Source organism: Halichoerus grypus, chromosome 4, assembly GCF_964656455.1.
Source record: "Halichoerus grypus chromosome 4, mHalGry1.hap1.1, whole genome shotgun sequence".
In the NCBI taxonomy this organism is placed as follows: Eukaryota; Metazoa; Chordata; class Mammalia; order Carnivora; family Phocidae; genus Halichoerus; species Halichoerus grypus.
The window spans coordinates 86,997,915-87,069,569 of NC_135715.1; the positions used below are offsets into that span (position 1 = coordinate 86,997,915).

The window sequence follows — 71,655 nt, forward strand, 5'->3', positions numbered from 1 at the left end:
GAACTTTGCCTGACCAATTTCTCTTTTCTCATATACCCTTTCCTTTGCCTTCCCCTTGCTTTTCTCCCCCATCCTACTCTCCTGGGTCACATATGGAAACATCCTGTGGTTAAGCTGTGTTGACATTTTTGAGTTCCCTTCTATCACTATCTGCCTTTGTGACCTCCCTATTCATCCCTGTAGACCAAGTGTACACATAGGAATGGGCACATAGAAGGTTCTCTGTATATGCTCTGTGACTCAGAATGAAGGCACGTTCTCCTACCATGGTATACAAGTGGTGCTCTGCCCTCTTAGGTCTCCAGGGTTTTGTTTTGTCATGACCAATGAACAAAATTCCTTGACTTGGCTCCTGGGAAACATCATCTTCAGGGTTTTCCATTATTCTGAAAATTGAGTGTTGCATCCAGGTGGAATGTTTCTGGAAGGCATTACCTTTCCTTCCTCCCATGCCCCTCCCATGCGGTCATGCCTGGGGAAGCAGGGATATCCTGAAGGAACAGATACCTTGTGGGATATTTCTGAGAATCTATTTGCCTGGCCTCTAGGAGTTTGTTTGGGAAAACACTTACGTCAGTTGAAATAATTGCTAGTTCAGTGGATAGAGATGCTGGCTTGGCTGGGTCAGGGTTGTAGATGAGCCCACTCACCTCATGCCAGACAGAGAGGGTATCTAGACTAGAGCAATTCTCCTGCAGGCTCACAAGCCCCACATTCCCAGAAACTCAGTGCAGCTCTTTCATTTCAGAATCAGCACTTTCTGAAAAACTGTGGTTTTTAAGTGTGGTGATTTAGTGCATGGGCTGAAGCCTGGGTTCAAATCCTGGCTCTCTGTCATGTCATGCTATGCAATCTGGATGACCTTCCTAATGTCACTGTATCTTAGTTTTCTCACCTATAAAATGGAGTCTTACCTCAAAAGACTATTGTGAAGATTAAATGAGTTAATGGATCATACCTAGTACACACTCAATGGTTAGGAAACTTAGAAAGGTTAGTCATAGCTCAGTTCCAATGCATTGTGTTGTATCCAACAAACCCTTATCCCATCTCTCCTTGGTGTCCCCATTTGTTGAGTGAGAGAGTTGGGCTGTATATCCTCATCTGTACCTTCTAGCAGTAGGAGCCTCCATTGTCTTCCGTTTGCTAGCTTTGTGCCCAGTGCTTCCAAACATGGATGGTATGTTCATGGAATTGTGTGGCTGGGCATTGGTCTAAATCACTTTTCACATGGCCTTGTTTGTGGTTTGGACAATACTCTTGCACTGTTTTTCTGTTTGGCTCTAAAGACTACCCCTTCTGGGGAGATAACCCTCACTAGGGGAATTCATGCAGAAATTGGTGGCCTTGGGGCTCAGGGAGGAGGGTGGGCTGTAGAATACTCTGAATTTTACAGCAAAGCCAATTCTTGGGTAAGGTTCATTTAATTTATACTGCTTTTTTTCTGATTATATATTTTTTGTAGAAGACTTGGAAAAGTACCTGATAGGATGGAAATAGCAGAAAATGATGACTCATACCTATTACTGTTTGCTGCAGAACCTCTGCTTCTCTAGAGGAGCTGAGCTCTTCTGCAATTGCTGGGACTGAGAGGGAAACATCTGGTTTGCAGTCTCTCAGTGTGGACTCATAATGCCACAATGTGGAGCCCTTGACAGGAGATACACAGCAGGACAAGGGAGCCAATGAAGGTGTTATACCCTGAAGGTGAAGAGGGAACAGGCCACAGTGAAGCTCTGGTCTCAGCTTCCCAAGGGTGAGGAGTCTCAGAAAAGCTTCCTTGATTCCTGTGGAAACTTCTCTCAATGGTCTTAGCACCCTGAGTGGTTACTGTTAACATGCAAGTGGGCTTTCCAATCTTTTTTGTGCCTTTTTAGCCTGCCTGAGTTTGCACTTGGTATATCGTGTATTTTAATGTTTTTCACTTAACATTATATCACAAGCATTTCCTGAACTTATTAACAATTCTCTGTAACATCATTTTATTGCTTCAGAATATCTAATTGCAAGTCCACATCATAATTTTCTTAACATTCCCCTAATGATAAACACTTCAGCAGTTTTATATTTTCCTTACTGTGAATAGAGCTATTATAGGCACTTTTTAACTGAAATCCTGGTCTGCATTTCAGGGTATTTTCTCAGGATAGACTTCTAGAGATAGAATTTCAGGGTCAAAGAATGTGAACATTTATGACATTCTTGGCACACTGCCAAAGGGACTGCTAAGTCTGCCCCCGCCAGCATGTGCCCATTGTACCCTTAGTGGCTTTGGGTAAGCTTCTTTTAGATAAGCTCTGCCTTAATTAATAAAATAAAATGCATATACATATTTCTTTGATTAGTAATTCAGCAGCACATTTTTCCCTCTTAGAATCATTTTCCAATGGCAGGTGATTAATAATAAGTGGGATAAACAAGTTAGAGAACTTCCTTCTACCTCCCTGGGGGGAAGCTGCTGTTAGCTGCCAAGAATTCCAATTCAGCCTGCTGTTGAAACTCTAGCTTTTTTATTTTGAAAATCGAACATGTCTTTGTGTGTGGGAGAACCCTCCATATAAGCAACCCAAAACATTTGGCATGGTACCTTTCAACAGGGTATTGAAAACCACAGAGAGACTTGTGGAGGCTTTCCAACCATCACACATTAGCACCTCTGTCTCAGCACCAGCTAATTCTGACAAGTCCATGAAGAAGGGAAGCTAGGACTTTTCTCCCCTTTTTACTAATGAGGAAATGAAGGCTCAAAGAGGTGAGCCTCCTGACTCTGTTCCATGTCAATTCCCAGGAACAAACTAGTCTTCTTCAGCTAGTGAAAAGCAACTGCAAGATGCCAACAATTCACTTCAATTGTCAGACCACATCTGGGTCTGGCTCAAGCTGCCGGAGTGAGGTGTGGGGGCGATGGTAAAGCCCAGGCTGGCTCCAGTGGGAGAGAAATGTAATCAATTAACAATACCTGCCAGGGACATAGGGAGTGGGAGGAATTCACAAGTGCCCACTACTGCCCAGGTGCCTAGAATTGCCCAGGTATCAGTATTGTCAGGTGCCTAGTATTGCCCAGGTATCAGTATTACCCAGATGCTGGGATTGCATATTTGCTAGTATGGCATGGGCACTGGTATTTATAAAATATGTGGAGCCCACCCCCTTTGGAGTCTCCAAGATCCCATTTTTCCTCTCTCAGGGAAATTAGAAGGTTTAACATAAGTACACAGATTGGTTTCTGTGACCTTGTCTGGCACATGTCTACTTATTCTGCCTCTTTTCTGTATCATAGTCCTATGTGGGCCAGAATGGGGTTCTGACCTGAGACAGTTTTCAGAGCTCAGCTTTTGTAAAGTAATGAAGTCAGGAATGTCTTCCTTCTTTGCCCTCCTGTCTCTGTCCCATCCTGCACCACACAAACATGCCTCAACACTCCATTCTGCTCTCCCACCTCCAGGCTCTCATGCCCTGCATCTCTGGTCAGAGATGGGATGCACAGAGGTTTATGATTCCCTCTGTTTTCCCCATGCCTAGAAGGATGTGTGTGGCAGAGGGCTTTGCAATGCTTCATCCTAAAGAATAAAATTTGAATGGTGAAATTTCTGACTTACTTGGGGTTAAAAGTTTGGGTAGAATGCTTTCCCAGGGGCATCTCAAATGCCATATGGGCAGGATTTAAGAGGTAACCCTTCTGAATCCTTTGTTTTCCCCTCTGAGGTTGTAGTCAGGTATTTTTTGTCCCAGAGGAGCTGCAGATGTGACTATAGGATGCTGAAGGCTTTGGTTCATTCTGTGCAGATTTTAGTGACAAAGGCTGATGAACAGTCTACATCCACAAACCCAACAAATCTAGTATGAACTTCCCCTCCAGGGGCTGTAATGTTCTATATGCATGGCATCCCATAACCAGTGCAGAGTCAGGTGAATTCACAATTGTGTCAAAAGAGGATTTTGCTTCCATCCCAAGGGATCTGTTACAAGGTGCTTTCCCCTATTCAGGCCTCAACGATTTCTAGGCCATCTTTCTCCCCAGAGTACACCTCTAATTCATCTTCAACACTGGATACCAATGTGATTTGCAAAATGGACATCTGTGCCCCATTCCCTCCTGTAAGTCCCTCCAAGGGCTCTCCACCACCTACAAGGCAACATCCAGGCTCCACAGCATGACAACCCGGCCACTCATTACTTGGTTCTTTGCAGTCTGTGGGTCTAGCCTCATCCTTCATAACTTCTGCAAAGACTACATGTCCCAGGAATCATTTAGAAACACTGGGTTTCTGGACTTACCTTTATTTCTCTGCATTTCTCACCCCTGCACCTGGCTGACTCTTTCAGAACCAGGCTCAGAGTTCCTTCTCCAAGAATGCTTCCCTGGCCTCCCTTAGGCTCTTCAGTATTCTTCTACTGTGGACCCTGTGCAACTTGAGCTGTTTTAATACATTTCCTATTGTGATGAGTGTCCTCCAGAGCAGTGGCAGGACCTTGCTCACTCTGTCTCTGGCATTGTGCCTACCACTTGGGATAAACTCAGAGAATATTTGTGGATTGAAAGAAGGTCTGTCACTGCCTAGATGCTGAGGTCTAGATGCTCACCATCACTTTGTCCTAATGTCTCTACTTGTCACCCTTAGAAGACAATGTCTGATGAACAACAGCTATGAACTAAATGGTCTTCCCCTGGAGGAAAGGGTGGTCTGCCCCTGGGGCATCTAAGGGGGCCCACAGTGTGCTTTATCTTCAGAGAGCTGAATGTGGAACTCTTTCTTATTTTTTGACTTGGAGAGAAAAAGAAGAAGAATTTCAGCTATTTGAAAAATAAAAGGTGGCCAAAGTGTTTGGTTTAAAGTTAAAGCCTGGATGGGGGGTCTGCCTATCTTAAGCATCCTTGGAGATCTATAATGTTGGCAAGAGAGACCTCTTGATCACTGGATGACCTTAGAAATAGAAGCTGGAGAATTTCATCTAGCCTCATTGTCAGGGCTCTAGATTTATGAGTTCACCCATGAACTGAGACATTCCCATAGTGTATACCTCTATTTGTTCCTGTGACAGTAAACCAATAAAACCCAGAAAACCTGTAGCCATATCTCTCAGGGATTAGCAAAAGGATGGAGAAAAGTTTTCTCCTTTAAATCCTTCATGTGCCCTAGGAAGCAGAATATGCTTTTTACTTGGCTGGTGACAAGGTAAAGATACTTTAATGAGCTCCGAGCCCAGCTACTTAGCACATTGCTAAGGTTTAATGTATGTACACACTTATCAACAAGTGTTGAGCACTCACAGGCACCAGGCACTGTTAGGCAGTGCCTACCTTGTTGGGGGACAATGCTCCATGGGTGTCTCAAATTTCTCACATTTTGTGAGGAGTGAACTGGTTGTTCTGGGCTATCTTTGCAAGGATGTTTGTATAGCAAGCAGCTTTGGACGGCGGAGATCATGCCTTTCTCCAGAGCAGAGGGGCAAGCATGTTTACCACCCATCAAAAAGGACTCTGGTTCTCTTAGCTCAGGGCTCTTTTTCTGGAACTCAATGTACCTTGTGGGCAAGCGTCCATCGGGGACCATCCACATTGCCTATGTGGGGCTAGGGGACAAAAAGTGCTGACATAAGTAGCATGCCCTAAGTGTGAGCAATAAAGCCCTCTGTCCTGTGTCTTCTGTCAGCATCCATGGAACTGTTACAGGCATGGCTTTCACAAGCAGGTAAAATCTTAGCACCCTCATAGTTCTGGACCAACTTATATCCTCATTGAATTTCATATTCAAAATACCCTAAAATTAAAATATTTCTATCTTCGTTTTGTGGATTAGAACTGAAGCAGAGAAGTTAGCTCTTCCTAGGTCACAGAGCTAGCGAGTGCTAGAGGGGAGATTTCTGTTCAACTCTGTCCAGTTCTAGAACCACATCTTTCCATAACATGTTGGCTTGACTGCAGATATGAAAGTGCCTGTAGTTCTATGTGTGGCCAACCCTTTGGCCCCTAAATCACCTCTGCTGCTATAATGATAAAAAAGCTCAAGCAAGGAGTGGAAAACAATTGAGCAGCATCTCCTCCAAAGGAACATAAACAAGATATCATCAGGAGTGGCTTCCACTGAAGAAGTTCTTCTCTGATATTTACATAACAGTTGTCTCTAAGCTTGACCTCCTACCCTTTCTTCTGGTGAGCAGATGAGATCCATTTCCCCACAGGCAGGATGGGCTGAGTCATGTGAATTTCAGACAAATCAATGTGTAGCTGGAGTAATGGGCATGCTCCAGGATGACAGATGTCTCCAGCCCCTTGGCAGGGTCCAAAACTTGATAAGCCTCTAGAAGCCCTCTTGTATATTCCACAGTGCATTTTCATCTGTGCCCTGTTTAATCTGATCATTGCCTTATTCTTATGATAGTGACCTGTTTCTCCAGTGGCTCCATATGGTCTGTGGCACAAAGCCCCATTTCTTAGCCTGGGACCCAAGATCCTCTACGGTCCAGCCCTAATCTACAGTGTGGCCAAACCAAGCTTCCCTTCCCGTCTGAAGCCATCCTAATCCATCCCTTAGCTTAGGTGGAACTGGCCTCTCCTTCCATGGTGTCCACAGTTATCAGTATTCCTTCCCTCACAGCATCTGTAACACTTTAGGGCTATATACATTGACATGTTCATCTCCACCAAGCCATGAGCCCTCGAGGCCAGACCTGCTATATCTAGCTACGCCACCCATGTTTGTGGATTGTACCTATGCATACACACACACACACTCTCTCTCTCTCAGTTTGAAATTTCATCATTAAACACTCTTATTTGGGGGTTAAACACTTTTTAAAAGCACACATCATCCCAGGAGTAGTACAGATGTTTTACAGATGTTTTGACAAGATGTAACCTACCTGATCATTTTCCTCTTTGATAAGAATGACCTGGGTGGCAAGATTCGTGGGTGCTAGCACATGAATGAGGTGTGCTCAACCTGAAAGCGCTTGCTATCTTTATCTTGCTAATCATCCTGCAGAGGGCCAACAGTTCAGGATTCCACTTGGTCACTGACTCCCACCACTGAAAGCTGCCTCTGTCCCAGGCCAGCCCTCGCCAGGGATGGGGCTGTTGGTGTAAGAGCCCAGGTCATTGCTGGCAGAGGCCTGGCCTGGGTGCTCTGACCCCGGCACTGGGTCATTTCAGGGTCCCTGAGTCCTGGTGCCACCTGTTCCCATGAAGAGCTCTTGCTGATTCACCTCAGCCTGCAGAAGGAAGGAGCTTCCTCTCTCCAGCCTGCTGGTCAGACCGGCCTGGGTTCAAATGCTCCCGTGGCCATTAGAAGCTGTGTGACCTCCAGCCATCACTCCAAGCTTTCTGAGCCTCAGTTGCTACAGGGCTGATGGGTGGATGAGGCCACTGGCCTGCAGACTGTGGTGAGGATAAGAGGAGCACATGCAAAGCAGCTGGCATTGCACACAGTGTGCTAGCTCCCCTTCCCTCTTCTTCCAGCCCCCCTCTCCACCGCCTGCCTTTCCTCTCCACCTCCCTCCTTCCTCCTTAACAGCTTTTGGAGATGTGGTGCGTGCATATTTGTGCACATTTGCCCCCATCCACATTTGTGGCAGACATGCTACGTGGTGACTTTATGCATCGTTCGTTGGGGGAGGGATCAAATATAAAGAAAGTGTGCTCCCTTACCAGATGGAGCACCATTTATTTGCATACCAGTGTGTACTAGATGCCTGTGGGAATGTGTGCATGCGTGTGCTCACTGACGTGGTGCTCCTGCCTCTGCAGTTAGCCTGTGACAGCTCCCTCCTTCTGGGGGCATCTGGATAGTCCACCTTGAATGAGCCAGCCTGGCAGCATCCATGTCACCCCTGTGTCTCATTCCGGCTGGGCCTGAGGGCTGGGAGTAGGCCGTGCTTCAGTACAGTTTTCCAGGACATTGGGTGGGGGGCACGGAGGGCAAGGACCAGGGGAAGGAGGGGCCAGTTCTCAGAGAACAGCCAGTACAGGTGGCTCTGGGGCTTCTGCGGAGGGAGTGGGGAGGAGCCACCAGAATCTTTTTCCAGTACAGACACCTGTGGCGGCATCAGGGGGCCAAGGTACCCTGGGTTCATCCTTCCCTCAAGACTTTTTTTTTTAATTTATTTTTTATTTTTTTAAAGATTTTATTTATTTATTTCACAGAGAGAGACACAGTGAGAGAGGGAACACAAGCAGGGGGAGTGGGAGAGGAAGAAGCAGGTTTCCCGCGGAGCAGGGAGCCCGATGCGGGGCTCGATCCCAGGACCCCGGGATCACGACCTGAGCCGAAGGCAGACGCTTAATGACTGAGCCACCCAGGCGCCCCTGAAGACTTTTTAAAGTAAGACATGCCTGTGTGTGGGTTCTGGGTGCCTCCTCTATGCCCACTGGGCAGTGATCTGTGCTCACAATCCTTGAAGATGAGGCCACATGCCCACATTTTCTCAAAACCCCGAAGTGATGTCACAACAGGAAGGGATGTTGGTAGTTGTTTAGTTCAGTGTTTCCCAAATGTATTCCGGGGACTCTTGGCCTACAAGTTTGTAAAAGGTGTTCTGGGAAGAAATGGGGTCTCTGGAAAAATACATTTGAGGAATGCTGCATTCATCCTCCTACCCCCAATACTCCAAAAGTCACTGCACACATTGGAACACTAAGGATGGCTGGAAGCCTCGCACAGCTTTAACTTTGCTTAACACGTCATTTACACATTTATTTGCACAAGGAACACCCTTTTTGTTTGGGCTGTTTATCACCATTTTGCCGGGCTGGTATTTTATAGATCACATTTTGGGACATACGGATGTAACTAAACCCTTGATTTTATAGATGAAAAGTGGTGGGCCAGCAAACTCGGATTACTCAGGGGAAGGTCTCACCTTTTGATTATCATCAGCTTCTTTTCTTCTATTTCTTCCCCCACACCCATGACAACCCTATAACTTCCAGCTATTTTGCTTGGTGGCCATTCCTGGCAGAACTTGGCTCCTGCTATTCCCCTAGGGAGAATGATGGGGAACCTTTTTGCTGACTCCCAGGTGTAGATGGTGCAGCCTCAAGAAACCCGAGTCACAAGGAGTTCCTTGCAGCCTGGGCTGCAGTCTTAAACCTGGAAATGCTGGTCTCTGAGTGACTGTGGAGCTGATGGGAGTCTTACAAAGACCCTTACAAAAGAGGATGGTTACTAAGTTTATCTTCTCTCCCTGTTATTAATTTTAAATGACAGTTATTTCTCTTCAGGAAATCTTAAGAAGTGGTGCAATGAGGAACTTTCATTAACCAAGACATATGTATTGCATATCTAGCACCAATTATTGACACTGGAACACTGCACTGAGCACCTGACACATTTGTTCCCGCCATCAACCCTAAGACTTGGTACCGTATGGGTTCAGAATGAGTCCCTCAGGATAGGCCACTTTGGCATGCAGATTATTTTGAGCTGGAAACAATCAAGGCCCAAAAGGCTCAGGAAGAAACTCTGACCTTCCCCTTAACCGCCAGGAGAATTGAGACAGAAGACCTACTCTAGGAAGGGAACTATCACCATAGGTAACTACATTATAATATAACCAGAGGAGGTGGACAGGGAGGAGGTTAGCAAAGTCGGTGTTACAATTTCTCTCTGTGTCCCATTGTTCCTGAGGGGCCCAGCAAACATTTGTTTACCAAGCATTTACTCTTTTTCACATTCCTGTGAATGGACCTCCCTTCCCTTCAAAGTCCCAGACCTCTATCCTCTTCTCCTTAGTCAGGATGACCTATATACCTCACTTTGCCTGACTGTTTTTGGAATCCCGTGTTTATGTGGATTCCCAGGACTTATGAAATTAAGTTTGATTTTTCCAATCTGTTTCATGTGAACTTGATTCTTAGACCAGCTGGAAGGATCTTGAAGAGTAGAATAAAATGTTTCCTCCTCAACACTACCATGGAATCATGTCTACTTGAGGGATGAGAACACTGAAGCCAGAAAGGTCAAGCAAGTTGCCCAAGGTCCCAGGACCAGGAAAGGGGGACCTGGGGCCCAAATCCAGAGGGATGGCACTCTGCAGTCTGTGCTCTAGCCACTGTTATTATGGGAAGGATCAGCTCACTCATAGCTATTTAACAGGTATAATTTTTCTAATGTCGTGCATTAAAAAAAAATCAATGCTTCAGCCAGTGCCTAGGCAGCTGGGACAGCCTATTATTTCTAGAGGAACATTCCACTCTTACATTTGTTTCATGAAGCTGGTGCCTGCACAGGGAAAAAAAGAAATCTGGTCACTGGTCCCTCCTTCCCTCAGGGGCCGAGGAGTCTGCACTGTCTATGCTGAGGACAGGCCAATGGGGTTGGAAGTGGATGGTCCCAGCCCCACGCATGTAGACTGTAGTGGAGAATACAAAGTCGTACCAGTGAAACGCAAGGCCTGGGTGGTGGTTATCTTTCCCCAGACAATTAGAGTAATGCTGTTTGACTCTGAATGCTTGGTTACATTTCAAATTTATTTCCAATCATTTAGAGCTGGATCAATGGGAGACAAAAGTGCCTTTTAGCTCTGGCACCTGCTGTTCCCCCCAAATGTCAAGGACTGACATTTGATGCCATTATCCCCAGTCAGCTTACAGATGACTCACTTCCTTGCTTCCCCAGCCCTCAGGCCCACCCACCCAGCAAGGACTTTCACACCATGCTGATGACAAACTGCACTGTCCAGGAGAACCCAGACTTTCTTCCTCTGGCAGAGCAAAGGCAGGCCTCCTGGGTGGCCACTGCATCCCCTGGTGCCTGGAACAGGCCTCTCATGGCTCAGTTCCTCCTTCTTCCCTCTCTCTCCCCAGGCTGGCACCTAGTGTTCCCAGGCCAGGTGCGTATCTTGGGATGAGGTGGGTGCTCTCATGGTCTGCCTGGTGGTGCAGATAGCAGGTTGGGGTTGTGGGATATATCTTCTCTTATGGAGTTGAAGGAGGCATTGGGGGAGGTGAGGCCTGGTGCCCCTCAGATAAAGTACTCCTTTCTGCTGTTGTCACCTGTGTCCTGGAGGGAGGGGTCATCCTGCAGGGCTGCGTCTGCGCTTTCAGCAAACTCTGTACCCTTGGCCTCATTGGTGTGGTATGTGCCCTTGTGCCGGTACATGTAGCGTAGCATGACGATGAGGAGGCAGATCAGGACGATGGCTATAGCGGCGATCACGCCTGCAGGAGGAAAGCAATGCATGGCTCAGTCTGGCGCAGGCATCTGAGCCTGAGGGAGGGTGTCAGGACGCACAGGGCTTGTGTCAGGACAGACACTCTGCTATAACAAACACCAACCCCAGACAGGCTGGCTCATTCCTGCTTAGTGCGTGCTCACCCTTATCTGTACCCCTCTGAGTTACCTCTCTCTCCCCTCCTGTTCCCTATCCCTCCACTCAGAGTGGTGCAGACTGAGGCTGGAATAGGATCCCAGAACTGACCCTCACTCAGGGGTGCTCAATCTACTGAGGAAGACAGACCTCTGTGCATGACTTGCAGAATGAACTACATGGGTTTACCTAAAACTGAGGGGTTCATGGGCCTCAGGACTTTCAGTTTTAAAACCAGAACAATCCCAACTGAGAAGTTTCCTGGAGCACAAGACTTGGTGGTAAAACCAGGAAAGTGCCCAGAAGGCTGGGCCCTGGTGGCTGCCCCCTGTGTACTACTGGGGGAACAAGACAGGGCCATGGGAAGCCCTTGAGACAGGTTGGGTGGAGTGTGGTTCACTGCTCATCACCCGACCTTAGCTCCAGCATGCTCTCCAGAGGTGAGGGCTGCATGAGTCTGGCAGGGGAGCAGGGATCAGCCAAGCAAATGACTGAAGAGGAAGAGGATTCTGGAGGATGCCATGCAAAGGCATGGGGTGTGGTCAGAAGTCAGTCCTTCATTTCTGTCTGGACTCATGAGTAGTTGGGAGAAGAGGCTTGAAGTCTGGGCAATAGAACCCAGGTCTCTCAGACCCTGGGAGTGATGGCAGGTTCTCTCTCCCCTGGGCATTTCCTCTGACCCTCCTGGCTTGGAGGCCCAGGACAGCTCACCTGCAATGATGGCGATGTTCGCCCCCAACGAGGGGAAAAATGGGCCAGGGTCCAGTTCTGTGAACAGAAAAGAAGAGCCTTAGTGGGGAGAGAAAGTCTTCCCATACTTAGCAGCACCCTGGCCGTGCCTGTACCCCCAGCTCACAGGTGCACAGCTCTTGAATGGGCCGAGTGGACAGGAGGCAGGGTGTGCCTGGACAGGCATCTGGCTCTGCCTGGGCACTGGCAGGTCTGCGGAGAACGTGTGAACCAGAGTTGAGGCAGCCCCAGTTCTGACATCTCTGCAACCATGTGAGTGGGATGAGGGATGGGCTCCTGCACTGGGCAGACACTGGGTAGACAGGCTCGGTGGTGGCCATGAAAGTGGGCAGTGATATGCCTGGTGCCAGCACCACTTGCCTTTGGACCTCAGCTTTTCTCACCATAATGGTAAAAACAGACCATCTGTGAAGTGTCCCCACATGTGGAGGGTCTGTACATGCCAGGTGTTGGTTTAGTTGCCTTTGACCCATCACATCATGTGGTCTTTGATACCCCGTTCCATGAGGTGTGTGGTATCACTAGCTCATTTCACAGGTGCGACACTGAGTGTCAGAGAGTGACATGCCCAGGGTCACACAGCTCGCTCAATGGTGGGCCCGGACTTAGCTCAGACTCTCACCTCTGGGGTGCACTTTCTCTTTTCTCTCTTGAAGATGCCCCTCCCAGAGGGCTCCTGTCTGGAGGCTCCTCCCCGAGTCCTTTTGGGGTCTCTGATCGGCTCTTCTGTGGAAGGGCCGCCCTCGGGCGCTACGGATTTACTGAGTGCATTTCTCCGAAGTGCTATGGTCTGGCCACAGGGCTAGCATCGCAAGGACAGCAGGAACCTGCACATCACCTCCAGCGGCTGCACAGAGTGCCTCCTCTCTCCTCTGGGAGACGAGTGAGAGGAAGGATTTATTAGACCACAGAAATATCAGTGTTAACATGGAAATCCCATGTTCCCATTACAACAGCTATGCACATTAAAACAGAGAAGGCTACTTCATTATAGGCCTTTCTGCTCAGATAATCACTTTAATTATGGTGAGATGAGGTCATTCTCCCCAGCGACAGCTTCCAGATGCCTTTTTCTGATAAGAAACCAGTGGTGGTGCCAGGAAGGACAGTGTGGGGAGCCTAGCAAAGGCTCCAGGCTGGAGGCAGAGGAGGAGAAGAACCAGCCTGGAGCCTGGAGGTGGGGAAGAGGTTAAAAGAAGTCCTCAGGCCTGCAAAGAGACTGAGCGGGCACACAGCAGGAGTCAGGGCGGGGGCGGGACGGAAGGCAGTAGGAGCAGTGGGGTCAGCTTCTAAGTGCTTCACTGCAGTGAGGACGGAGGCTGGCGGGGCAGGAAGTTCAAGTGGCATTGGACTCCAGGGTGGACAAGAGCTACCTAGAATTTAGCACCTGCTCCACAGTAGGTACTCGATAAACATTTACTGAACAATACTGCATAAATAAATGCATGTATGTGTGTATACACACCTACATGAGTGGATTCAGACACTGGCATTGTAGACCTTCCTCAATCACGAAGCACCGAATGCTTCAGTAAGAATGAAGAGTGGCCCCTTCCTTAAGTCCATGTGGATGGTCACAGAAGTTCAAATATCCCGGATTGCCACTTGGAATATTCCAGGTGAAGACCAGCATTTCTTATGCCAGTTAGTCCAACCCAGTCAGGGTTAGAAGGGACTGCTGTTACCTTTTCTTTTAAAAACGATTCACAATTGTGTACCATGTGCCTGGTACTGTCCTCAGCATTTACCAGTTTTTAACTCATGTAGCCCCCAGGGCGGTCCCATTCGGAAGCAGTGATTATTATTCCCATCGTACAGATTTGGAAGCTGAGTCCCAGAAAAGTGTTACTGTTTTCCCTGGATCATATAGCTAAAAGAGAGTCAGGAGTCCACCAGCTCAGGCCGAGGCCACCCAGAGTCAGTGTGCTTAACTCTTCGGTCACCGCCCAGTGGGGAGTCCGTGTTGGCTGCTTAAGAACTAGATGAGGTATTTGGCTTGAACCCCTTGGGGTGAATTTCTTAGCTTGTGTTTGGGACCCTGTACCCAAACCTATATACTGGAACACTGGAAGCCCTCCTGGCAGGCCAGCGGACTACAGAGCAGGAGGGACCTCTGGCCTCTGAGGGGTCACCAGTTGAGCCCCTAGCAACGCTCCCTCTGAACTCACGCACACTCAGGAGAATGGTGGGCAGGGATGCTTGATCTCCATGCCCCACCCCTCCTGGTGTGTCGAGCTGAATTGGCACACTGTGAGTGCCCCCAGGGTGGTGACACTTCAGCATGATGGGAACGGCCACAGAGGTCAGAATTGGCACAGAGGAGGAAGCTCAGGCCTGTCTGGGAAGATGGGGATGGCATAAGAAGTGGTTCTCAAAGTATGGTCCTGGGACCAGCAGCCTTTCCTAGGAGTCTGCTAGAAAGGCAAATTCCTGGGCCCCATCTCAGACCTGCTGAATCAGAAACATGGGCTGGGGGCCCGCAATCTGTGGTAACAGGCCTCTAGGTGGTTCTGATGATTGTTCTGTGTTGAGAACTGCTGGTGTATGAGAAAGTTCCCAGAGGGAAGTCATTAGGATTGGCCCTTGAAGGATGAATGAGAGTTTGCTGCACAGACAGGAGCGTAAGCATTCCAAGCAGAGAGCTCAGCACCCACAACAATGCTCACCTCTCCCTAGCTCTTACTTTTCTCGCTGAATATCTGCTCACCATTCATGGCACTGAGGCTCCTGAAGCCTGTGTTTTGACCTCTCACCTCTGGAGATGGTGGGGTGAGGACCTCATCGGTTATACTCCCTTGTCCTGCTTCCCTTTAGCCAGCAGCAATGATAGGGGATATTTGGAAAGGCTAGCTGGAGTGAGCTCCATCCCTCCCAGGAAGTTGACGGGTTAGTGTGCAAGCAGATTGGGACCCTGGAATGAAAAACCACCCCTACCTAGCTGGGGTTGAAGAGTGAGTATGATTGGAGTTAGCATCATTCTGAGCTCAAGAACTGGGGTAGAGGGATTGATGGGCAGCCTTAGGGGGTGCATTTATGGCAGAGCAAGGTATTATTTATGGCTAGGTGTGGGTCTGAGATTAGAAATAAGCCACTGTGTAGCCCTCAGGTTGGACAGGCATGGGAGGCCTCAACCCTTTTGTAGAGATCCAAGGTACCCTGTGATTTTCCTTCTTGGCTCTCCTCAAGATTGCAACACCCCCACCACAGAGAAAGCTCTACAAGCTCCAGAACCATGTTAGCCCTGGTCACAGCTCTATGCCCAACATTCGACTATGCGCCTGGCACCCAAGGACCGTTGTTGAATGGTATTTGAAAGCCTGGTCCCTTTGGGGAAACTGAGAATCAAACTGTACTTTGCACTGTCCACCTCGTGAAGACAGCTTTTGGTTCAAGTCTTGGCATGAAATTGCATAGCAGTTATTCAGCAAAATATTTAATATTGACTGGCTTTACTTTCTTTGTATGTAAAACAAGTTTAACAGTATCCTCCCTGTGGTAGGGATTAGAAATGACATACCCACACATGATAAATATTTTATATACGTTATGTAGACAGTACCTACATGGCACATAGCTCAGAATAGGTGTTTACTGAGTTGTCACCACCATTTTTTTTTTTTTTTAAGAAAGGCAGACTGCCACATATGGCACCTCATTTGGATGTAGCTGGAGTCTTGGAAGCTTGACCACCCCACGTTCTCCTAAAAATGGTCCTAAGTACTAGCAGGGGAATGCAGCTACTTGTATACCCTTGACCAAAGAATGGTCCTCCTCTATCAGGGAAGGCCGTTCTCTTCTACCGAGGGTGCGGCTTTGGGAGGGACGCACATGGAGCCATGAGGGAAGAAGGGACACCCGCCTCGATAGCCAGATCTGCCGAATCAACCCTGGCGATCAGTGGGGTGACAGATGTCACAGCCAGATCGCCCTCACATCCTGTTACCACTAGTTTGATCTCATTCTTTTTTTTTTTTTTTAAAGATTTTATTTATTTATTTGACAGAGAGAGAGAAAGCAAGAGAGGGAACACAGCAGGGGGAGTGGGAAAGGGAGAAGCAGGCTTCCCGCCGAGCAGGGAGCCCAATGTGGGGCTCGATCCCAGGACCCCGAGATCATGACCTGAGCCGAAGGCAGTCGCTTAACCAACTGAGCCACCCAGGAGCCCCGATCTCATTCTTATTATTACTCTGGTTTGCACATAATTCAGTGCCAGCCACCTAAACGACCTGCTAACAGATGTTGTGAGTCCAGGCAGAGGATGGATGCTGGTCATGGATTCCCAGCACAGTCTTGGCTGACAGTAAATCAACATCTGGGTGCTGAGTGTCTCTGAGTTCCCAGCATTACCGTAGGGAAAGAGGAAGTTCCAGGAAACAGAGAATGAGTCTCTAACCTCAGGGGGCTTATGGTTTCCCTGGGAGATGTGACTGTAACATGCAACTTATTTAGGGCAGTGTTTGTCAAACAGTAAATCCCAACCCACTGGTGGGTCCTAACTAGAGGGGAGGGAGAGGGAAAGAAGAAGAGGGAGAGAGAGAGGGAGTGGGAGAGAGAGAGACAGAGGTGTTCAGAAACCATCAGGCCCTAACAAAGGCAGCCAGGGTAAATAATATTTGGTGGGGCTTTGATTTCATTTGTGCACACACACCAAAAGCATTTACCATACTGTTTGGAGGCCATGGCTTAAACCACAACACTATAAGAGGGAATAAAACAAATCCCTAGTCCTGCAGTGTTGAGTTCAAGGGAGCCCAACTATGAGCAGGCAGATGGCGAAGAAAGCACGGCTTCACTCTGACAAAAGCTGGTATGGGTCATGGCGGTAAGGTGGCCATGTTGTGTGACAGCTCTGAGCTTCGGAACCCTCACCACAAGGCTAGGGCCTGGGCCATGGGCCAGGTGCAGGGATAACAGATGCTTCCTGTGAGCTGAGCTGATGACTCTCCAGAGGGAGAGGAAAGGGAAGGGCTGTTACTGCCCCAAACTCCTGTTCAGGGAAGCTCCCTTCCCACAGGGGCAGGGGTGGGATGGTGGGTGGGAGGAATGCTCCCTGATTCTGGAGATGAGGCCACATACCCTGGGGGTTCAGCCTTGTGAGCCTCTGGAGGAGAAGAAGCACTCTGCAGGTTCTCTGTGCATTTACTAGGCACAGGCACTGGGCAAAGTTTCTGTGGAAGCTCCCTCATTAATCCTGCAGCAAGCCTGCAAAAGGGAAGTTTCTTCCTTCCTTTAAGTTACAGATAATGCAATGCATGCCCAAAGAGGTCAAATAACGTGTCAAAATCTCACCGCCAAAAAAGGGCAGAACTTGTGTTCAAACCAAGGATAACTTAGCACCAGAGTGTGTGCCTTCCAAAGTGCTGGGAATGGCTTTTCTCCTGTGCAGTCTGCAACCTGGCTGTGGCCACACACCTGCTGATTCTACATACAGTCCACAGCGTGGCCGGCCGTCTGTCCTCCAGTCACAGGCAGCAGGGCACACAAGTGCTGCCCCTCGTTGAAGGTGACATTCCCAGTTCCAGCTGGCAGCTTGGGCACAGCCAACAGGACCCAGGACTTTAGCAGCAGCTGGACCCTGGGGGTTCTCAGGTTTTGACAGAGAGCAGTGGTCAGGCGCTGGCCCCAGAGACACAGGTCGACCCTCTGTGGCCACCAAGAACCTCCCTTCTTCTGTGTTTTCTGATGAAGCTGTCCAGGAGTTCTCTTCTTTCCTGCAAGGTTTTGTTGTCTTTACACCTCTTGCCCACCTCTACTGGTTTTTCCTTGTGCCTCGGGAGTTATGGAGGAAGAGCCTGTTCCCTGCTTCCCATGTCCACTTGGGCCAGCAAAGGGGCAAGAATTCTGGCCAGGGCAGAGGCCTCTGGGGGATTGAGTTCCTTTGAGTCAAGCAGGAGAATGCCTTTGAGTCAGGAGGCCTAAGTGTTGTGGGAAGAGGAGGATTATTTCAGCTTTAAAACCATGAAGGAGAATAGGGGTCTGTCATGGAGTCCTTGGAGAGTTCCCGCCATGACAACCATGTCGATGACAGCAATGCAGAGGTGTCCACATCATTGCCTGGCAATTTGCCAAGCTCTGGCCACTCACCCAGAGCATTCTATTTCAAAGAAACTACAGATCTGGTTAGAAAAGTCACTCTCCCACGGCCATGACTTTGGGTGAGTCTGATTTGGGTTCAGGAGGAGGACAGCTATTGGGGGAGGGACAGGAAACTTCGTGGCCGTAGAAAGTGCTCCTTAGCTCCCACTGGAGTTTCTTCTTCCTGTGCTAGATTCTTGCCTCCAAGTTCTTATGCAGGTCAAGCAGAAAGCAGTTGACAACTGAAGTTTATTAACTGACTTTTCTTTTTTTGGTAGGAAGAAGGTCAACCACGTTTCCGTTTCTTTGATGGTTTGTTGTTATCACACCCTGAAAGGATATAGCATTTAAGCTACAGCTAGGGAAGAATTGGTCTCAGGATAGTAGTGCTACACAATAATAAATGGATAGCTTATTATTCACTGTCTATCCATCTCTCTTGCAAGCCAGCGATATTGGCTGAGCAGGTAGCATTACCCAGCCCCAGGGATGTGGAGAGGATGGGGTGTGCCCCTAGGGAGCTTATGACTTGGTGGAGGAGATTTAACATATTTATGGGAAAAGAGACTGCCAACACTGTCTGTGTGGTAAAGTGTCAAAATGAGCAATAAAGATATGCCCAGGGGTGTTGCAGAGGGGACTCACCCATCAGACTCAGCCCCAGGACTCCTAGGTTCTCTGACAGTGCTGATGCTCATGATTTTGTTTGTTCTTTCTGTCCTCAGCAACATTTCTCTAGCACCTACTATTTTGCAGCGATGTGCTCTCTGCTTAAGCCAGGGCCCTTACCTTTAAGGAGCTTACTGTGTAACAGAGACAAATGCATGTGGGTAAGTTTCGAAAGCGTAGTTCTCTGATGTTCTTAGAAAGGGGTTCCTGGAGGAAGAGGGGGCCCCCAAGACTGACCTACTGAGATGGTGGGGTGGGGAATGCCAGCATGGAGAACTGGGTGCAGTGGTGAGAGGACATGGGGGGCAAGTCCATAGCAGAGTGGTCATGACTTCTGGGTGGGGCAGGAGGACCTCTTCATGAGCCTAACTGCTGTGGTGCCTGGTCATCGTTTGTCAGATACAAGGCCCTGTGAGATAGGACTACACCTGTACTGGAGGGCAGAACTTCTCAGGCAAGTTAGCTCACCTCTTGGAGCTTCCTTTTACTTCCTTTTACTCTAAAGTAGAGAGCAAAACCTCTTCCTGAGGGGTTAGTGGGGGCTGATAGCTAGGGCGTGGGTTCTCAATCTGTGTTCATCAGGATTTCCCGGGGGATTTGTGACACCACAGATCACCGCACCCACCTCAGATTCTGACTCAGCACACCAAGAGTGGGCCTGAGAATCTGCATTGCTAATTATGTTCCCAGGTGCTGCTGATGCTGCTGGTCCAGGAGCCTGTCTTTGAGAACCACTGAGCTCATGACAGTGAGTGGCTTATAGATCACATGCTCAGTTCCAAAGCTATCACACACCTCCTCTTTGCAAGGAGGTGATATAAAGCTTCAGTAAATGGAAGTTGTGGGGGGATGGTCCTTTCTTAGCAATGAAAATAAGAAGTCACACTCCCAGCTGCCCCGGCCACAACTCTGAGCTTAGCGTCCTTTCTTTCAGGAGCCAGCTGATGTAGTTTCAGACCTGGCATAGTGGTTACTGTGAGAATTTGTCACCTGTGCTGGCTCCCTTGGCTGCCCCCATGACGAGCTGGGTGAGAGGACAGAGGGCCCTGTGCCAGCATCTGGTAGGTGCACTTGGCCTCTGATCAACGCCTGATCAGGAGACTGTAGTCTCCTTTGCCTTGTTCTTTGGAAACTTTGAAAGTCTCAGCTGCCCCTTGGATGTCCATTTTCATGCTGAGTGCCTGCAGTGAGACCTCTGGAAGGACAAACAACCTCTGTTGATTTATTTCAGTATCCCTGGGCTCTGATGATGCAGCAGGGAAGTGGTTCTCCAAAGAAAGGTGTCTGGGGAACCAAAGTGGCAAAGGGAATGGATGCTTAGGGATATTTTGAGAAGCCAAGAGGGGACAGTGTATCCCAATCAGCGTTTGCTTGGCTTCCTAGCTCTGAGCTCCAGCAGAAGTGATTGGAGCACAGAAGGCCTTGGATACACTTATTCCAGCCTCAGCTCCGTCCAGACTGGGGGACAGTGAGGGCGCAGGAAGCCTCTGCCTGCCAGGCTCGCGGCTGGGTGCCTCCTTACCGGCTTACCTGTGAGGTGTGCATATTGGCTGTGTCAGCCAGCTCAGGAGTGAACAGGTGAAGGAGTGAGGTCCAGGGCAAGGGGCAGTCCCGCAGCATGTCTGAGCTCCTGCCTAGACCACACCTGGACCATCCTGGGGAGTGCTGTGGACTTTCTAACCTCAGCTTCCTCACATGTGAAATGTGATGGCACAGCTATGCAGGCTCCTTGTGAGTTGGTGTGTGATGAGCCCCTGGGGCAGTGGCCAGCACAGGTTGGCTGTTGGATTATCACCATTGTCACCATTATCACCATTGCCAACAACTTCAAAATAGCCTCCAAGTGAGATTTTAAAAAATGGCCACCTTTAATTCTCTCGTACACTGTTTGGCAAATGTGTCACCCTGAGAATTAAAAATTCCATTTCTAGTAATTGATCCTAGTGAAATAATCTGAAAAAGAAACAAAAATTCATGCTCAGGAAAGTATACTGCAATTTGGTTTAAAATGGAAAATAAAAGAAAGAGAACAATCTAAATGTTCCACATTAGGGAATTGGTTATGTAAATTCTGATATGCTTATATGATAGAATATTATGCAGTTATTGAAGTGATGCATGGAAATCCTTAGTGACAGAAGGAAATGCTTACAGTATGATTTAAGGGGAAAAAAACAGGATCCTGTAAATATAAATTACATTAAATATTTAAAAAAAACTATGAAAAAGGAATCAAAGGAAATAGCATGTTGGGGTAGTGGCTTTTGGCTGGTGGGTGGGGATTTGGGGTGGTATTATTTTCTCCTAACATACAGTTTTCTGCACTTTCCAAATCATCTATGATAAACATGTTACTTTTAAGGTCAAGAAATGGGAGTGAATCTTCAGAACTGGCTATCATCACAGAATCTTCAGAGCCTCAGACTATAAGGTCCACAAAGTTCCCTCCTAACTCCCCCCACCTGCCTGCCCCGCCCCACACCCCATGGGGTGTCTGCATGCCTCTGCAGTGTTCCCCACAAAAGCCACCATGAGTCGTCACTGGACAGTGGGACTATGGCTGTACTTTCTCAAAGATCTGAGTCCTGTGTTCACATACCCTTTGCCCGACTTGGTAGACATTTTCCCTTCCAATAAAGAGGTGCACACTGGGGAAAACTGCAAGTGCATTCAATGACCCCAGCTCATCTTGCCTTTTCCCTGGGCTGCAGATGTGGATGGGGGAGTTCCAGATGTGGCTTGAGCCCCAAAGTCCTCACAGACACCCTTGTTTCTGCAGGTGGAAACAAAGGCAAGCTCCAGCCCTCTCAGGGAATGAGTCAGAGCCTGGATATGAGAAATCCTGCAGCTGCTAGACCACAGGTTTTGCTTGTGTCTGAAGGAGTGAGATCCAGAGCAAGGGGCAGTCCCGCAGTGTGCCCGAGCTCCTGCCTAGACCAATCTGGACTGTCCTGGGGAGTTCTGTGGCCTTTCTAACCTCAGCTTCCTCACATGTGAAATGTGATGGCACAGCTACATAGATCCTGCAAAGCTTCTTCATAGAAGCTGCATAGCTTCTCTCAAGTCATTGTGGGTGTTCTACTCAGCTGGCCTTGCAAGGCTCCCTGGATTTGAGTACTTTCCTAAAGACACTGGAAGGGTCCCTCTCACTTCCTAGACTGGTTGAGAGTCCTCTGGGCAGGATTCTTTGAAGGGACGCCTCGGTTGCCCCTCTAATTTCAGTCTCAGGGGAAGGGACCTTATAATGGAAATGCATAGACTCAGTTTCCCCTCTTGGCCTCCTCTTTCCTCCATCTCTTCTTTTTTTCCTTATCCCTGTGGCCATCTTCCGTCACTTCATGTTCATCCATATCTCTTGCTTCTCTTTTTCAAGTACAGCGAATCTTCCACCAATGATTTAACCCCTACATTTTTGGAGTCTGTATCTATTCTTGTATTTATAAAGAAGTAGTGGGGTTTAGTGTCTGGAAGCAATGACTTCTAGTTTGCCTTGCAGAGAGGTACACTTAGCTGTGTGGGTGTCAGAAAGCTCAATCGGGGAAGATCCTTGTAGTCCCTGAAAGCCAACCATTGTAACCTCAGGAGAGTTGGGATTGCACCTCAAGGTCACAGAATGTCTCGTCTTTCAAAATGTCTGTGGGGAGGGTGTTGGGGGAGTTAATATCATCTATTGTGGACATTGTAGTGAGCATGTACTTATCAGTTGATGGGTTCCCAGCAGCTTTGGGTTGGAAATGACCTTGAATGCTCATCCTGGTCACCACCTTCTGGTTCTTCCTTTGCTCGACAGCCTCCCTGACCACAGCGCCTACACTGCATCCACAGCTTCCCAGGGTTACCAACCCAGCCCGGGATTCCTCCCTTTCCATGCGAGCTGGTGGTGCCCTGGCCCCAGGACACAGCCTTCCATCTGGCCTTGTCTTGTTACCTGATCTGTCCAGGAGGGCTCTGTGAGCTGGCGTGGGGCTGCCACCATGACTTCACATTATTTTGCAGGGGAAATGAGATACATATGGACTATGGCAATGCTTTGTTAGCAAGTTTACACATTCTCTCACCCAGTTAAGCACATGGATATTCAAAGCAACTACTTAGTCACAATGTAATTTTCATTCTGGTCTCCTATAGGTAATGTCTGCTGCGGGGAGGCCCTGAGTTGAGGTGTAGGAGAGGCAGGCGGGGGAAACGATGGGGCCCTACAATGGGAACACAGTTTCTGTCCTCCCTCTGCGCTGCCAGAACATGCTCTGTGTAGCTGCTCTTCGCCAGGGACTGCCTCGTGGGCCGATTCTATAACTTTTCAGTCCCTTCTGGGGGAGTCCAGTCTACAACAAAAGCTTTGGTCTCATACCCATTTTAAAGCTCCTAAGTGAAATAAGTTAGTCCTAGAAGCATAGATGCTGCATAATTCCACTTATATGAGTGATCTAAAATAGTCAAATTCACAGAATCCAAGCGTGGAATGGCGGTTGCTGGGGGCTGGGGGTAAATGGGGACTTGATAATCAATGAACATAGTTTCAGAAAAGGAAGGTGGAAAGCTCCAGAGCTGTGTCATACGGCATTGTGCCCACAGTCAACTGTATGGTACCCTGGAACATTTGTTAAGCGGGTAGATCCCATGGTAAGTGTTCATACCACAATGAGATAAAATGGTTTTTAAAAAGCTCCCACTTGTGCTCAGCCTGCCCAGCAGGGGAAAGGGGGCCTGGCCTGTTCTCCTTAATTCCTCTCTTCCCATCAGTTCTGAGTTCAGCCCCTCCAGAGCTGAGGTGGGAAGAAGATGCCAGGCCAGAGGGAACCATCTTTCTACCTAATGGGCAACACCTGTTGTTTGGTCTTGGTGGGGGAGCCCTGGACTGGGCAGGCTCTTTCCGAGGGCAGAGTGATGGCCTCTGGGAAGGTTGAGGCAGGTGTGTCCACGCTGCCCTGCCCCTGATCCCGGTGGGCCTTGAGCTGACTGACCCCTCAGCAGGCCCCTGTCCAGACTGGATGGAGCTCTTGTGAGTGGGCTGCTTTGAAGACGGTCACACCCAGCTCCCCTGGGCCTGGTCCTGCAGAGCAGGGGAGGTTTAGGATGTGCTGCTGCTGTCCCTGCTGCACAGACGGACGCAGAGCCAGCTCCTCTGTGGCACCAGCCCTGTGTGCTCTGGGGGCTCTCTCGGGTCCTCCTCACTTGGCCGGAGGTGGAGAGATGCTGAAAGCCGCTTAGAGAGACAAGGATGATGCAGTGCTGTATTCTCCCACAACTGCCCTCAGGGATGCTCTGGGTGGCTATCTAGCCTCTCTGAGACCACAGCTGGGTGACCGTGCTTGTCCGAGTGTGGACTCCACTTAGGATGTGTCTGGTGTCTGTTTAGAATGTAAGCGTGCTTGCTGTTCCCTTTCCTCAGCTTTGAGTCTTCATGGAAATTCCTGTATTATACCACACACACACACGAGTGCACAGGCATACACACGCACACACACACACCCAGCCTCCCGGGACCTGCAGCCCTGTAGGGCTCCTCCTCGGCCTGATGCAGTGGCGTCTCTCAGTCACGGACCCTACCACTGACGGGTGGCTTGTGAGCTTCCCAGCTCTGTGACTGTTCTAGCCCAAGGTCAAGCACATGGATGGCGAGCAAGACCACGACGGGGAAGATAATTCTGTAAGGAGCAGCTGTGCTTCTCAATGAGGTGTGAGGCTCAGAATGACAGTGCTCACCCAGGAAGTAGGCCAGTGATACTCTCTCCAATCCTGATTTCAGGCATGGGGACCTAGGGAAGACCTGACCTCTTCAGCTTAGGAAAGAACAGAGGCTGAGAGAATGAACCTTGCTCATTCTGAATCTGAAAGAGGAGTGTTCCAGCTGGACATTGGCCAGTGTGAAGGCCGGGGCAGGCAGGCTTGGGGAGCTCTGGGCTGAGCCAGAGACTGGGGGGCTAGAAGGTGCGGCACTCGACCATAGAAAGAAGTATGGCCTCCGTCTGAGAGGGTGGGAAGAAGCCAGGGGGGTCTCCCACGGGACTGTTCGGGTTGTTTTATCTGAGCAGCGCCGCCATGGCTGCCGTGCTGAGGACAGACGTGGGGGTGAGGCTGGGAGCCACTACAGCCGTGGCCCAGGCAGGTGCTTAGGCCTGCACAGTGGTGGTGTTGCTAAGGAAGAACGGAGGTATTTTAGACATGTCTGGAATTGGGGTCCATGGGAGTTGCTGTTGGATTAGATGTAGGGTGAGCCAATTAAAAAAAAAATAAGAAAAAAGAAAACAGAGAGGAGGAAGAGTCAAGGTTTTGGCCCGAGCGGGAAGGCTGGGTCTTTGTTCACTAGGGTGGGGGGATCAGTGTGATTGGGGGGGGAATGCTATGCCCAGAGAGCCTTCAAGTCACAGTACAGGTGCAGGGTAGGCCACCGTACACAGGGCCTGGGGCTTGGGGGACAAGTAAGGGCTGGAGACCCAGCTGGGGCCTCCAGGGTCTCAATGGCATTGACAGCCAAGGGCAGGGGTGGTCTTCCATAGAGCATCCTGGAAGGGAGAAGGCAGAGGACCAGGAGGAAAGCAGGGAGCACTGTGTCAGGAAGATCTCAGCTTTCCCTTTGCTGCTGTCCATGGGCTGCGTGTGTGCTAGACCCATCTCTTACTAACCTCTGCTGAGATCCTCTCCTCTCCCCTGCATCACTGAATTGGCTCCCTCCACCAGATCACCTCTGGCAACATGACCATCCCCAAGCTTAAGAAAAGGAAAACCTCCCCTGATATCCTGTCTCCCTCTTGCTCCTGGCCCCTTTCTCGTGCCCTTCACAGCAAAGCTCCGCTAAAACATTTCTATAAGTGCTTTTGGTGCTTGAAGTGCTTCTTTTTCTTTTTTTCCAGTGAGATAAACTGAAACGGAGCCTTCTACAGAATGTGGGAGGCTTGGAGAGAGTGGAGGCAGGGAAAAGTGGTGGTTTGCTGGACAGCGCACTCAGGCTGTGGTCATGGCGCTGAGGTGGGTCTGGTCAGTGTGAGCATGTGTGAGTGTGAGTGTGCAAGTGTGTGTTTGTGTGTGAGTGAGTGGGGTGTGCTTGCAGCCATGGCCATGTTTGGGTGCAGGCGTGTAGCACAGAGGAGTTGGATGTATCTAGACTGAGCCAACAGGAGAGAATGAGAAAAGACAAAGAGAGCATTCAACCCAAACCAGCTTGGGTGATACCAGCAGACAAATAGCTCAGAGGTCTTGTCCTCCTGGAGTTCACGTTCTAGGGAGGAAATACAGATGATGCAAAGGAGAAATAAATAAGCTCTGTAGTGTGCTAGATGGTGCTAAGAGAAAAAATGAAGCAGAAAAGAGGATGGGGCCCAGGGTGGGGGCTGCAAGTTTAAACAGTGCAGCCTGGAGGGCATCAGGAAGAAGGTGGCATGTGGCTGGGGCCTGAACCAGGCAATGGGGGGAGGATGAGGGTATCTGGGGAACAGTGTTGCACACAGAGGGAGCAGCAAGTGCAAAGGCACCAAGGTGGGAGCAGCTCTGCATATTTCAGGACCAGTCAGAAGGCCGGTGTGGCCGTAATGAAATGAATTGTAGAAGACAGGGTCGGAGCATGAACTGGGGTTAGACCACGTAGGGCTTTGAGAACCCTGTATGGGCATCAGCTCTTACCCTGAGGTAGATGGGAGCCATGGGAGGATTCTGAGCAAAGGAGTGGCAGGAACTGAGATGTTGACAGGATTACACTATGCAGGGGAAGGGGATCATGGTGGGGATGGTGGCTTGGACTCTAGCGGGAGAGGTGAGAAGTGGTGGGCTTGAACATACTTTCTAGTGATTACTGGTAGGAGTTGAGGACATACAACAAAGGACCACAGTGATGGGCTGCAGAATCGGAGCTGCAGAAGGGAGGAGGTGAAAAAGGAAGGGAGGTGGCCAGGCTGCAGAGGCAAGGGCGCCCCCGGGCTGAGGAATTGCCTGAGTGGACATGGGCACGAGCTAGGAGTGCTGGGGGCCCTTGGAAGGCAGGTTGACTGAAATGGAGACTGGGGTCACTCGTAGTGTCCCCTGCCAGTGAGTGACCATAGGAGCTGGTGGCTGATGTGAACTGCAGTTGAGGCAAGTCCCCTGTGTGTGCACAGCATTAAGAATGACGGTGGCCGTGTGTGAGAGAGGCAGCATGGCAATGGCCTCAGCCCAGAGAACAGCATGTGGGCTTTTAGCAGGAAGGGGCTCTGAGGGTGAGACGGGGAGCGGTGCCTCGCAGGTAGCTTCTGTCTCCACACTCTGCCCTGGGGCACAAGAACGTGGGGGGGAAAATCAGCATCCTCAGGGAGCCGGGCTGATCCTCCCCCATGGGAGAAGAGGCTGAGGGAGGGGGCTTGGTGAGGTGGTCAGGGCCTTAGGGACAGAGATGCCAGGCAGCGCTGAGGGCCTGGTCAGCGGGGGAAGCACTGAGCCACAGGGGAGAGGGCTGGGGCACGTGTGTCCTCGGTGTCTGTGTGGGGAGGCCCGGGGCACTCTCAAAGTTGTGTGTGTGTGTCTCTCTCTTCCGTCCAGCCGCTCTTCTCTCCCCGGCCATTCAGTCCCCAGAGGGACCTTCTGATGATTCGAAGGCTAAAGTCAGTGGCATCTAGCCCACGAGGGGCCCGAGAAGCTGAGACGTCTGTCCTTCCTCTGACCGATGTTGGGTGCGGGCCTCCGTGTCTGGCCAGATGCTTGTTGGTTCTCCTGCTGATCTAGTCCAAGTTCCACTGCCTGACATTTCAGGACTTCTGGATGCCTACAGCCCTTATTTCAGGTACAAATCCTCTCAATTTGCCTTTTATCCTTGCTTTTCATGTTTCGGCCTCCTGGCTGGAAGGAAGCTCCTGGGAGGCCTGAGCATGCACCATGCCATCTCAGCTCTGGGCCTTTGCAAACTCCTGTTCTGCCAACAAGTTTAGATCATGTCACCTCCTCTGGGAGGCCTTCCCTGACTTCTGCAAAGGGCCTATGTGCTCCTTCCTCTATTCCTGCAGAAGGCAGCCAGTTTTCTCATAAATATTTTAGGCTTTACATAGACCACATGTGGTCTCTGTTCATATTCTTCTTTGTTTTATTTGTTGGTTTATTTGTTTTTTTTTTTAACAATATTTTAAAAATGTAAAAACCATGATTCTATCAAAACAGGCCAGAGGCTGGGTTTAGCCTGAAGGCTGCAGTTTGCTGAACAACCTGTTCAAATCACCATTAACATGCTTTGCAGTTGTATGTCTCCGCACTGATTTTTAACTACTAGAGGGCAAGGACTGTATTTTATATACCTCAACATCTGACACAATGCGACGTGAACAAATAAGTGATGTTGCATAAAATATCCTCTGACATGTCCCAGCTGACTCTTTTATCATTTCTCTGCACACCTGCCTCTCACATGTTAAATAAATAACCTCCTTAAGAGTCTCCAAGTCAGCCATTAAACAGTCCTTCCACAAATGCACCCTAAGCTTTCAATGATATTAATGGATGTCATTTATTAAGCTCCTGGTATGCAGCAGGCAAGTGTGGAGTCCTGGGGACACAGAAGTGAAGCCAACCGACTCTGGGTGTGTGTGTGTGTGTGTGTGTGTGCATGTGCTCACACAAGTAACTCAAGTACAGATCACTCGGTCTCTGCGCAGCCCAGGGTCACACTGACGTGCCCTCTATGGTCCCTGCTCTCCAGCTGGATCACATGCACTAATCCTTACCACTTCTCTGGAGGACTTAATTCACTTAAAAAATCATATAATTGCATTTTCAGCATAATTAGGTACCTAATTACATGACTAAATGTCCTCGATCAGGCTGCATGTGTAAATAATGATGATTTAGTTAGCCATGCTTTGTTATCGGCTTTCCAGAAGGCTCATCAGTTGGCGAACAGGATGTGGAAAAGTGTTTTTCTCCTTCCTTCACTGGGTTTGAGAGACAGGAGCGGCAGAGCCCTTTCCTGTTGGGAGAGGAGCAGGGTGGGGAGAACAGGAGGTGGAGGGGACTCCTATTGCCTGGGGATCTTGGTTCAAAGCCTCAGGTAGTGCCTGTCACATAAGGGCATGAGTGCCCACATTCTAAAGACAGACAAGACCACTTTCCCCCAAGATGTGCTAAGGGAGGCCAAAGTGGCCCTGAGATAGCTGGACCTCCAGATTATAGACCAGAAGGGTAGGACTGCGGTGGGGATTCTGGAAGGAAGGAAAGCCACAGGAGTAGGAGGCATGCATGGCTCCTCTTCTATTCCCTGGAATATTTCTCCTCCTCCCAAGCCAGTGAGGGCACCCACACCAAGGGATAAGGCTTTCTCCCCTCCCTGGGCTGAGGTGTGCTGAGGCTCACTGTTCTTACACATGCAGTGGATCATGAAAGAACCTACCTCAGAGGGCAGTTGTGAGGATGACATGAGATGATGCATATAGATGGTGCAGTATGATTTTATATGCAATACCTGTTAGCTAGCATTGTGAATGATACTTCTGGGGTTTGTTTTTTAAGCTGGACTAATGTTTGAAAGGCAGGGTATATTTTGACCTCTATATTGGGAGTGCATTGCTTGGGGCAGTGATGAAGAGAAGGGCAAATGCACATCAACACACTGCTCTACAGAAATCATCTTAAAGTGATTGAAGGGGGCATCGTGATGCACAGCACAGGGAGTGTGGATTGTGGTGCCAGAGAGGTATGGCTATAGGTCCTGGCTCCTGAGTCCCACCTGCATGTGACCTTCTCTAATGCTCAGCTAACTCACCAATACAGAAGGATGCACCTGCATGGCTCCAAGAGAGGCAATGCCCAACACGTGCAAGCTCTTCTTATCATTCCCACTTATTTGAGCATAGCTCCTGCACATTTGTGTGTACATACATATGGCTCCTAGATGCAGGGCCCCTATGGGGGAAGCAGAGGGGGACAGTGCTTGTGACTTGAGGGGTAGGGAATGCTTGTTTATCTCCTGGGATAGTTGGGCTTCCAGATGCTTCCCACTCTGCTATTAGCCTTCCTTTGTCCTCTGGGTATCAGGGCAGAAAAGGGGCTTTAGGAAGTCACCAATTCACCTCATTTTGCATCCAGCACCAGAGCCAGGAAGCTGGCTGCCTCCAGTCAAGCCCCTGTGCTGTCTTTGTGCTTGGGGAGGAAAAGCTATTTCTCTTCACTGCACCCACCCCACCACCCCTCCACCGCATCCTCCCACTGTATTTTTGGCTGATGAAGACGCTCTATAATACATCTCAATCCATCACCCTGGCACACTCCTGTTCTGTCTTCCCAGCCCCCCGTTCAGATCTTGTGATTTATATTTCCCTGACATTAATCTTTTAAAAGCAAAGAAGCTATAAACACATACATAACTCTTCCTCCTGTCAGTTGAAATCCCATGACACAAATCAACTGCCATCTAAATTAAATGTTTCTTTCACAGAAAGTGATAAATGCCCTGGAGACCAATCAAGAAAGCCAACAAACTTAGACTTTGTTTCACTTTGGAATTTTGCAGGTAGTGTGGTTAAAGTCCAATAACTGGTTACATTTCATGACCAACAGGAGTGGTGAATTGTATGTTTTAATACAGCTGATATGGACAGGAGACTTTATGCATCTTTCCTCATCAGGGATCTTAGCATATCAAATGCAGGGTTGAAATCTAACACATAATCTTAGGGGAAAAGGGTAAGTGCAGACACAATTTACTATTCTGTCAGACTGATCTATTACTTTCTTAAGCAAACCATGTAACAGAGTGAAAACAGAGTTACCAAAAGACACATCAGCCTGTTATAGAGTTGGATCTGTTTGACTAGTTAGGATTAGGACTCCCAGATATGCCAGATGGTCTAAGAGCAGATTTCAAATAATTTTATTCTGTTTAGCAGGGATGGTTTCATATTTTTAAAAATGCAATTTTTAATTCTATATCTTTCAAATATCTATTTTGGGGGGAAATATAGAAGCTATGTTTTTAGGAGAAGGAAGGAGATATATGAATGGCTAAATCCAGTACATATCTTGGGTTTACTTTCCTCTCTTCCTTTTCCATGTCTTATTGCTTCTTCCACCAACACTACCACATTCAATATCATTAATAAACTTCATTATTCACCTCATTATGGGAAGAAGAGAGTCCTTTTTTTTTTTTTTTTTTTTTTTGAGAGAGAGAGCAGAGAGCATGAGAAGTGGTGGAGGGGCAGAGGGAGAGAGAGAGAGAGAGACAATGATGGAGCCTGATGCTGGGCTCGATCTCAGGACCCTGAGATCATAACCTGAGCTGCAATCAAGAGTTGGATGCTTAACCGCCTGAACCACTCAGGTGTCCCAGGAAGTAGAGAATCTTAAAGGTCAGGTTAAAGAAACTACATCTTGTATTGTAGGACATGAACAGGTGAGAGATTATGGAAAAGGAGATTCTCTAGAAATTCTGAAGTAGTACAGGGATGGAGGGATGGAGAGGAGAGCCTTTTCTCTTCCAAGTTCAGAAGAGCACTTGGAAGCCACTGAGAAAGGATCAGCATGACACAATGAGAGACTAACAAGACTGAGAGTAGTGGACATGAGCAGAGAGATATAGGTGTGAGGTGGGGGGTCCAGCAGGTCACACTTGACAAGGCTAGGAGTCTTGAGGGTTAGAGAGTTTGAAATTCTGACAGGAGTGTGATTAGAAGTTAAGTGAAGGAGATGGTGTGATAGAAGAGGTAGGAGGGCTATGAACAATTATTTATTATTTTGTATTAAAATATATACAGTTAATGAATAACTTCCATAATTATACCATAATTATATTGTAATTATGTAAAATAAATTATTACAAAATAAATACATCACTTAAAGTATTAAATACTAGGATGTGTTTCAGATTTTCAAATTTATGTAAAAAATAGGTTTTTAACAATTGTGGGAGGCATCCATGTATGGATGGGATGAATGAGTAAGAAGGGGATCCTTTTTTTTTTTTTATTTGACAGAGAGAGAGAGAGGGAACACAAGCAGAGGGAGTGGGAGAGGGAGAAGTAGGCTTCCTGCCGAGCAGGGAGCCTGATGCGGGGCTCGATCTCAGGACCCTGGGATCATGACCTGAGCCAAAGGCAGATGCTTAACGACTGAGCCACCCAGGAGCCCCGAGTAAGAAGGGGATCTTGACAGTGCTTGAAATAAGGATGCTTTTTAAGACTAGGAGTGCTCCATTTATCCAGAGGGCTTTGCACCCAGGCACCTTGCCTGGGAGTTGAGGCACTGAGTATGTGGGTTCCTGCCTCAAAGCAGGAGCCTCTTGTTTGTGGTTCTCAACTCTGGCTGCACATCAGAATCACATGGGACCCTTTAAAAAACACCCATGCCCAGGTCCCATCCTCCTAGGGTTGCCAGATAAAATGCAGACCACCAGTTAAATTTGAATTTTAGATAAACAACAACAAATTTCTTGGTATAAGTATGTCCTAAATATTGCAAGACAGCTCCATAGACTGTTCGGTTCTTTGTCAGCTCACCAGATAGACTGGGAGTTTTCTAAGGGGGATACACCTGGGGGAGAACTCTAGGATCTCCTGGGCACCAGCCCAGAGCCACAGGCACAAGCTAGCCTGAATTCTCACATTATCTCACATGTTCACAACCTTCCTGCTTGTCCTACGTGAGCCCATTGTACGTCCCAAGGATTCTAATTCTATTTCACACCTCTAGGCTTTGGCTCATGCTGTTCCCTCTGCCTGAAATGTCCACTCCACTTGGCCTACCTGGGGAACGAATGTCTACACATCAAGGAGGATGTCTGTCCTGACCTCCCAGTGGAAGTGACCTCCTGTTACTATGGACAGACTCACCAAGTATGTCAAAACAACTCTGGGGGTGCAGGGAGGGCCATGGCATCTTCATCTCAGTATCCTGGCATTTTACAAGGTGGCTTGCACATAGTAAGTCAGTGGTTATCAAAAGCTTACTGAGAGAAAGGTCTTCTCAGTGGCCCAGTTGAAATGCAGCAGGAAAAATCATCCAGAAGAGAGCTTATGAAAGCAAAGAGTTTGCGGTGATTGCTAAAACAACTGCTGAGCACCTACTAGGTGCTAGGTGGTAAAACCATCTTTTGCATTTATCTCTCCACACTGCACAGAACTTTTACATACACTAATCCTTTGGCTAATCATTAGAAAATGATTACCAGTGATGATTTGGTTGGTTTCAGGGAAGAGATCAGAGGAGGCCCCCTTTGTTTCCCCCCAACCCTGGCTACCCTCCTGCCCTTACCCTTGATCTGTCCTTTCCCTAGCTCTTCAGGCTTTGTCAGCCTTGGTGTCTGAGAGTTGCTCATTTCTCGATATTCTAGCGATAATCGCAGGCCTTGAGCTCAGTCTTCAGGTCAGGGCACACCATCAGCACAGTCCCAATTTGGGTATTTGTCAGGAGCTGCAACTTTTCCAGCAGGTCTGCTTTGATGGAGCCACCCTGGCAGGTCACTTGAAGGCTCAGGCCTCACTCCTCAGCATTCATCCTCCCGGCCCACTCTGGGTGGCCACCCCCTCCATGGAAGCCTCTGGTCACTAGGCCAGTTTGCTAGGAGGCCCTGCCTGACCCTCCTGCATAGAGGCTGCCATGTCTGCCTTGTCTTGGAGGGCCCTTCAGACTCCGTTTGCATCCATGTGCATCAGAGCCTAGGGCAGGGGGCAGCTAGAAGTCAGTGGGGCCCATGCCGCTGTTATTTATGGTCTCTTCCATGCCAGGAATTCACTTGCATCATCTCCCGCTCATAATTTTTCTCTCGTTCAAAACCCACTGTCATGGGATAGACAAATCATGAGTACCTCTCATTAGCCGAAGTCCCCCAAACAACCTTGCCAACAGGCATTGCCATCCCTGCTTTATATATATGAAAAGACTGAGTCTCAGAGACACCATCAGTTGCCAAGGACAGAGCCAGGATTCAAACCCAGACCTGAGCACAAGGGTCTACTTCTGCCCACCCCTGCCAGCCCTTGGCCTTGTCTCCCAGTGTAGAGCTGAGTCTGGTGATGGGACCCTGGGGGCCGGTGGCAGCCATATGCCCTCCATCTGATGAGCCTGTGTGCTCCTGGCAGGGCACTGCACACAGCGGCTCTGTGAGGTGGGGATGACCAGCCCATCTTATAGATGGAACAACGAAGTCCAGAGAGACAACTTTCTCAAAATCAGTCTGCTAACCCAGTCTGTCCTACCCTAAAGATGGGAAGTTTAACAGCTTAAAGGAAAAGTAGTTAACTTTTTTTTTTTTTTTTTTTTAGTAGTTAACTTTTGAAAGTAAAATTGGCTGTCCCCCAAAAGGTGTGTGTGTGTGTGTGTGTGTGTGTGTGAGTGAGGTGGCGGGCAGGGGGAGAGGGGAAAGGGATGAGTCTTTGATCTAATTCAGACTAGAGCTCCCAGGAGGGAGGAAGGCAGCCTGAGCTTCAGGGGCCAGCAAACCTGACTTCAAACCTGACCATACCACAGGAAATGAAATTTATTAACACCTTCCCTCTCTTAGCCTCAGTGTCTGAGTGAAAAAATGGGAAGAGTTGCATGCTTCCCAGAGAACTCTGAGTGGGCTCAAACCATAGATGTAGTCCTGATATGTCCATGGGAGGCTTCAGCACTCACTGCCATGTCCACTTCCCCCAAAACTCTCTAGCATCCCCTTCTCCATCAACCCTCCTTGCCAAACCTTTACCTCAATTGCTCCTCATGGGGTCCTGCTGCCTGTGGCCACCAGAAGTCTATTTGGTGCTTAGGAATGGAAAGACACTTCCTGGGTCTCACTGCCCCTGTTTCTGAGGGGATGGGCCCTGGGGACAGGTCTGAGAAAGCAGCTGGTGAGCGGCTGGGCCCAGACCCACTTTATCAGCCCCAGGCCCACCAGGCGGGGCACCGGATCTCCCTGCAGCTGCCTGATAAGAGGCTCAGCTCTGCTTTCTTACCGCCTAGAGCCTTATCAGAGGCAGGCCTGGGTGAAGGTTCCATTGCCCTCAGTGTGAATGAAAGGGAGGGAAAAAGGCCCCCGGAAGAAATATGATGTCCTTGCACTCAGACACAGTCAAGCTGGCTGCCTGCCTGAGTCCGAGCCCTACTGGTACAGATGGAGAGGGGCTCGGGCCAAGGCACCACAGGCTTCCCTATGCAAGAGCGAGTGGGGACCCTCATGCACACTGGGTCTGAAGCTTACAGAGACCTGAGCTCAGTGAGGGTGGGTACTGCCTTTCAGATCTCTGGACTTGGGTGTCTGTGTGTGTGTGTGCACACGTGTGTTGGGGGGAGCAGGCAATGCTTAAGCTTGAAGCATTTGTTTCCTTAGAACTGTGGCACATAAAGCGCTTGGTGTCCTAGAGAGGAGCACACTGCCTGCCTGCCCATGAGCCTGGAGAGTTGCAAAGGTTATGGGATCAAGTTACACCTGAATCCTAGTGCTGGCTTGACCATGTGCTATCAGTGTGCCCTTGAGACAGACTTTACATCTTTTCCAGGAACATTCAGGTTACTGCGTTGTGTGAGGACCCCAGGCTCCTCTTCTAAGCAGGTGTGTAACAGCACTGTCCTTCCTGATGCGCACATGAACAGCTCGCCCTGGCACCCTGGTACAGAGAGCATTGGATAAATGCTAATGCCCTCTCCACCCCTCCACCCTCCGCTGTACCAGGCTGGGCGAGGACAGAGTGAGATCGGAAGTGTGAGCGGCATTGCTATGTGCCGGTGATTCCAAGCACCAACAGTTGCCCAGGGGGCCTGATTTCCAACAGGGTCCTCAGGTGGAGATGAAAAGTCGGTCACTTCCGTAGAAGCCGGATTCTCGTGCTGGGATCATATTATCTGAGGGGAGGAGGCACACAGGACAAACTCCTGTGTCTATATTTAAGCGGCTTTGGTCACTTAACTGAACTGCTGTCTGGACTGCTTATCAGACTAAACAGAAAAGTGTGCAGATATAAAGCAGGTGCAAATAACCTCTCAACATCTTTCCCATTCTTATGAACCTGACTGCTAGTGCGACTTGCCTGGGCAGGGGAAGTTGTATTAATTTCTATCTTGCACATGGGTGGTGGGGGTAGTGGGGGGAGAGCCTGAGGTGGTGGAATCTTGGGCTCTAATCTGAGCTGTCTGAGCCTGAGCTGGTCTCTTCAGTTCTCTGATTTCCAGGAGAAGGAGTTTGCATTCCTGGGCTGTACTTTCTTTCTGCCAGGGAAGACTGGGTGAGGCTGAACATAGTATGGGGACCTTCTTCTCCAGCAAGGTGGCAGCTTGGACCTCAGAAGCAGCAGGATGGACCACCCTTGTCCACACCCTTTAACAGTTCTCTCTTCACCCTCTTCTAGGCCAGACCATCCACCTCAGGGGAGAAGGTTGCTGCTCTGTGCTCTATGCTGGGTTGGTACCCCCAGGGTTTCCATGGACCCAGAGCTGCCTGTGAGGGGCTGATCCACATCCTTTTGCTCCAAGCTGCTCCATCAGGGGCCTGAGTGCCCTGTGAACTGCAGGTGCATGGGGCCCTGGGCCCTACACTCATACTCAGTCCCTGCAGAAAACCTTCAGACCCAGAAGGTGCAACCAGCAATTTCAGAGAGGCTTCTGGAAGCTGGCCTCTGTGTGTGCACACATCTGTGTGCTCAACTAAGGCATCTCTCAGGACAGCTGAGGACAAATGGGGGTCTTGGTACTACAGTACCCCCCTGTCTCCCATCTTCCTGTGTTTCAGGCATTCCTCAGGAGGTCCCTACCTTCTTCTCCCCTCCCACGCACTCTCACCACATGCCATGGCTCATCCAGGGCCTCGCTCTTAGTCTTTTGCTGGAGCATTAGCTGAGATGCTCAAGGGCTCCTCTATCAGGGTCAGAAGCATTCTACCAGGAGGTTTGGAGACCCCAAAATTTGGGAGGATGGTGGAATTCCAGCTGCTACAACAGGTGCTGGGAGATAGTCCCATTGTCTCTCTGCCACCTCCCCTGTTGGTCTTCATCTCCTTCTTACCACTTCCCACCCTCCTCTCCCAGTCACACTGCCTCCTGGCTGTTCCTTGATCAGGCCAGGCCTCCTTCTACCTCAGGGCCTTTGCACTTGCTATGCTCTCTGCCTATTATGTCCTCTCTCAGATATTCCTGTTTGACTCCCTGGCTTCCTTTAGGTCTTTCTCAAACATCATCTCTCCCAGTGAAGACTTCTCTGGCCATGCTCTTTAAAATGGTACCTCCCTTGCCTCTCTGGGCTCAGACCTAGTTTGTGGTGACCTGGCTAAACGCACCAAGAAGGTCTGAATCATGGGTAAATATGGGAGCTGTTATGGTGCTCCCTCAGGAAAATGGTGGAGAAGACTGAACTAAGCCAGCACGCCAAGTACACTTGCTCCTTCTATGGAAAAACCAAGATGAAAAGATGAGCTGTGGGGATCTGGCATTGTGGCTCCTGCATGAAAACCGTAGCCAGTGGCACCTAGACCTACAACACCACTTCTGCTGTCACAGAAGTGACTTCTGTCACAGAAGTGACAGAATACTGAAGGAGTTGAAAGACCAGTAGAAGCTCCACCATTTGAAACATTGCTATCCTATAATAAATGAATTAATTTATGTAACAAAACAAAACAAAAAAATTAAATAAAATGATACCTCCCTCATCCCTGGCCTTCCTTATCTCCCTTCTTGATTTGATTGTCTTCTCTAGCACTTGGCACTGTCTGATGTACTGAGCATTATGCCCATGTGTCTAGTGTCTATCTGTCCAAGCCCCATAGAATATAAGCTCCCTTTTGTGATTACTGCTAGTTTGTTCACTGTCATATCCCTAGAACCTCACACAGTTGGTCCTCAATACATGGCCATGGAATGTGATTCCTGGCCTACCAGCTAACTGGTGTTGGTGGCATAGGCAAAGAACATGGGTGTAGACTCAGGGACACTAAGGTTGAACTTGGACCCACCATTTTATAACTGGTCAAATGCGAAAACACTCCTGAGTATCCAGCTCCAAATCTGAAAAGAGAGGTGATAACCTCCCGAGGGGGTAAGAGGTTTCAATAAGGTCTGGGACAATGCACCTGGCCCAACCCCTGCCATGTGGAGAGTTATCCCTCTTCCTTGCCTGGGCTGTGGATGAGAAGCACTGTTTTCTGAACTTGGGAAGTGAGCTGGCTGGCCCCGCAGCTACAGATCCCAGACGGAACCTGTCTTATGTGTTGCCTTTCCTCCCAACCCTGTCAGGGTGAGGTGAGAATTTTCTGCAGGGCAGCAGCAGAGCCCCCAGTGCCTGTACTGACAGAGGGGTGACTGGAGGACAAGAGACAGTGAAGACTGCAAGAGCGGCCCTCTCCTTGGTGGCTTGGGCACTGGCAGATCAAGTTATGGGAACCAAGGCACTTTGTGTGTCCCCAGCTTGGCCCACGTGGGCCTCCCTGTCTTATGTCTGGTCCTTGACCTTGACTGCAGGTCTTTCTTCCATGGCTTCTTATTCATCAGTGGGGTGGTGGTTTCCCTGGAGAGAGGCAATGGGGCCCAGATGGGCTCTAGTCCTGGAAATTGAGCCATTAGAGATTCCCCTGTTGGTTTAAGTCAGGAGTTGACACACGTTTTTGATAAAGTGCCATATGGTAAATAGTGTAGGCTTTGAGTGCCATATGGTCTCTTACAAAAAAGCAGTCATAGACAAATGAATGGGAGTAGCTGTGTTCCAATAAAACTTTATTTATAAAAACAGGTGGCAGACTGGATTGGAGCTGTGGGCCTTAGTTTGCAGACCCTGGTTTAAGTCTCTGTATCACTGAGTCTCTCTCTTCCCACTCAGGCTAATACTTACTATTTGTCCCATGCTAAGCCTGGGCCTTTAAGGTGTCCACAGGGAGGAAACCATTGAGTGGCCAAGCTGCACCGTGAACCCAGGTCTATCACACTGAATGCACAGCTGTTCGAATGTAGGCACGCTGTCCACTGCCATGGCCACCTTCTACAGATTAAAGAGTCTGGTGGCACCTGGGGCTCATTGCATCCTGGACATCCCGTGGGGTAGCGGGTACACAAACATCAGGGACATAGAGACCAAAGGGGGTGAGATCACTATCCTGAGGTTGTCCTCATGGCTTAGTGGTGGAGCCAACAGTAGCTGGCGATGTGGCAAGGAGGGGTGGGGTCCTGCTTCTGAGTTAAACCTTGCACAGGGTCAAAGCCATCTGTGCTGGTGAGGGCAGTGGCCTGGGCCTTTCTGACTTGGCTCTATGTATCTTCTCTGTCCAATTGCACTAATTGTCCAGGCCCTGTCACAGAGGGACTTTTCAGGGAATCCTGAGCCCTTGGGGCATTGGGTCCCAGAACAGGATAAATGGCCACAGCTGGCTGCATTGTAAGGGCTTGGTGCAGGGAGGCCAGAGGAGGTCTGGGAAGTGTCCTGCTGCAGTCCGAGCGTCCCTGAGTGGGGGGTTGTTGGCTCAGAAGGAGATATCATGAACTGAGACAGAGGAGAATGCCACCCTGTGCTCATTCCCTCTTGCAGAGGGCCCTCTCACGGGAGCTCAAAGGAGAACCATGGGGGACCCTGGAGGCAGGAGGCAGGGCAGTGAGAGGTCAGCCTTTTATCTGCCCAGACAGTCAGACTTCTGTTCCCACAGCCCCTGGACAAGGAGGGCAAGATAAGGCCAGGAACTCAGATAATTGTGCCTCCAAGGCGGTACAACTTCAGAGTTGGCTTATCCCAAAAGCACCACCCTGGAAACAGAGGGAAGAAAGAACAGTGAAAATAGGCAGGCGGAGACCAAAGCCTCAGGAAATAAATGGCCCAGAAGTGCTCTTGAATGGGAAACACAGCCTCAGGGTTTCTGAACTTTGAAGGAAAACTGTGGATTCTGTCCCCCTTTGACTGTCCTCCAAGATGGATTTTGACTTTTTCCAGCATTGTTTGTTTTCTCAGTGAGTTACAAATATCATTTCACTAAGATCAAGTGTAGTATCTGTTCTTATCAGTTTTAAAATAGCATGTTCCAAAAGGTCTTTCGGAAGCTCCATGATTCTTAGATAGGAAATGTCCTAGGGGGAATTACCAGGGCCTGATACAAGGAAATGTAGTTAAAAAGCCCATTTGAACGAACTTTCTTTCCCTCCTCCTGTGAAAGAAAACTTTGTTCTCCTTGGAAACTCACTACATTCTGCACATATGAATGGTGGTGGTGTGCAGAGGTTAAAAGACAGCCTAGGGGTTGGACGCCCCCAGCTCAAATCACAGCCCTGCCACTCACAGCAATGTCCTGTGTCCTGAAGATGGGGGTGCCACCCACAGCATCCCCCTCACAGTTAGGGACAGTGGCTACTGGTGAGTATGACCAGCAAACATTTGCTCAGCTCTTCAGACAGGCCAGATCACCCTGCATAGCGTGGGTACCCCGTATATTTACATGATATTCTTCCTTTTTACATCTTGCAATTTGTCTTTACTGAAGTCATTCCCTGAAGTTAGAACATTCTCAACAATCAACATTGATCTTTGACAACTTGTTTCCAAGATAAAATTGTATCTAGCTAAGTAGAAATTTACCATAATTTAATAATTACCTACCAATATTAGCTAATATTAGGTCATAATTTACATTTGGGGAGCTATATTACTTTAAGTTGTTCTTTAGATAGCTAGATATCTATTTAGCTATTTCAGTGAATAATCACAAGACATAGGCAATTTGATCTGCAACCTGAATTCGCGTGATAAGAAATGTCTCCCTAGGAGGATTGGTTGCTTTTTTTTCCTGTTACGATGTGTGTCTTGCTGCTCCAAGAAGCCCAACAATGCTTTGAGGGCAGGAATCTTGTCTTATACTTTATTTGCCTCTTCCTTAATCCCTAGGACAGATGAGAAGGATGGATGTTTCTACTGATGAACCAGGAATGTATAGTGTTTAGTAAAAATTTGTGCATAAATTGCTTTCATAATCAACTCTTCTGTCCAGTTTCCTTTCCTACTTCTCAGATTTTCTTCATGGAATCTGAGCATTGGGGTTCTGAAGTTTGATAAGAACTGTCCTCATGGAATTAATTGGTAGAGTGACTGACACCTGGGCATACATTACAGTCTGGTTGTAGGCAAACATTTAACCACAGTGAAAACACTTTATGGCTTCATGGAATGGAAATGTCTACAACGGAAAGATACTGAGATCCAAGCTCCCAAGTATCATCACTGACAACCAACAGTGACTGGATGTCAATGAACCACTCTGGCTTAAGCACCAGGCACTAGGCAGGAAGGAGTTTGCAGACTGGGTTACACGAAGCCCTTGGTGTCCAGCAATAACTAGAGAGTGAACCATCACAAGGGGCCCCTGGAGTGTGGTCACCCGCCTCTCATCCTTAACTCAACTACATCAGATAGGCTCTTATCTCTTTTATATTTCCAGACTTCATCTAAGAATTTATTTTGTGGAAATACTATTTCTGCTGAAAATAATTGCAGTGCAGACTTGTAGCTGTGACACTACTTGTGTGTGTGTGTGTGTGTGTGTGTGTGTGTGTTTGGGGTGTAGACCCTAGATGAGAAGCCACTTGTTTTGGAGTTTCAGGATACGTGACCTTTATTCCAGAGGGGACCTGCACAGCTTGCATGCACCTGAACCAGGTGTGGCCAGTGGCTTGAAGGGTATTTTGAATTCCTTTGCCCTCTGATGTTCTTGGGTCTTGCTCCCCAACTAGGCTGAAGACATTTTGAAGAGAGGGTCTGTGTCCCCTGTCTCCTGTGTGGTCCCTTGCACACAGGTGGTGCTCACTGGATCAACATCAAAGTGCATCAGACTGAATTACGGTAATCTGAAAGTGGTGCTCTGGACTGGATACACCAGAAGTGGCTAGAAAGCTGAAGGTCTCGTGGCTTGTGTCACCTGCTTCCCAAGGGGTAGCTGAAGACTTGGAACTTATAAAGGGACCCCAGATGATGTGATTGGCTGGGAGTGAAGAGGGGTGTGTACAGGGGTCAAATCTGGAAACCGGCCCTGAATTTAACCACTGGTACATGTAGGTGCTGCATTGATAACCTGCCAGAGAGAAGGTTGCCTTTATTAATGGGCTTACTAATAGATTTTTGTCTTTGTTAATAGATTCTAGATGGACTCAAAGGGGGAAGGCATGAAAGAGGCAATGCTGAGCCCAAACCCCAAATCATCAAAACAACCTTGCTGACTTCTTTAGACCTGTGTGTCCCTGTCTGCCACATGAGGAGGGTGGTTAAGGGGATCCGGCCTGAACATTGCACTGACCTCGGATGAGAGCACAGACAGAAGAGGCTTTGAGAAGCAGAACACACTGCTGATAGTCAGGTGTACTGCAGAAATACCAGACTGAGGCAAAGAGATGGGAGCAGTGTCTGAAAACTGGTGGCATAGGAAAAAGTTTCGAAAGCATGCCCGAGGCCAAAGATGCTGTAGGCAGCACGTCTCACATTTGTTTCCAGCTATCTCTGTGAGGTCAGTAGGGCCCATAGACTAAATGTTCACCCTGCCCCAGGCCAAACTAGAACCCAAGAGAGCTCCTCCTTGCCTTGAACCTGACGGTGACACCAGTCTGTTGCTGAGGACTGCAAGGAAGGTAAAGGGCATATGTGTGTGCATACTGTGCGCACCTGTGCATGTGTGTGTGTGTGTATGTGTGTGTGTGTATATGTATGCACGTGTGTTTACAGGAAGGTACAGGAGAAGGTAGGGCCAGTGGCAAAGTTTCTTCCTTTTGGTGACCCTACAGTCCCAGCATCAGCTCCTCAGCATCACCCCCATCCTGTCCCCCACTTAAGGACCCGAGGAATGAGATTCTGTGGTACAAACAGTGCACTCACAAAGGAATCAGAGACCTATGTCCCAGTCTTGCTCCACCTACTACCGCTGGCTGTGTGAATTCTTATAAGTCACTTAGCTTCTCTGAGCTTTACTTTATTTCCTCTCAAAGAGGGAGAGTAGTCTCTCTTGAATGAAGACGGGGAACAGATTTGAAAGGACCTAGTAAACTATAACACACAATGCAGTAATGGTCCTGTGGCTTGAAATATTTTAACAAAAGACAAAGCTGCCAGTCCAGGGGTGGTTCTGTGGTGGAGGCATTCCAGGAATTGGCTAGGAATTGGTGGGGTCTTTATTCTCTCCCAGTGCCCTTGCAGTGAACCCGGGAGGCAGCTGCCCACTGCTTCCCCAGGGGAAAGTGAGACCTGTGTGTGGGTTGGCCTTGGCAGGCAGCACTCTCAAGGGCACAACCCGGCCCTTGTGTGCCACTATGGACATTTCATTAGTAGCTGCTGGGCCGGCAGGTGTGGGCCGGCAGAGGAGGGTAGAGCTGAGCACAAGTGGCCTGGGGTGGGTGGATAAAGAAAGGCCTTTTCTTCCGAGGCAGGAGAGCAACCTCAGGGCTGCACAGAGCAGAGTAGAAGGGCACGGGGTCATGGGCAACCTTCTCCCGGCACGGGGGGTGCCGCATCCCACAGGTGGAGGGAGACACACCTAGCTCAAAGCTGGACAGTGCCAGTGGTGCACAGTGAGGGCCTGGGGACACAATCTCTTGAACCTCAGTTTCCATATTTCTAAACGGGAATTAATAATATCTACATCCGTGCAGCGTCTTCAGGATGAAACAAGGTACCATGTATAACCTCACTGGGTATGGAATAGGACAGAGCAGGCACTCAGCAACACCCACCCCTTTGTGCCTGCGTGAAGATCCACACCATCTGGAGTGATCCGTGCAGCCCCAGGAGGTTCGTCATGCCTCCCTCCCCCAGCCCCTGCCTGCCCCCCCATCTTTATCTTTGCCCAGATCTCTCTCCCAACTGCCTTCCAGCTGTCACCTGGGTATCTCAAAGTCACCGCCACTCTAGAGAGAATCCTCTTACCCCTTTCCTCTTGGTCTTGTATATATATATCTCTACAGTGAACATGAATTATTTCTGTAAATGAAACAGGATAAAGAAAACCTATTTTTTTTTTTAAATTTTAAGTGAAGATCAACTTAATTACATGGCTTAAAAAGCCAAGAGAGTAAGAGAAAGATAGAGAGAGAGAGGGAGGGAGAGAGAGAGTGAGTCCTGGCTCCCCTCAAGCATTTACTTTTGACTGCATCTCCTGAGGGTGGAGGTAAAGGGCAGGCACAAAAACAGCCACGGCAGCCGGCCAGCCCGGGGGGCTCTGCAGGGTTAGGCAGGACTGCCAGCGGAGGAGTGTGAGGATTCCAGGTAGGGCAGCCATGCAAAGGTGGTCAGAGTGCCGGGAGCAGGACAGAGTCCCGTAGGGACAGCGGCAGTGCAGGGACCAGTGGGTACCCAGCCCCTTGGGCTCGAGTGCACTGAGCCAGGCAGGGATGCAGGGTGACCCTCTTGGGCCTGGGTGCTTTACCTTCATGGATCCCTTCCCCGCAAAAGATTAAAAGTTGTATTTTATAGTGGCATTGGTCTAAAGACAAATGTAATATTTAGTATTAAAAGTTCATTTTTTTTCCTTTTGATTTTAAGAGAAACACACATTTTTGTGTATCTCTAAGAGCACCATGGGTCCTAACCACTTGCCTACTAAGCAGGTTAGCCCTGGCCGAGCCCTTCCTAGAAGAACCCCGCTATCCAAGAGTGTGCGTGTGAGGGGTCGGCTGTGGCTCTCTGCAAGTCACGTTGGTTGCCTCTTGGGTTTCAGTATCATCATATGCAAAACAGAGATAAAAATACCTCCTGTAGGGTGGCTAGAGGGTGAAATGAGATAACTTATGGGAAGTGAAGCCTACTTTCTATCCTTTGAGTCAGGGAGATAGTCACCATAAGAGGAGAGTGGGTCAGGATAGTTTATAGAATTTGTACAAAAGGAAAAGAAAAAAGATTATGAAATTAAAAAAAAAAAAAGAAGGTTACTCAGGACTTTCAGCCATAGCTGAAATTAATTCACTAAAATGAGAATTTTTATAGAAGCTGAAGGAGAGCAATGCAAATGACAAGTCAGTCTCAGGATATGATCAGAGGAAGCAAGACCCAGGTTCCCTGCAGATCAGGCGTGGGTTGTAGGCTGGAAAAGGGGGGTGGAGGGAGTCCTCCCAGGAGAGAGGGGAGCCCAAGCTTTAAGAAGCACCTGGCAGAGTCCTTGCTGTGAACCTGGATGAATGGCAACATGAGGAAAAGAAAGAAATGAGCCATGAGAGAAGGCATTGAATGGTGCTTGGTGAACCGGGCAGGGGGCTCCACATGCACACAGGTCAGAGTGTGCACACAGGTCAGAGTGAACAAGGAGTGCAGGGCAGGATGGGGACAGGCCAGTGGGCTGAGCCAAGAGGGGCTCTGAGTCCACTGGGAGGGGTGGGGGAAAGGAAGGGGATGTGAATATGGGGACCCACAGTACTCTGTGGAGACAGGCTTGGCTTGCATTGGTTGGACCTTCACATTCACTCATTCATTCATTCATTCACTCACTCATTCGGTGTTTTTAAAGAGCCTGCTCTTCCCCATGGAGAACAAGACAGCTGAGCTCCTAGTGTTCAGGTGAGGCTGGTGCTCAGATGAGGCTAAGGGGACAAGGATAGTCCCCCCAAGCACCATGTAAGGAAGCTGACTTGTAGAGGTAAGAAGTTTGCTGGAGCCACAGCTGGTGTGAGAGGTCACAGTGGCCTGCGTGCGTTCTCTGGGCTGCTTTCCCCCTGCCAACTGCACCCCCTCTGATAGAAGCATCAGGGAGCCCACGTATTAGGGGGTACTCACAGCTCAGAAGGGAGCAGCTTACCAGAGCTATTGCAGGGGGCCTTGCCCTGGCTCTACAGACCTGGGCAGACTGTGCCATCCCATCCTTGGGTGCTATGTTCGGCAAACAGGGACAGAGACTGGGCAGGGGGGAGTGAACCAGCATTCACTTAGGACACATGCAAGTACTCAGTAAGTGGCAGAGATGAACGTGTACCAGGTACTATACTAAGAATTTTATCTAGGATAATACATTTAATCCTCAGAACAAACCCCTGAGGTAGAAATGATTATTATCCCCATTTAATGGATCAAGACTAGCTGTAGAATTTATGGGGCCTAGTGCAAAATGAAAACAGGGGCTCCTTTACAAAAATTAAGAATTTCAAGATGGTGACTGCAGAGCATTAACAGAGCGCATGTGGGGCCCTCCAAGGGTGGGGGTCCTGTGTGACTGCCTAGGACAAAGCTAGCCCTGTCCTGGAGGATGAACTGAGACGCAGGAGGCCCAGTAACATGTTCAAGGCCATAGGCAGGTCAGAACGGGTTCAGACTCACACCCAAATCTTTGAATTGTAAAGCTGGTGCTCTGACCTCTTCATCACTAGCAAACTGGTGCAAAGTGAATTTGAGCTAAATGGTTTTAAAAAGTATGGAAGGGGAACCTGAACGTGAAGCCAGTGCTTGCTGAAGGTGGTGTGCATGGTTCTAGCGTTTGGTAAGTCTCTCAAGAGAAAGTACCATTTCATAGCCAGTAGACTTTGCTGCCTGGTGAATACAGAAATCACAGACTGGGGCCCAAAACAAAAGGCAGGCAGGCATGACTGCATTATCTGGTTTTGATTTAGCAAACCACTTTAAGACTCTGGTGAGATTATATGTGCCCACAGCTAAGATGTGAAGTTTCTCCATTCCAGGAGAAAATTTTTCCAAGGGGGAGAAATGGCAGTGCTGGGGCCTGGAGTTGGTTGACAGCTGCATACTTAAACCCCTCTTAAAAATGTGCATTGTACGCAGGAGAAGGGGGAGCAAGGGGCTCTGGCTGTCTGTGTTCTCTACAAGTGATGTGCTAGTCAGTGCTTCACATTTGAAGTGGAGGTAAAAGGCCTCCATCAGGGTAAGAAGGGTGCAGTAAGATGACCTGGTAGCCTTGCCCAGGGTCTGCCCCCACGAATACCCTGAAGGGCCGGCTTCCCCCTTAGGGACCTGGAAGGGGTTTGGGTATGTCCATTGAGCCCCAAATAGTATGTTACCCACAATGTTTTGGCAGTAAGAGAAAGAAGGTGTGGCTTTACCTACAGAGGACTTTGCTAGAGAAGCAGAAACAAGAGAGAATATAATAAAGTGTCGTAAAGAGCTATTAATCGTAGTTGTTTTAAACTTCCAGTCTGGTAATTCCCTGCCATGGCTGGTTCTGATGCTTGCTCTGTCTCTTCAAATTGTATTTTTTGCCTTGTAGTGTGCCTTGTAATTTTGTTGACAGACAAGATGTAGTGGGTAAAAGGAACTGCAGTGATGTGGTGGTGGGGTGCGGGGTAGGGGAGGCATCCCGTAGCCCTATGAGCAGGTCTCTGTCTTTCGGTGAGCCTGTGCCTCTGGACTGTGAACTTCATGAGTGTTTCTATTCCTTTTTTCACCCCTTAGGTGGGACAGGATGGGTAGGATGGGCTCGAGTTGGGTAAATCCCTTCCTCCAGGTGAGAAAGGTTCTGATAATACCCCAACAGATTAGGCTCAGGTTAACAGCAATTGACCTTGAACAATGTAGGGGGTTAGAGATGCTAACCACCCCCACTCCCACAAACAGCTGAAAATCCACATATAACTTGTGACTCTTCTCAAAACTTAACTAATAGCCTACTGTGGACCAGAAGCCTTACCAAAGACATAGTCCATTAACATATTTTGTATGTTATATGTATTATATACTGTTTCCTTGCAATGAAGTATGCTAGAGCAAAGAAAATGTTATTAAGAAAATCATAAGAGAAAATACATTTACAGCACTGTACTGTATTTACTGAAAAAAATCCACGTATAAGTGGACCCATATTGTTCACACCCCTGTTGTCCAAGGGTCAATTGTAGCTTCCACTGAGGCAGGCCTTGTTCAGAACAGGTGCTCTGGTCTATTTCAAGATACATCCTTTTTCCTTCTCCTGCTGGAAGCTTGAGGGGATTTTCCTCTGATAAATACTGTGGGAACCAGGTTGAGCTCTAGGAAGTAAATCTCACAGTACTGTGGGGGTTCCCTATGACCCGCTCCCCCTGGAGTTTCTAACTCTCAGAGTCGTCCACACTGAGTCTTCAGCAATTCAGTCAGCCTCAGAGTCACTAATGAGAGGGGGTGAAGATGTGGGGTCAGGAGAAAGGGCAGGTCACAGTGCCAGGAAGGTGGGCCATGAGTCCTGCTCTGCTGCTGTCGCCCGGGCAACAGGAGCTGTGGGTTGGTGACAACCCCGCACGTTCTCTGGGGGAGTCATGCAAGGGCCCTGCTGAGCCCACCCAGCCTGTGATAGAATCCAGTGTCTTGGGCTCGGCTCCTGCTGTCCCGAGAGGAAACCCACACTTGTCCGCATCTGCCATGGCTAAGATTTTGCACGCTATTTGTACTGGAAGAATGTACAGAAATGAAAATGCCTAATAACGAAGGGCAGGAGCCAGCACTCCCTCAGAAGTTCAGATTACATGGAGATCCCAAGAAAACCCTAGGCAAAGATGTTGGGGTGTTGGGGGAGAATATGAAGTAAGAATCAGTGCGGGAGTGGGAAAGAGTGAGGTGGGGACTGCTGGGGCCAGCAGCCCTGGTCTTAGAGTTTGTTTTGTTTTGACTTTCTGTGCATTTTAACTCACTATTCACTGACCTCTATGTATATGCCAAATTCTGGACTAGGAGCTACTGAGTGTGTGATTTTTAAAAGGTGTTTCCAGCGTGTGGAATGGACACAGGCCTGGGAGCATTCACCTCTCTGTGCCAGACCCCAAGGAGGGGACAGGCGGGGTTATGGAGTCCCTTGGGAGGTCAGGATTTCCAGGAAAGGGACAAATCCAGGAATTTGTTGGGGCCGCCGTGTCCTCAGGGCCACGGTGGCTGGTTTTCTAGTGTTCGGGGAGGGCCCAGGGAGCTTCAGGGGAATGACCCAGGCCTTAGGGATGAGCAGGGGTGAGGCAGGCAGGCAGTGTGTGTATGTGAGTGTGAACGTGAGTGTGTACGTGTGCGTGCATATGTGTGTGCAGGAGTACCCAGACAGCACTGGAGGTGCAGCTGCAGACACAGAGCAGTCCTGGGCATCAGGAAAGGCCAGAAGAGAAGGTTCTAGGGGACAGCCCTGGCAGGCTGTGGAAGGCATGATGAAGGGCAGCTGCTGGCCTGGTGTGGGTCAGGCCCAAACACAAAACAGTGGGCAGTGGTACACTGAGGTCAGAACTGAGGCCTGGCTGAGGAACCATGGGGTGGCTGGTAGGTTCTGAAGATCTGTGCCACACACAGGTTCTCTCTGTACAAAGCTACAGTGTAATTTCCCAGGCACAGCCCCCATGGTGCTGGGTGGCAGAATGCCCTGTCCACATGCACCCGAAGCACCCCTCAGCTGGCCTCTGCTGGCTCTGGGGTCTGACAGCCTATGTCCACAGCCCTGTGCCCTCAGTGCCTGGGAGCCCTGGGGTAAGCCATCCCCTGAGTCTCCAGTGTTTCCTCTGCAAAACAGTTAAGAAAATGCCCATGGGACCAGGCTGTGGAGAGGTGACCCATGCAAGGCCCTACTAAAGGGCTCGGCATATAGGTATGGATATTCTTGTTATAGTATCAAAAGCAAAAACAGCAGCTGTCTGTAAGGGAGACTCGAGAGATTAGGAGCACCCACAGGCCAGGTTTGCTTTGATAAATTCTGTTAACAACAGCCACAGATACCACTATTCCTGGGCATGATGCCAAGCCCTTATTCTCTTGCTCATCACATGACTCCTGGGAAGTAGCTGTTATTATTCCCACTTTCAGATGAGAAAAGTGAGGCTCTGACATATTGTGTACCTCCTCAAAGCCTGCAAGTGTTGGAGGTGGGACCAAACCCAGGGCTGGCTCCACAGCTCTGACTGCGGGGCTCAAGCCCTGCTCTGCCTCCAAGTCACTATAAGAGAGAGGACACTTCATAAACTCCTTCCCTGGGCGTGGGGGACCTCATAGGAAATGGGCAAAGGCCATGAACAGGTACTTCTCAGAAAAAGGAATACAATATGTTGTGGAGGTATGAAAACATGCACAACCTCCTCTTTCTCTCAAATAAATAAATAAATAAAATCTTTAAAAAAGGGGGGGCACTGGGTGGCTCAGTCAGTTAAGTGTCCAACTCTTGATTTGGCTCAGATCATGATCTCAGGGTCATGAGATTGAGCCCCATGTCGGGCTCAGAGTGGAGTCTGCTTGTCCCTCTCCCTCTATTCCTCCCCCTGCTCATGCTCTCTCTCTCTCAAATAAATAGATAAATAAAATCTTTAGAAAACAAACAAACAAAACCATGCACAACCTCACTTATAATTACAGAGGCACATTCAGAAGTGACAACATGTTTTACTTATCAGATTTGCTAAGATGTAAACTGCCCAGTATGAATGAGGGTGTGAGGAAAGAATGACTTTCATTAGCTACTGGTGGGTGTTAGAAATTCGTGTGACCTTTCAGAGGGCAATTTTTTAGTACCTACCAACATTTTAAATGTTCACACTCTTTGTGCCAGAAATTAAATGTGTGTGTGTGTGTGTGTGTATTTATCCTAATCATATACAAACTCATATAGTTACACATATATGTGTAATCACATAAACCCTACTTAACGGGTTGTAATGGCAGCACCATGTCTGGTTTTAAAAAAATCAAATAAAGACTGTCCACAATCTAAATGTCCATTGGTGAAGGAACTGGTTAAATAAAATAACCAATTCATTTATATGTTCATACAATTCATACTATGCATATAGCCCTGAGAAGAATGGGTTAGTCTATATATGATGATTAATTATAATCTTCAGCATATATTCTTATGAAAAAAAGCAAGATGAAGTAGAATGTATAAAATAAGTTTCATTTTGTAAAACAAAAATAATTGTATATACATATGATACTTGTAGTAGGCTTCTCGTAAATCAATAAATTGCTCTCGAGGTGGGATGGTATCTTTCTCTTTCCTATTATTAACTCTTGATTCATTGTTCAAATTTGTGTTTAGCTTGTGCTTGTTGGGCCCATTTTGTTCACACAGTCTCTGGAAGGCGTTTTGGTTGGGGCCGCAGAAGGCCATTTGATATATGTATGTATATCTGCCATCCAAAGAGGGAAACTGATTTGGCTTGCCAACCTCCCCCAGCTGCCTCTTCCTTCTCATTGTAGATGGGCTGATGCGCTTCCACTGCAAACACAGAACGCCTCTTATCCCATACCCCTCTGTTTCCCAGGGTGCGCTGCGAGTCCCCAGAAATAGTTGTCCAACCATGGGCACCCTTCGAAAGGTCCAGCTGCTGACGGTGCCAATGCCATGTGACTCCTACTGCCTTGGATATCTGGAGGGGTTGAGCAATGGTTGAGATGGAATTTCATTTGGCACTTAATGCAATCCTTTCGGCTTCTGCCAGAGGCAGTGAAATCTATATAAAGTTGACAAACCTGACCGTCTCCTCACTGAGCATTGACCCCTTCCATCCAAGGGCAAGGCGGTGGATTTCTGCACATGACTCATTTGCAGTACCTGTGGCATTTGGGCTTATGGGAGTTGGTTGAGGCCAGAGGGGTGGGGCAGGCCTGGTGGGGCAGGAGCAGAGGGTCCTCTCCATTCCAACCTCTGCTTCTGAGAAGCAGTGATGTAAACTGAGACAGGATATAGACACATCCTGCCTGAGTTCACAGCAAGAAAGAGGGCCCCAGGGTTCTCTTACAGCAAAGAGCCTGCAATAAATCAAGTCCTAAGGGTAATCTAGAATGGTATGCAAGTGAGGGCTGTATCCCTGTGAGCTCTGGAAGGGAAGTGTCTGCAGCCATTGGTCAAGGTCTGAAACTTGAATCTTAGAGAACTGCCTGAGAGTGGGGGCAGGGGCAGGGCTCCTGGTGAGCAAGCCTGTCCTTTCCAGCCAGGGGAATGGCAGCAGGCCTGCACTTCCCCAGCGCCTGTACTGGAATGATTACCGTGGCTTTCCCTTCAACCCTGGCCCGGACACACACATCTAAGTTCACTAGTGTCTGACTCACACACTCACAGAAACTCACATGCAAGCACTAATGCACATGAGCTTCCGGACCCAGCCTAGTGTAAAATGAAAACAAAGATGCCTGACATTTATCGAGCCCTTAGTATGTGTTAATCTCTGTGCTGAGCCATTTACAAGCTCTTAATTCTCACAGCCCAAAGAGAAATACCCTATCACTCCCATTTTGCAGCGGATGAAGCTGGAGCTAAGAGAGAGGCTAGCTTGCCGCAGGCCCCTGGCTAATAGGTGGCACTGCTGATCCCACTGCAGGCAGCAAGGCCCTCACTCCAGGACTCTTGTCCTCCTGCACCCAGACTAGCTGAGCACCCTCCTGGGCACACGCGTGACTAGGCACACACAGGCACCTAGCCACAGTCCACTATGCTCAAGTTCCTCTGGTGAGGCCACACAACCACCTGGATTTTAAAGACCTGTAAACGAGTGGGTGTCTCCAGTACCCATATTATTATCATATTAATTAACACGATTACACTATAGACTCAGAATGTCTCCCGTCTGACAGTTTCTAATGACCAGATCTAGCCAGGGTGGGGATAGAAGGGATAAACATTCACTTTTTATGGAAAGTTTTAAAAAGGAAATTTTAGTGGTTTTTTTTTTTTTTTTTTTTTTTTTATTGCAAAAGCCCACTGGCAGAGGAGGGGCCGGGGGAGGCCCGGCAAAGTTTCCCAACATCCTCACAAAGAAGCTCAGGGTATACGATTTCCCGTCAGCAGGAAAGCATGTGCCGTCTTAAAAAGAAAGAGGAATTACAACGCCCCAAAGGGTCAAGGCGAGCCTATGCCTCCGCCATGTGTGTCCCTCCCCGCGGCCGGGACAGCGAGTCAGGGCGACGGCGGAGTTTACTGAAGTTTACTCCGAACCCGTCCCCAAGCCCTGGGCGGCCGAGCAAACAGCGCGCGACGTCCTCTCCCTCCTAGTAAGTCCCTCACTTACTAGTCTAGGGGCCAGTTTCTGCGGCAGATACTCGGCGGCCACCGCACAAAGACGTAGAGAACGGGCGGCGCGCGGGGCGGCGGTGGCCGGGCGGCCCCTCCAGGCCCCGGGGTGCAGAGCCGGGCCGGGCTTGGGGGCTCCGGGCGCAACCCGGCGACGCCGCGGGGCTCGGGCTGAGGTCCCGCCGCTGAGCCCGAGCTCCTGGCTCCCGTGGGCCCGGGCAGGCATAGGGTCCCGGGAACCCCGCGGACGGTGGACTCCTGCGGGCGGCGGGTACTCACCGAGGCGGGGCCGCGACGTGCCATTGACGCTGTTCATCGCCGATGGGTGCGGGGCGCCGGCCGGACCGGGGGCCGAGGGGGCAGCGGAGCGGTGGCGAGGGTCGCGCCGGCCTGCTGCTGACCCTCAGCAGCGGGGAGGAAGCGGCACCTGTGTCACGCTCCTCCGGCGCGGGCCGAGGGGAGGGGCTCCGGCCCGAGATAGGCAGACTTCATTTATTTTTTTTTCTGCAGACTTGGCTGGTGGGGTTTCCACCCTTTTTTTTTTTTCTTTCTTTCTTTTTTTTTTTTTTAAACACACACACCCGCCCACATCTGAACTCTTCTCTGGTCCAACTTTCCTGCGCAAGAATCACATTTTTCTAACTACGTTTCTGTTTCCATCTGCAGCTACCAGACTCAGAGGTTGTGGTGGAGAATTCCCCTGCGTGTGGACTGAAAAACTCCCAGATGGAACATGATGGCCTGGCCCAGCACTGTCAGGGCCGGGGACCAAAAGACCTGCGTTTGAATCTTGGCTGGCTGCTCTGCCACTCCATAGCAGGGTGGCCTTTCAGAGTTGAGGGGCATTAGTGGCCTGGGAAGTCCCTGCATGACTGGCCCCTCAAGGCCTCTGTCGTGGGCTGATGTTCGGAAAAGATTCTTAGAAACAGGGATTGCTTGGACAAAGGCCATGTGATTTATTTGGATCACTTCTGCCTGAGGCTTCCAGACGTTGTAGAGTTTGTAAAAGCTTCACTTAACTTAGGCAATTAAAAACTTGAAGCGGATTTTGACGCTCTGGTTAGTTAAATAGAGTCTACCTACATCACCCAGAAAGAATGCTATGTTATAGGTTGCATTTTATCTCTCCCCGCTCCCCACCAGAGAGAAGGGCAGGGAACTTGAGACCATGTCACCCTTGTTTTAAATCTCAGACCCAAGAGACACCCTGCACTTATGCCTGATGGCTGGCCCTTCCAGTGGGGCTTTTCATTGTTGTCTACCTAACAGTCCTAGGGCGAACTGCTGTGACACCCTCCCGGCTTCTCCCATTAAGGTTTCTCTGCTGCAGTCCCGGGGCCCCATTCCAGATGTCTGCACAATGTGCGTGCCCTTGGGAATTCCATCCAGGTTGAACACAATGTAAGGCTGCCCCCTGGAGGTGTGCAGTGCAGACACCTTTCCCAATTCAGTGTGGGCTGGACCAACTCCAGGCATTATTATTATTAGGACTGCCTGTTTGACACAGTGGGCAAGTGTTCATAATTCTCTTTAGTTAATGAAGAAACTCACACTGCTTATCAATCTTTAGTGAAACTCCCATCCTGGACATATACATGTCGATGTGAAGGGAACTATTCACAGAACGCTTTTGGCCATATGTGGAAACTTTTGAGTCTCCATTTCTTCGCTTAGAAAATGGGGACAAGAACACTTGCATTCCAGAGTTTTACAGAAGCAATGTCTGTAAAATAACAGTGGGACAGAACAGGCATTTACTAGAAACTAGCAACAGTTCGGCATTTTGTTTTGTAGTACATATGGGTCCATGTTGGCTAATAGTATCCCCCGTATTCAGAGTTCATAAATTAAACAACTTCAATTATCTGAAATGCAGCTGGGGAGCTGCAAGGAAGCTAAAAGAGCCCATAGGTAACCAAAGAACAAGTCCCCAGATCATTGCACCTCACTACGGGAAGACTTCTGAAGGATCATTGACAGCCAACTGGCCTTTAGACATAATCATAAGACGTTTGCTTATGTCATTTGCCAAGGTAGGACGGGTTAAAAACACCAGAATGTAACAAGAATTCCTTACAAGGAGGAAGCCAAACAACTAACTAAAGAAAGGTAGAAAGCTCCACAAACTATAAGGTCAGATACAAAAACTAAGTAGCATTTATTTTACAACTAAAGCTTCTTGGATCCAGCCGTGGGTGGAGGATGTGACTGCACCATGGGCTGGCAAGGAACCAGGGCTTTGGGACTCCATCTGGGTTTGAATCTTCACTGTCTTCCATGGGGCTGACCATCGGCATTTTATTTAACCTCTCTGAGCCTCAATTTTCTCATCTGTGAAACTGGAACAATCTTCAAAGTTAGGTTGCCGTGACTAATATCTTAGAAATAATGTGACAATACAATGTCTTTCTCAGCAAATAAGTTAAAGATATTAAGTTTAAGTTATTGAAGAGATTGGTCCCCTTCCCCCGATGGGCACACTTAGAGTAAGGACCCCAGGCCATTCTGAAAAGAAGATAAATAATGTTTAATGGTGAGTTGTTGTTTAGCTAGCAGGGACATGTTTGATATATTTTAAAAGATTTAACCATGGAAGTGTCTAATTTTAAAGAAATGAGGGATATTTTAAGAAGGCAGGATAATTATATGAAAAATTAGATTATATGGTAAGGGTCTGATGTTAAGTCACAGAAATGCAGTGTGTCTTTCTGTGCTGGATATTTATTAATGGAGTAGCAAGAACTCAGCTATATCTTATAACAATAGAACTGTTATCTCATTTAATTCTCATAAATACCATCAAAGAGGATATTGCCAAGGGCCCATTTTAAAAGTGAGAAAACGGAGGTTGGGATCAGTGATAAGAATTTGTCTGAGGTAGTGCAACCAGGACTGGGACTCAGTTCTGGCAGCCTCAGTAATATGTGCAGGATGTGGCTGGGATAAGCTGCTGAGCTCCTCCAGAGTGAGAAGGTGTGAAGGACTCCCAGAGGGGAATTTTTGCTTACTTCCCACAACTATATAGAGCAAGATTTGCCCATGGGAGGGGCATCCCTGCCCGCTTTATCCCCACCCAAACGAACACCCATTCATTGCTGGTTCCTTCTTGGAGGGGCCCTACTGCAGTCCCTGTCTGTGAGCTCTTATAGATAGAGGCAGGCAGATTTTATTTGGGTCCTTTAAAATTTCTAATTAAAAGTTTGGCCCTGTGTCAAAGTGATAGATGTTCTTTGTGTTAAAAAAAAAAAAAGTAACGGAGAGGTTAAAAAAAAAATCTCAAACGCTTAACAACTGCTCATAATATCTAGCACATTCGGGTATATTTATTTCTAGTCTCTTACACATTTGTGGACATTTGCTTTATACTACTGAGATGTTACTGATTATGTGATCTTAAGTGCTGAGTTTTCACTACCAAACATTATACCATGACCATTTTCCCATATAAAAGTACAAAGCTCTTTAATTTGTTTTAATTACTAAGTTGCTTCCTTTTATTTGCTGTGATAAACCATATGAACTTAAATATCTGCCTTTTATATTTTTTCCCCCAAAGGTTTTATTTATTTATTTGAGAGAGAGACAGAGGTAGTGAGAGAGAGCACGAGCAAAGGAGAGGGAGAAGCAGACTCCCTGACTGACACAGGGCTTCATCCCAACACCCTGGGATCATGACCTGAGCGGAAGGCAGACGCTTAACCTACTGAGCCATCCAGCCACCCCGCCCCTGCCTTTCATATTTTTTCCTTAGCTTGTATCCCAGTAATGGAACAACTGGATCAAAGGTTACAAGACTATGTTTCAAGCTTTTGATACATTCATGAGTTGTGGCTGAGTATTCATCTCAGAGCCACTTGCCAGAATCAAGCATTAGATTTTAAATATTGATAATTCTGTAGATGAGAAATATGTAATTATTTGACTTTGCATTTTCTTGATTACTAGTGGGATTGAAAATACCGTCACATGCTTATTTAGAAATTGCATGTTCTTTTGGGTGAATATTTTGTTCATGTTGTTTCTCATTCAGAAGGGTGGTTAATGTTTTTCTTATTGATTTATTTCAGCTCTTTATACACAAAAGACAACAACACCTTTTCATATGCATTGGAAATATTTTCTCCTTGGCCCCCTTTCTGGTTCTTTTTCATTAGCACAGAAACTTGGCTTAACTTAACTGATTGGCAAGTTGGAAGCTTTTAAGAAAACCAAACTGTGGCTGTGCATATTTTAAGAGGAGAGGAGAGTGGAAGCAGGGGTTTGATTGGTTAAGGCTGCCACAAGCTGTGAGTAATGAGGAGCATGGGGTGGGAATGGCGAGGGTGGGGTCCAGAGAAGCACAGAGAGATCAGTGACAGCAGACTCCAGGAGTCTCTCCCCTTTCCCAGCGGCACAGAGATCTTTCTGAGAAGAAACCATAAATGAGGAGGTTTGAAGGCTTTTATTCTCTTTCGCCAAGAGAAGGGAGGGATTTGGGGTATGTAGCTGTGACTAAGAAGGGGGAACCAGAATGGCAATTACCTTTACCAAACTTATGCTATGAGCTCCACACATTTTATCTCATTTAATCCCCAGAACAATCTCATGAGCAAAGAAAGAACAGGATTTGGAATGAGGCAGACATGCCTTCTCATTCCTGACTCAGCACTTGCAACTTTGCTAAGTGACTTTGCCTCCAAAGTTTCTCGTATCAAAATGGGGTTAATGACACCTACATCTGATGTGCTCTGAAGAGGTTGATATAGGTTCTTCTTGGAGGTTCACACATTTATCAAGATGGTAAAGACAGAGACTTCATAGCACTAAAGAAAAAAGTCAAAATATCATGTAATACACAGACAGACATAGATATAACTCTGCCCACTCACAGATGAGAATAGTCATACTAAGGCCACAGGGACACAGGTGACTGTAAATCTATTTATCTTATTATAAGTTCCTTCAAGTGTATGGCTCAAGACAATAGACAGCATATTTTGTACTCTTTTGATAGCCCATTACAATTACATTAAAGGAATAATAAAAGAAATAAGCTCACAAAGTGAAGAGGTTCTAAGGGGGTCCTTCAGCATGTATGAGATTTCAAGAATTCCAGCAAGATGATGGGTGTGGGGTAGGTTGGGGGAGGAAATAGAGAGATGGAGACTCCAGTCCAGAGGAAGCCCAGGGAGGCTGCAGGGAGACCAGGATGTGTGTGTGTGTGTGTGTGTGTGTGGTGGCAGGGGGAGGGGAGGTAAAGATTGGACTAAGCCTGTCAGAACTACAGGGGCCTGGGCTCAGAGATGGCAGGTTGGAATGTGGGGTTGGAAGTGAGGATGAAGACAAGGAGATTGTTTAAAGGTTTATTTGGGGCAGAAGCAACTTCTCCCCATTTCCCCACCTTTGGGTACAAAATGTCAGGCCTTCCAGGGAAGTTTGCCCCTACAGACAAAAACATGTGAAGGACTTCTAAGGAAATTAAGAAACTGTGTGAGTCAAGGCTACTAGTGTGGGAAGGAGCCTCTTTTGGTGAAACCCTCCTCTTTCTGAGATTTGGTGGCCCTTAGCCTATTGGGAAGCTCCTCTCCACACACCCTAGAGCAGAGAACATTTAGTCCAGAAACAGATCTCTCAGCCAGATTTCTTCCTCCCAGAAGAAAGACTAATTAAGAAACAGATAGATTCAAACAACATAAGACAAAATCCTTAACAACTCTTTAGAATGATCAGCTGTTCTTTGATTTTTAAACATTGACAGACATCTGTATTTGACCAAGTCACATAAAAGACCCAGAACATGGAAGAAAAAGGCCAAGCTGAACAAAGGGAAAAACTAGCTTCAGTAAAAGAAACAGAGATAAATAATAAGAGGATTTAAATAAAACAAAGGGATAAAGCAGAACTTTAATATGCTCAGAAATTTGAGAAAATAATAAAAACATAAAATTAAGAGTGCTGTGCCATGTAAAAGGAAAAGCAAACAATGAAATAATTTTTGACAATGACAATAAAAACATAGAGATTACACAGACAATTAACAATATATAGAACTTCCTCAACTTAAACCCATTGTAAGATGAAAATATAAGTTGTCAATGCATTTAATTCACCTAACCTCCCGAACATCATAACTCAGCCTACTTTACCTTAAATTTGCTCAGAACATTTACATTAGCTTACCATTGGGAAAAATCATCTAACACAAAGCCCATTTTTAGCGTAAAGTATTGAATATCTCATATAATTTGTTGAATACTGTACAGAAAGTGAGAAACAGAATGGTTGTATGAGGATAGAATGGTTGCAAGTGTGTGGGTTGTTTGCCCTCATGATCACGTGACAGACCAGGAGCTGCTACTGCCCAGAATCATGAGAAGGGATCAGTCCCACATATTGCTAGCCTGGAAAAAGATCAAAATTCAAAATTCCAAGTACAGTTTCTACTGAATGTGTATGCTTTCATACCATTGTGAAGTCTAAAAATCCTAAGTTGAACCATTCTAAATTGGGGACCATCTGTAATGGCTAAAATGAAAATCCAATTGAAGAGGGGAAACTTAGAGCTGAAGGAATTACCAATAATTTATTTTTGCTTTTGTTTCTCTTGCCTCAAGAGACATATCTAGAAAGATGTTGCTATGGCCGATGTCAGAGAAATTACTGCCTGTGTTCTCTTCTGTGAGTTTTATGGTTTCAGTTCTCACAATTAGGTCTTTAATCCATTTTGAGTTTTTTTTGTGTGTGTATGGTTTAAGAAGTGGGCCAGTTTCATTCTTTTGCATGTAGCCGTCCAGTTTTCCCAACACCATTTGTTGAAGAGACTGTCTTCTTTCCATTGGATATTCTTGTCTCCTTTTGTAGGTTAATTGACCATATAAGTGTAATTTTATTTCTGGGCTCTTTATTCTGTTCCCTTCACCTATATGTCAACTTTTGTGCAGATACCATACTGTTTTAATTACTACAGATTTATAGTATAGTTTGGAATCTGAAATGGTGATACCTCCAGCTCTGTTTCTCAGAACAAAAGAAAAAGAAGCTGTTCTTCTGCATAAGAACTAAACTTGTTGAGTCTTTATATATCCAAAGATGTCTTTATTCTTCTCTCATGACAATTGGATGGAACTAGAGGGCATTATGCTGAGTGAAATAAGTCAATCAGAGAAAGACAATTATCATATGGTTTCACTCATATGTGGAACATAAGAAACGGCAGAGGATCATAGGGGAAGAGAGGGAAAACAGAATGGGAAGTCATCAGAGAGGGAGAAAAACCATGAGAGACTCTTAACTATAGGAAACAAACAAGGTTGCTGGAGGGGAGGTAGGTGGAGGGATGGGGTAACTGGGTGACCAGCATTAAGGAGGGCATGTGATGTAATGAGCACTGGGTGTTATGTGCAACTGATGAAATACTGAACTCAACATCTGAAACCAATGATATTCTATATATTGGCTAATTGAATTTAAATAAAAAAAAAAAAAAGAACAAGGGAGAATGCCTAGGCAGAGAAGCCCCGGGATGTAGGCAAGAGTGGGTGTGGCTGAAGGACAGGACAGGGAGGTTCCAGGGCTTTCTATGAGTTCTGGAGGATGGTGAGCTTCAGGAAGGATAATGCTGTAGGAGACAAGATGATTGAGCAGTGGGATATAACTGAAACTGTGGTAAGAATACATATATTGCTTCTCCACAGGGGAAAAAATGTTGACTAAAAACCCAGAAAAACAAAAAGCTGTAAAAATAAGCCACATATGAAGCTCACTAAAATATGGCATTATTTTGGACCATTGATGGAGTATGAGGAAAGATCACTCATTTTCACCCTAAGTCCCTTCCCTGGGTAGAAGTAGGGGGAGAATGGGTCTGGGAGTCAGGTAAATGGAGAGTAACTGGAACAAGAAGTCAGGGCACATTGCCTGCAGTTGGCAAGTCAAAAACAAGATAATAAGCATTATCTAGAAAAATGATGTAACCAACTGGAGACCTACTATTCACAATGGTAAAAAGAGCATTTGGAGAACAGGCCTATGGCGGGGGAGGGGGGGGAATGGGTAGGGGGAGGGTTGCTTTTAAAACAAAAGCCCTCTGTGCTATTTGAATCATTTTTTTTTTTTTTAATTTTTGAAGAACACTTGTAAGTCACAGGGGAAACCTAAAATATCAAACAAACAAACAAAAAACCAAACCCAAAAAAACAAAAAAACCTTCGGCTGGCTGAGAAAATGGGCTTGACCTGGCAAGATGAAATTTAGGAGCAAATTAATTTAATTAACTGAGCTCAGTCCCCAGCCTCAACTCTGCTTGCAGCATGATTTACGGTATGTGTGCCAAGGAAGATGTCTTAATCTCTGTGATCTCCTTAAAAGACTGTCCCTGAACCCCCATCCCCATCCTCCAATCAATTCCAGCTGAGTCTCTAAGCAGAAACAATAATCCACCTTCTCCGAGTATACCATCCAGATCATTGTGCATTCCTGTTTTTCCTTAAGTCATTACCCGAACTTCAAGCTTCCCAGGCTCTTCATCCCACTTAGTTCTTAAATCCTTAGTGCAAGCCCATCACCAATTCCTCTGACTCTCCAAACTCTTCTGCAGGTACTCCAACACTCACATTCCTACCAGCAAATGTCCTTGTATTCTGCAACTTTTTGTTAAATGTTACTTTTCTGTTCTTGCTTTTTTAGGAGCTTGGCTTTCTTTAAGGACATTTCTTCCTCTTAAGTGGAGATTTTTTTCTTTAATTATTGTTTGTTTGTATATCTACATCTATATCAATACCTGTGTCTATACATATATCTACATCTCCATCTATATGTCTATATATCACATACTGTATTTAGGAGGCGTGGACTCACTGGGTAATGATATAGTATGCATTCGAATCTAATAGATAATGTCAAACTGGGCCCCAAAGTGCCAATTTCCATCGCCACCAGCAGTGTAAGGAGCTGTTAATACTCTACTTCTTCCAAACACTTGATATTTTGAGTCTTTTAAATTTACTCAATTTGGCATGTAGGGGTATTTCATTGTGGTCTTAATTGTCACAAATAAATACATCAGATAAGATGATCAGTGAAGCTGAGTGCCCCAAGAAATTGGAAAGAGCCCATGCGCAGTGAGTGGGCTTCTAGAATTGTCTTGATAGATATCTATCTCTGGCATGCACTAGTGACACTGGATGAGATACTTTCTCTCTTTGATCTGTAGCTTTCTTGTATGTGATATGCATAACGTATGTGTAACAACTCTTTGTAGATCTGTGGTAAGAATTACAAATGATACATATAAAGTGACTGAAGCATAGTGGGTACTCCATAAATAGTTACTCTTTTTCTTATTATCTTTACTTACTGGGTGTTAAAAGCCACCAAAGCATAAAAAGCAAACAGAGTTCCAGGAAATTGGGAGGAAGAAGCAGGGGCCTTGAGAGTTAACTTTTTTTTTTTTTAAGATTTTATTTATTTATTTGAGAGAGAGAGCATGAGAGGGGGAGGAACAGAGGGAGTGGGACAAGCAGACTCCAGGCTGAGTGTGGAGCCCAACGTGGGGCTTGATCCCACGACCCTGAGATCTTGACCTGAGCTGAAACCAAGAGTCTGATGCTCAGCCAAATGAGCCACCCAGGTGTCCCGAGCGTTAACTTTTAAATGACTCCCTGTGATAGTTTATATTATTATCCAGTAAATATTTACTCTTTCCTTTCCCAGCAAAGGCCCAGTATAGTGCCCTGCCCTATGGATATTGGGCTTGGTCATAAGACCACTTTGGCCATGGAATATGAGTGGACATGACCTAAGTCACATCCCAGTGGAGACTTGGAGTGTGTTTGCATGGTTTGGCCTGACTTCTTGTCCTCCAGTCCTCCACCATGGGAAGAGCGTGCCCCTGGTAGCTGCTGCTTCTTCAGCCTGAGTCAAGCTTTGGAAGCCCCACTGGCTCTTACTGTGCCATTTTGATGCCTTGATTCAGCTATGAGTGCCTGTGTTGAGAATTGCTGGCAATGATGACAGTCTGAACATATCAGAATTTCATTGTATATGGCAACAATAAAAAATAATAAACATGAAATAGATTTTCTTTGCAGAGAGGAATTAATATGACAGTGGACAGATACTCTAATAGTCGTCCCTGAAGCTGTTAGTGCTTGTTTTTTCAGAAACATGAAACAATAAATACAAGGATCTTTCTGCTTTGAAAAGAGAAAAAAGAAAACAACTATAGGAAATAGCACCAATTTAATTATAGTTTTCTCTGTGCTGATGAAACTTACAGGGTGGAAATAAATTCCACAAAATTGGAATCTTGAAACATGGAAAAAAGTTAGACCGGAATATAGGACTGTTTTCAGAACAGTAGACATTAGACATTATCTGGTGTGACCTCTTATCTATTTGTCATGAGGAAAGGGTCGATACTTGGTGTGAGGTATTCACTTACCCTCCCATCCACCCATCCACTCAACTATTCACCTACCCATCCATGGATCCAATCATTCTAGGTGTAGAGGATACAGAGAGGAGTCAGACATAGAGTTGCCATCAAAAAGAGCAGAGACAAACATTGGAGAGAGACACTTGACAAAAAATCCCCAGAGTGCTGTAGAAGCTGTTAGATATCTGGGTGGGGCTCCTTCTCTGGGAGGCTGGAGCAGAATGCACAGTGTTCCCACATCATGTCCAGACTCTTAGAGATAGACTAAGTCTTATCATTCTTTTATAAATCCCACAGCAGTTGGCACTGTGGAGCACACAGAGATGGCAAGTGATTGAAGTTACATGGTATGGAGGTAGTGAAATCTTTTCCTACGGTTAACAAATTTTAGGGATCTGGCTAGTCCAGCCCTGTGGCTTTATCCACCTCGTTCCATGTCATTGCACTGTACCCACCTGGACAACCCTCTGATGTGTGCCTGATATCCTCCACTCAGCCATTCCTTTTAAAATGTTTGCCTCTTCTACTTAGTGTTTGAGGCAAAAACAAGCACTATATTCCCTTTTTAGCTTTAGTGTCCTACTTCAACTACCATTCAGGCTGGGAAATATCTATTGTCTCTATGTCGTCTTGACAATTATATGAGTTAATACACATAAAGCACTAAGAACAGTATCTAGCAAATAGTGAGCTCTAAAAAAATGTATTGATATTAGTATTAGCTAATATATCTTTGTGTGCCTCTATGAAAATTTCTGAATGACAGAGCCTTAACAATTGAATTGCTGAACCAAAGAGTAAATAAATTTGAAACACAGATACCTGACAGCTAAGAAATGTCATTTCTACTTCCCTAAGATATGAAAGTCCCAGCTTTACCACCATAGATCAATGATGTATTAATTTGTAACTTTTAATGCAATGTATGAAAAATAGCATCTTATTGCTATTTTAATTTTAATTTTTTGATTAAATGTGAGCCTGCACATTTATCAGATTTATTCTTGTATAGCCTATTTGTGCTCTCTTTGTGAATTGCCTGTTTAGAACTTTTGTCCAGTTTTCCCTTGTGGTGATTCTCTCCAATCTTATTGATTTGTTAGAACTCTTTATATATTGTTAATAACTATTGTATCTCAATCTGATGGGGGTTACTGAAAATATACATATGTTAGCACCATTAGAATGTACACTTAAGATTAGTACACTTTACTGTATGTTAGTGAAACATTTTTAAAAATAGGAAATCAGACAATATAAACAGACCCATAGAAAATTCAGGTATTGCATTTATTAGACATGAACTCAGTAATAACATGTTCAAGGAGTTAGCTGACAAAATTTTGTCAGGAAACTGACAAAAATTTTATAAGGAAACTATAAAAAAGTTTATATGAACATTCTAGAAATAAAAATACAATAATAACCTATATTAATTAAGAACTCAATAGATGAGTTTCACAACAGATTGGACAGACTTACAACAGAATTAGTAAGCTGGAAATCTGGTCAGTAGAAAATAAATAGACTGAAGCATGGAGAGAAAAAAACACGCAAAATACAGAAAAAGAATATGAGACAGATGGAGCATGGTGAAAATATATGACAAAGAGTTACTGGAGTGCCGGGGGGGGGTGCATGGAGGGTGGGGAAGAGAATGAAATGGGGTAGAAGCTACACTTGAAAACAATCATGGCCAATAATTTTCCCCAAATGACAAAAGACATCAAGTTACAGTTTCAACAAGTGCTTCAAACTATGAGCAAAATACGTGCTACAAACAAACCTATGTTTAAACACATTACAGGAAAACTGGTGAGAAACAAGACAGAGAGAATCCTAAAGGCAGCTAGAGAAACAGGGCATGTTACCTTCAAAGGAGCAATGCTTAGACTGAAAACTGACTTCTTTTTTTCTATTGGCAGTGGGATTAAACTGGATTTTCTTTTTGTCTGTATAATTTGAAATGATAAGCAGAAAAATAATATGAAGGTATTTGTATTTAGGGGAAATTCCAGATGTTGAGGTTACAATTATATGCCAGTGATGTGACCCTTCTTTGAAATGATTTTCCATCTCATCTCAACTTTGCAAATTGTCTGTAGATTTAATCAGTCTTCTTTTTCTTTAAAAACAAACAAACAAATATCTAATCAGCTATGCTATTTGTTAGTTTTGGTTCAGAAAACCTGTTGGCTGCTCTTTCAAGTCAAAACCTCCCAGAAAGGAGACTTGTCAATACAGGAGGCGTAAGAGGACAGCCTGTAAGTCTGACAGCAGCTCATGTGAACACTAGAATAAGTGCCAAGCTTCAAAGGCAACTATTTTGAAGGGAAAAAATGTTTACTAGACAAAAATATTATAGAGTGTGAGATGAAAAAGTGACTTTAAAAATTAATAGACTTTATTTTTTAGAGCAGTTATAGATTAACAGAAAAATTGAGCAGATAGTACAGTGAGTTCTATATACATCTCTCCTTAAACAGTTTCCCCTAATTATCAAGATCTTGCATGAGTATGGTACATTTGTTATAATCGATGAACCAATATTGATACATTATTATTAAATAAAGTCCATAGTTTACATAAAGTTTCACTCTTTGTGTTGTACATTTCAATGGGTTTTGACAAATGAATGATGTTATGTATTACCATATGTATTACCATAACATTATCATACAGTATAGATTCACTGCCTTAAAAAAATCCTTGTGGTCCATCTATTCATCATCCCCAAATACCTGAGAACCATTGATCATTTTCGTCTCTGTAGTTTTGCCTTTTCCAGAATGTCATATAGTTGGAATCATACAGTATATGTAGCCTTTTCAGATTGGTTTTTTTCATTTAGCAATATGCACTTATGATTCCATCATGTCATTTCATGTCTTGATAGCTCATTTCTTTTTATTGTTGAATAATATTCCATTGTATGGATGTACCAGAGTATCCACATATTGAAGAATACCTAAGTTACTTCCAGTTTTTCGTAATTATGAATAAAGTTGCCATAAACATTTGTGTGCAGTTTGTGCAGGCATGGGTTTTCAACTCAAATGGTAAATATGTAGTAGAGCTGAATTACTTGGTAAGAGTATGTTTAGTTTTGTAAGAAACTGGTTAACTGTCTTTCAAATTGGTTGTATAATTTTGCATTCTCAACAGCAGTGAATGAGAATCCCTTTACTTCACATTTTTGCCAGTATTGTGTACTGTCAATTTTTTTTTTTTTTTTTGATTTTGGTAATCTTAATAGGTGCACAACAGTATTTCATTTTTCAATGTTGAGCATTGTTTCATATACGTATTTGCTATCTGTATACTTTCTTTAGTGAGACATCTGTTTAGATTGTTTGCCCATTTTTAATTGGGTTGTTTGTTTTGTTGTTGTTGAGTTTTTAGAGCTCTTTGTATTTTGTATAAAAGTCCTTTATCAGATATGTTTTTCAAAGATTTTCTCCCAGTCTGTGGCTTAACAGAAGTTTTTATTTTTAATAGAGTCCAATTTAACATTTTTTTCTTTTATGAATCATGACTTTGGTATTATATCTAAAAACTCATCTCTAAACCAAGGGAACTTTGAATTTTTCCTATGGTATCTTCTAGAAACTTTATAGTTTGGATTTTAAATTAGGTCTATGATCCATTTTGAGTTATTTTTTTTTCTTTTTTTTAATGTTCAGTTAGCCAACATATAGTACATCATTAGTTTTTGATGTAGTGTTCAACAATTCATTAGTTGCATAAAAAACCCATTGTTCATCACAACACATGCCCTCCTTAATAACCATCACCCTATCTCCCCACCCTATCTCCTCCTCCCTTCTGTAACCCTCAGTTTGGTTCCCAGAGTCCAGAGTCTCTAATGGTTTGTCTCCCTCTCTGATTTCTTCCCATTCAGTTTTCCCTCCCTTCCCCTGTGGTCCTCTCTGCTATTTCTTATGTTCCACATATGACTGAAACCATATGATAATTGTCTTTTTCTGCTTGACTTATTTCACTTAACATAATCCCCTCCCGTTCCATCCATGCTGATGCAATTGGTAGGTATTCATCCTTTCTGATGGTTGAGTAATACTCCATTGTATATATGAACCACATCTTTATCCATTCATCCATTGAAGGGCATCTCGGCTCCTTCCACAGTTTGGCTATTGTGGACATTGCTGCTATGAACATTGGGGTGCATGTGACCCTTCTTTTCACTACATCTGTATCTTTGGGATAAATACCCAGTAATGCAATTGCTGGGTCATAGGGTAGCTCTATTTTTAACATCTTGAGGAACCTCCATACTTTTCCAGAGTGGTTTTACCAGCTTGCATTCCCACCAACAGTGTAAGAGGGTTTCCCTTTCTCCACATCCTCACCGACATTTGTTGTTTCCTGTCTTGTTAATTTTTGCCATTCTAACTGGTGTAAGGTGGTATCTCATTGTGGTTTTGATTTGTATTTCCCTGATGGCTAGTGATGTTGAACATTTTTTCATGTGTCTGTTAGTCATTTGTATGTCTTCTTTGGAGAAGTGTCTGTTCATGTCTTCTGCCCATTTCTTGACTGGATTATTTGTTTTTTGGATGTTGACTTCAATAAGTTCTTTATACATCTTGGATACCAGCCCTTTAGCTGTAATGTCATTTGCAAATATCTTCTCCCATTCCACGGATTGCCTCTTAGCTTTGTTGACTGTTTCCTTTGCTGTGCAGAAGCTTTTTATCTTGATGAACTCCTAAAAGTTCATTTTTGCTTTTGTTTCCCTTGCCTTTAGAGTCTTGTCTTCAAGGAAGTTGCTGTGGCCAATGTAGTAGAGGTTACTGCCTCTGTTCTCCTCTAGGCTTTGATGATTCCTGTCTCACATTGAGGTCTTTCATCCATTTTGAGTTTATCTTTGTGTATGGTGTAAGAAACTACAGAACACTTATGAAAGAAATGGAGGAAGACACAAAAAGATAGAAAAACATTCCATGCTCATGGATTGGAAGAATAAACATTGTTAAAATGTTTATGCTGCCCAGAGCAATCTACACTTTCAATGCAATCCCTATCAAAATACCATCGACATTTTTCACAGAGCTGGAACAAACAATCCTAAAATTTGTATGGAACCAGAAAATACCCTGAATTGCCAGGGAAATGTTGAAAAAGAAAACCAAAGCTAGCGGCATCACAATGCCTGACTTCAAGCTATATTACAAAGCTGCGATCATCAAGACAGCATGGTATTGGCACAAAACAGACACATAGATCAATGGAACAGAATAGAGACCCCAGAAATGGACCCTCAACTCTATGGTCAACTAATCTTTGACAAAGCAGGAAAGAACATCCAATGGAAAAAAGACAGTCTCTTCAATAAATGGCGCTGGGAAAACTGGACAGCCATATGGAGAAGAACAAAACTGGACCATTCTCTTACACCATACACAAAGATAAACTCAGAATTGATGAGTTATTATTATTCTTTTGTGAAAGATATCAGGTCTGGAACTAAGCTTATTTATTTATTTAGCACATGGATGTTCAGTTGTTCCAGCACTGTTTGTTGAATAGACTGTCTTTTCTCCAATGAGTTGTCTTTGCTTTGTCAAAGATCAGTTGACTATATTTGTGTGGCTCTATTTCTGGACTCGCTATTCTGTCCCATTGATCTATTTGTCTATTTTTTCACCAGTACACATGGTCTTATTTACTGGAGCTTTATAGTAAGTCTTAATGTGGGTAGTGTCCATTTTCCAACTTTGTTCTTCTCCTTCAGTATTGTGTTGGCTATTCTGAATCTTTGTCTCTCCATATAAACTTTAGAATCAGTTTGTCAGTATGTACTACATAAGTTGTTGGAACTTTTATTAGGATTGCATTGAATCAGTAGATCAAGTTGGGAATAATTAGCATCCTAACAGTATCAAATCTTCTGTTCCATGAACATGGAATATCTCTCCATTTATAAAGATTTTATTTGATTTATTTCATCAGAATTTTGTTGTTTTCCACATACAGATTCTTTACATAGTGTTTTTACATTTATACCTAAATATTTCTTTTTTGGGAAGCTAATATAAATGGCATTTTTAAAAAATTTCTAATCCCAAATGTTCAATGCTGATATATAGGAAAGCAACTGAATTTGTATATTAACCATACGTCCTACAAACTTTCTATATTCACTTAGTTTCAGGAATTTTTGGTTGAGTTTTGGGGATTTTCTACATTGACAATCATGTCAGTTTTATTTCTTTCTTCTTAATCTGTATATCTTTTTCTTTCCTTTTTCTTATCTTACTGCATTAGCTACATATAATATTTAATAGGAGTGGTGAGAGGGGACATTGTCTTGTACTCAGTCTTAGGTGGAAAGCCTATAGTTTCTCAACATTAAGTATGATGTTATAAGTAGGGTTTATTTTATAGGTTTTCTTTATCAGATTGAAGGAGTTCCCTCTAAGTAAGAGGTTGGGTTTTTGTTGTTGTTTGTTTGTTTTTATCACAAAAGGGTGTTATATTTTCAAAAAAGCTTTTCTTGGATATGATCATATGATTTTCTTTAGCCTATTGATATGATGAATCGCATTCATTGGTGTTTTTGAATGTTGAACCATCCTCCCATACATAGAGTAAATCCTACTTGGTTGAGGTGTATAATTTTGTTTATATGTTGTTGAATCTGATTTGATAGTATTTTGTTGAGCATTTTATTGGATTTATGTTTATGACAACTTTCTTGTAAGATACCTATCCAGTTTCAGTATTAGAGTAATGATGACCTCATAGCTTCTATTTTTTTTGAAGATATTGTAGAGAATTTGTATTATTTCTTCCTTTAATGTTTGGTAGAATTCATAAGTGAAACCATCTGGGCCTGGCACTTTCTTTTATGGAAGTTTAGTAATTATTGATTCAATTTCTTTAATATATATAGCCTTATTCACATTATATGTATACATTTTTTTCTTTATTGACTATGGGTAAGTTGTACCTTTCAAGTAATTGGCTCATTTCATTCAAATTTGTGGGCATACAGTTGTTCATAATATTGCTTTATTATTTTTTTAATATCCATGGAATCAGTAGTAATAGTTTCTCTTTCATTTCTCATATTACTAATTTATGTGTTCTCTTTCCACTACCCCCTTAATAGCCTAGTTAGAGCTTGTCAATTTTTTTAAAAAAACAAACAAAACAAAACAGATTTTGATTTTATTGATTTTTCTCTATTATTTCTTGTTCTCAATTCCTTGATTTCTGCCCTGATTTTATTATTTATTTTCTTCTATTTGCTTTAGGTTTTTTTTTTTTTTTTCAATTTTTTTTTAATTTTTTTTTATTGTTATGTTAATCCCCATACATTACATCATTAGTTTTAGATATAGTGTTCCATGATTCATTGTTTGTGCATAACACCCAGTGCTCCATGCAGAACGTGCCCTCCTCAATACCCATCACCAGGCTAACCCATCCTCCCAACCCCCTCCCCTCTAGAACCCTCAGTTTGTTTTTCAGAGTCCATCGTCTCTCATGGTTCTTCTCCCCCTCCGATTTCCCCCCCTTCATTCTTCCCCTCCTGCTACATTCTTCTTCTTCTTTTTTTCTTTCTTAACATATATTGCATTATTTGTTTCAGAGGTACAGATCTGAGATTCAACAGTCTTGCACAGTTCACAGCGCTTACCAGAACACATACCCTCCCCAGTGTCCAAAACCCAGTCACCCCATCCCTCCCACCCCACCCCCCACTCCAGCAACCCTCAGTTTGTTTCCTGAGATTAAGAATTCCTCATATCAGTGAGGTCATATGATACATGTCTTTCTCTGTTTGACTTATTTCGCTCAGCATAATACCCGCCAGTTCCATCCACGTCGTTGCAAATGGCAAGATCTTATTCCTTTTGATGGCTGCATAATATTCCATTGTATATATATACCACTTCTTCTTTATCCATTCATCTGTTGATGGACATCTTGGCTCTTTCCACAGTTTGGCTATTGTAGACATTGCTGCTATAAACATCGGGGTGCACGTAGCCTTTCGGGTCCCTACTTTTGTATCTTTGGGGTAAATACCCAGTAGTGCATTTGCTGGATCATATGGTAGTTCTATTTTCAACTTTTTGAGGAACCTCCATACTGTTTTCCAGAGTGGCTGCACCAGCTTGCATTCCCACCAACAGTGGAGGAGGGTTCCCCTTTCTCCGCATCCCCGCCAACATCTGTCATTTCCTGACTTGTTAATTTTAGCCATTCTGACTGGTGTGAGGTGGTATCTCATTGAGGTTTGGATTTGGATTTCCCTGATGCCGAGCGATATTGAACACTTTTTCATGTGTCTGTTGGCCATTTGGATGTCTTCTTTGGAAAAATGTCTGTTCATGTCTTCTGCCCATTTCTTGATTGGATTCTTTGTTCTTTTGGTGTTGAGTTTGATGAGTTCTTTATAGATTTTGGATACTAGCCCTTTATCTGATATGTCATTTGCAAATATCTTCTCCCATTCTGTCAGTTGTCTTTTGGTTTTGTTGACTGTTTCCTTTGTTTTGCAAAAGCTTTTGATCTTGATGAAGTCCCAATAGTTCATTTTTGCCCTTGCTTCCCTTGCCTTTGGCGATGTTTCTAGGAAGAAGTTGCTGCGGCTGAGGTCGAAGAGGTTGCT

The 71,655-nt window shown here is 46.3% G+C and overlaps 1 protein-coding gene and 1 long non-coding RNA gene across 2 annotated transcripts; one reads left to right on the top strand and one right to left on the bottom strand.

The window, feature by feature from the left end:
* Nucleotides 1-10,450: 10,450 nt before the first annotated feature.
* On the bottom strand, nucleotides 10,451-53,137 carry GYPC (glycophorin C (Gerbich blood group)). Its single transcript, XM_036092940.2, has 3 exons — nucleotides 52,877-53,137; nucleotides 12,019-12,075; nucleotides 10,451-11,158 (listed from the first exon to the last, which is right to left on the bottom strand). The coding sequence occupies exons 1-3, from the start codon at nucleotides 52,911-52,913 to the stop codon at nucleotides 10,962-10,964; spliced, it is 291 nt and encodes a 96-aa protein (XP_035948833.1). The 5' UTR covers nucleotides 52,914-53,137; the 3' UTR covers nucleotides 10,451-10,961.
* Nucleotides 52,312-53,643, top strand: LOC118536207 (uncharacterized). The gene is made up of 2 exons (XR_004917553.2): nucleotides 52,312-52,578; nucleotides 53,264-53,643. It is a non-coding gene; the product is annotated as an uncharacterized LOC118536207 (long non-coding RNA).
* The last annotated feature ends 18,012 nt before the right edge of the window (nucleotides 53,644-71,655 follow it).

Coding starts and splice junctions, on each gene's coding strand:
- GYPC (XM_036092940.2), bottom strand. CDS start 52,913: ATGAACAGCGTCAATGGCACGTCGCGGCCCCGCCTCG. Junction 12,076..52,876: donor CACGTCGCGGCCCCGCCTCG/GTGAGTACCCGC, acceptor TTCTGTTCACAG/AACTGGACCCTGGCCCATTT. Junction 11,159..12,018: donor GAACATCGCCATCATTGCAG/GTGAGCTGTCCT, acceptor TTCCTCCTGCAG/GCGTGATCGCCGCTATAGCC.